At 37.3% G+C, this 72,089-nt stretch overlaps 1 protein-coding gene across 1 annotated transcript; it reads right to left on the bottom strand.

Moving 5' to 3' along the window:
• Positions 1 to 28,593: 28,593 nt before the first annotated feature.
• On the bottom strand, positions 28,594 to 58,833 carry LOC131979015 (actin-related protein 3-like). Its single transcript, XM_059342895.1, has 12 exons — positions 58,653 to 58,833; positions 52,795 to 52,850; positions 52,063 to 52,187; positions 47,668 to 47,778; positions 46,661 to 46,756; positions 45,529 to 45,636; positions 40,883 to 41,026; positions 37,201 to 37,374; positions 36,664 to 36,756; positions 35,084 to 35,209; positions 31,720 to 31,803; positions 28,594 to 29,678 (listed from the first exon to the last, which is right to left on the bottom strand). Exons 1-12 carry the CDS (start codon positions 58,694 to 58,696, stop codon positions 29,583 to 29,585), a joined length of 1,257 nt encoding a protein of 418 aa, XP_059198878.1. The 5' UTR covers positions 58,697 to 58,833; the 3' UTR covers positions 28,594 to 29,582.
• Between the last annotated feature and the right edge of the window lie 13,256 nt (positions 58,834 to 72,089).

Here is a 72,089-nt window from a genome sequence, read left to right on the forward strand (position 1 = left end):
AATGTGGATCACATTTTCATTGAAAGGCAAATTGTCTTATTAGATATGCCCTCAGTAAAACCGACTCAAAACACACAGGAGGAAAAATAACAGGTATGCAAAATTGCCTAATAGCAAAGAATTGATTTAATGTTCATATTGCTGCGGTGGAATTTAAAAATGATGCAAATAAAGACAGCAGGAGTCAATAAAAGTACATATGCAAATATGGAAAGCTTGCAGTGAGAATATTACTGCCTGTGTGAAACGGTTATTGCTGTGAATATGAAGCTTTTCCTCATTTCTCTGTATTATCTTGGCATTTTGTAACTTGCAGGAAAATCAAATGGGAGCAATAAAAATGTAATTTATTAGAGGAGGGCCGATAGGGGAGAAAATGATGACACAGTATATTCCATCTATGTTCACATCATGTGGGATTATACAAAAAATGTTTTATTTTTACATTCCACCCATAAACAGCTTTATTGAATGTCATAATCAGACTCATTATATATATATTTGTTTACTGGATGTACACGATGCACATTCAGATTCAGCACTCTGTGACTAAAATCATATTTATTTATTGGAACAGTGCCAGGTCATGAATGCCTGCAACATAAACAGAAACATCTAAGATAGATACAAAAAAACACGGGCTGTGAATTGTTCATGTTATCTGTTCTAGGCTCATTTTAAAGACAAAATGTACATAGTACGGCAAAAATCCGATCACGATATATTTTTTCATATTGTCCGATCTCGATGATTATCACAATTTTTTTACATTGTTTTTAAGCTGCAAGTTTTAAAGCATCTGTACTGAAAAATTAAGAAACTACAGATTAGTTCAATATTTCTATTAATATACGTAAATAACAAAGCAAATTCAATAAGATGAACATAAAAAATTATAAAAACATTTTTCATTTTTTACTCAACAGTACAACAAATGTAGTAAAATATAAAATAACACAGTGAACTACTTTACAGTCCTGAGTGTTTTTGAAGGTTTAAGACCCAAAACAAACAAACTGAGAGATTTGTTCCATTCAGTAATAACTTGTTTCTCAGTAAGTTTTTATATGTCCCACATATCGCACCATAGCCGTTCCAGCGCTATTGAATGCACCATACCTGTGTGTGAATTGCCGTGCTGTGAATAGTAACTGGAGCTGGAAGAAGTGTAAAAGACAGCACAGCACATAAAACATATGCACACATACACACATATATAGTATACTTATTATACTAAGCAAATCAACTATTTTTGTTTTAAGATGAAACAAACCAGGATATATTTTATATTTTTCTTTAGAGTAGCCTTTTATCTTTCGCTTTGATGGTCTCAAACACATTATAAGGCAAGAAATTCCACAAATTAACTCTTGATGAGCTGCACCTGTAAATGAAAGCATCCAGGTGTGCAGCTCATGAATCTGAACAGAAGTGTTCAAAGCTGTCTGCAAAACAAGAGGTGAATACTGTGAAGGATCTAAAATATGAAAAATGTAAGTCGCTTTGGTTAAAAGCGTCTGCTAAATGACTAAATGTAAATGTAAATGTAAAAATATTCTGGTTTGTTTAACACTTTCTCTGTTTTTATTACATAATGCCATACGTGTTCTTTCGTAGTATGTCTTCAGTATTAACCTACAATGTTGAAAATAATAAAAAATAAAAACCATTGAATAAGAAGGTTTGTCCACAATTTTGACTGTATCGTTTGATATATACAATGGACATGATATATTGTCGTTTACATGTGTGTTTGTTTTCATAAGCCATCAACATTTTTGTCAGTCATGCTGCTTCTTTCCCTCTACTGTCACTCAGCCTGCTCTCTGAGGTAACAAAGGCACTTCTGGGTTTGCTTCACAGCTCAGTGATTAGGCCCAACCCTAATTCTTACAATGCTTCTAATCATTTCTTTGGTTAAAATTCTTAATTGAAAAGAAAAACGACCCCTGGTTCAGAAGCACAGCCGCGATGATACACAGCTAGTAACAGCTTTTAAGTTAATTTGACTCACAAAATGAGTCTGCAACGATGGCTTAAGAACTAGATAATTCACCAACAAAAGGAATGTGATTTTAATAAGTAAGTGAAAGACAATACAGACTCTGATTATTCTCTCTGTCACCAAGATTTTATGTTGCCGTCCAACGAGGTGATCCTTTTTTAACATGTCAGACTGAACAGATGACTCTCAGTTTGAGTTTGTGCGAGCAGCTCTGATCACAAATCTAATTCTGCTCTTACAAATCTGTGCCCTCTTAAAGATCGACAGGCAGACCGAGCGGCGCTCAGATTAGTTTTATACTCTCTAAAATCTGTTGTCGTCAATATGCTTCCATAATGCATGAGAGAGGCTGAGCTAAAACTTGGAGCTTGGGTTATTTATGTCACCAATTCAATAAATAAATAAAGAATAAAGAACTAGCTGCACACAAATTCAATTTCATAGGGAGGTAGATGACATTTTAAATCATTAGGATTACAACTTGTCGGGTATTATCCCTTACAGATTGATAGATTAACGTGAAACAATCTAAAAAACTGCAATGTGACTTTCTCATCTTAAATATTAAATTAAACAGAGTCAGGTGAAAGTCACTGGCTTAAAGGCTTTCTCTGAAAAAGCGTCCCATGTATGGAAATGTGGGTAAAATCTGATTACCTCAGAGTGTTTCTGTGTCCCCTCCGGCCTATCTCCAGACCTATCTGATTTCCCCTCTCTCTGAATAAACAGCCCATATCTCTGGCAAGAAGCCACAATTGATTGTCCCTTATTTCTCAAAGCGCCGTGCCCCCACTCCCCTCTTGTGACGGGATTCAATCCGTCCCCTCAGTCCAGAACAGTTCATTCACATTTAGATGACAGACCATGAGAAAATTGGACGGCGAGATGAAGACTCTGTCTTTTTTGTGTTAAAACTACAAAATGACCAGCAGCTTTAACATGATTACAGAGGTCACTGAGGATCAATTACTATGAAAGTGCAGCTGTGGGGAAATCATTTCTCCACTTATTGTTATTGGGAGAAACAATCAGAGGTGCCCTTTTCATGCATTTATTTAATACTTTTTTTTTTGGTTTTTACTCTGAACAATTTGGGTATAATCCAAGAAAGATACTGCATTTGCATGCTTTGAGTCACAGCATCCATTTAAAATGCACAGTTTGTTCTTTGGAGTCTCTGGGGAAATAACACCAATATTACTAATTTTATAAAGTGAGATTCTCTAACCAAGCCAGTGTTTTACCAAGCTCATAACCTCTTAAACCCAAAGATATTAAATTAGACAGTTGAAAAGAAAAGATATCTACATATAGAGCCCTTATAGGCTCTTTATGTAAAGAATAAGTTCAAACCAACCACCATCCATCTATCCATCTATTTTCATCCACTCATCCGGGGCCGGGTCGCGGGGGCAGCAGGCTAAGCAGAGCATTCCAGACGTCCCTCTCCCCAGCCACAACGTCCAGCTCCTCCTGGGGGACCCCGAGGCGTTCCCAGGCCAGGAGAGAGATATAATCCCTCCACCGTGTTCTGGGTCTCCTCCGGGGCCTCCTACCAGTTGGACTTGCCCGGAACTCCTCTAACAGGAGGCGCCGGGAGGATCCTTACCAGATGCCCAAACCAACTCAGTTGCCTCCTTTCAACGCGAAGGAGCAGCAGCTCTACTCCGAGCTCCCTCCGGATGTCTGAGCTCCTCCCCCTATCTCTAAGGCTGAGCCCAGCCACCCTACGGAGGAAGCTCATTTCAGACGCTTGTATCCGCGATCCCGTTCTTTCGGTCACTACCAAGACCGAATGACCATAGGTGAGGGTCGGAACATAGATGGACGCGTCTCATGTATAGTTTAGAAAACTGAATACATCATTCCCTACAGAGGAGGTGGACAGACATTTATTTTCAATCTACTCATCACAGTTTTATAACAACCTGGAAGGACATAATGGTAGAAATATCAACTTTATATCAACATATCAACTTTCTGTTCTTTTTTGTTTGCTTGTTTTTCTCATCTGTTTTTTTTTCCATCTGTTTTATCTGTTCCTTATTTATGCTGTGTAACAATGTCTGTTGTGTGTTGAGGGTATAGGTTTGGATATTATTTTGTTTTTTTGAGTGGTGTGAAAGGGACCAGCCCCCCACTTAGGATTGGAAGGTGTCTCGCTTTCTGTAATAAGTTCTTGACTTTGGCAAGTTTGTGTTTGTGTGCATTAGAGCTATTTTGATTAACACTATGTGAGGGAATATGAGTTGTGGGAGTTGGAGTTTTGGGCATATCTTCTGTAACCTGTTGATTAATTATGAAGGAAAAAAAAAGGAAAAAAAAGAAATCAACTTCAGTCATCAAGATACAACTTCCTTTTGGATTATTTTTGCTTTGTTCTTTTCTATGTTATGGAAACTGGATATAAAGTTGTACTAATTGATTTCTTAATATTGGCATGTTATCGCCACATAAAATTGCTTATTTGCACATCCATTGGAACAGAGCAATATCAGTGCTTATGTGAAGTTACATCATCAAATAAAGTCCAATATCACTCAGTGCTTTCAGCTCTGCTTTGGTCTTCACAGCTATAGCACTTTCAAATGCATAATAGCATCTGTCAGCACCTCAAAACTCTGGCATTGAAATTAAATCACTTCTAGCTAAAAGTAATCCCTCAAACGGTGAGCAACCCCTTTTTATCAAAACATTACTCAAACCTTGTTCAGTGTTCTCATCCAGCGTGATACACGACGCTGGGAAGTTGTGATTAGATCTGAATGTGGAGAGGGCAGTCTAGCCTGACCTGTTTGGATGGAACAAGGCAAGCCAACTGTGTTCAATTTCCCATGACTTTCAAGATGTGGGTTACAGGGAGCCGCATGTTTAACACTGACATCAATCACATTCTTCATGTTCCATTAATGCCGTTCTTGTGTGCCTGGTCGCCAGCAGGCACACACGTGCAACTAGAGTATGTATGAATGTAAGCAATGTAAGTTCCTCTACATTGGTTTTCTCTGATTAAACTGACTGGAAAAGTCTCCCAGACAGGAGAGGGACACACTGTTCCCGTCCACCATCACAGTGAAACCACGGATCTACACACAGCGGTCCAGTGGATGCCAAAAAAAGTTTCTATGAACAAATTGCATCAGCAATCAGAGAAAATACATCCAGCTCTCAATGTTAAAAGTTATCTGATTGAGAGCTAATGCTGTTCCTCAGACCCACTTAGTTGATGCCTAAATGACTCTTTTTGGACTGATAAGCAAAAAGAGTAACAGCGTTATCAAAACCCACATATTGATGTGTTTCTGACTGCTGTTTTTCATTTAGAGTGAATAGTATATTGGAATAGAAATACTATGAAAACACAACAATACAACAATAGCTATACAACCCTGTCTCCCATAAATTACATTTATTTGCCACTAAATTTTGTTGCTCGGTACAATTTTGGGCAAACGTAATTGCTGGCAGCAATATTTTAACTCAACTGAGATCCACACCTTGTGTTACATGTTTGGTTAGGTTCAGGCTACGAAAACTGCACTTTGGTGTGTTTCCAGTCCAGCAAGGATGACCAACCAATGGACATAGCTGCCCCACTGCTGCTGTCTGACCTTCCTGCAGCTGTGCATGGACTCATCAAGTCTGCACATCCACTTAAGCTTCAGGCACCCAGTGTCACCATCATCTGTGGCCTGTACCACCCTCAGTTTGAGAAGTTAGCGGGGCCTACCTCAGCCTCAGTGGCGGACTCAGAGGGGGGGCAGGAGGGCCGACCGCCCCCCTTCATGCCTCCATGGTTGAAAAAGCGCGCTAAAGTGCCCTCTAGAGTGGTGAAAACGAGAGGAAGTGCCTTATTGGCTGTCCTTTACATGTGCAAAAAATGATAGGGTGCCCTCTAGGGTGCCCCTTCATATAATAAATTATGATGATGTGCCCTCTAGTGCAAGAAAATTTGATAACATGCCTTAATGAGAGCCCTTCTAGTGCCCTTTTTCCTGTTTGGTGCCTCCGTGGTTGAAAAAGCGCGCGAAAGTGCCCTCTAGAGTGGTGGAAATAAGAGAAAATGCCTTATTGGCTGCCCTTTACACATGAAAAAACGTATTGATTGCCCTCTAGGGAGCCCCTTCATACAATAAATGATGATGATGTGTCCTCTAGAGATTCTATAATACGGTATCACCCAACTGTGAATAATGTTATTTGATATGTTTGCTCTCATTTAGCTCTCAAAGTGATGGATGCATTTTACTTAAAAATGTACAAATTTTCTCCCGGGGGGGCATGCCTCACTGAAGCCAGAGGCTGCAGCACTGCTGATGTTGGGACAGTTACAGAACAAGCAGACATTCTTGACCCCAATTTGAATTAAAAACCCTGTAGATTTTGATGTGAATGTCGTTTTTTGTTAGTTTTTGTTCTACAACACTGATTGACCAACAAACGTGTCAAAAAGCAACCTTTTCTACCCAGTGGCAAAAAAAGTCCCTTCCAAGGCCCCATTTACACGAGGACGCTTGCGGGTAAAAACGACAAAATATTTTATCGGAAGTGCCTTTCGTTTAGACGGTGACGTCGTTTTTTGGTTTAAAAACGCTAAAATCTGAAACCACCCTCCAAAGTGGAAAACTTGAATCCGCTCCACCGTAGCGTGTCCGTCTACACTGACAAGACGCAAAACTCTGCTCAGATCTGCTCACGTCACGTACGTGTTTACGTTACATACATGCTCCAGTACAGGAAAATAAACAAACGTGGGATTATTTTAATGCGTCGGACCTTCAAGCTGCTCTGGCAGCTCTAATAAACTTACAGGAGTCTTTCCACCAAATGTACAGGATATGTACAGATAGTATTACTGAACAGAGAAGGATCTGGAATTACCTCCATCACATTTTGGATGCACCGATTGGTCGGAGGTGAGCCAGACGGCTTTGGAGGAGACCTGGGAGATCTAGTGGATGGTGAAGAACTTTGTGGAAGGAGTAGCTAATGAAAATACGTAGTGTGAAAACTTCCACATGCCCAAAGATGCTCTTATCGCTTTAAGTGATGCCGCCTGGCTGCATACAATCCAATTCCACACACTTTTTATGCACCGTATGCAGCAGATTTCCTCACGAAAAAAGCTTGTCCAAACGCGGAATAAAAAGTGAAGACGCGACGCCACTTTTGCGTCTTCTGTTCAGACCGTCATCATGTAAACGGAGCCCAAGTTTAATTTTTTAACTTTTTAAAAACTCCACAATTCAAATCTATTATACAAGTCCAATTGTATGGATAGTTGTTGATGGTATTGCAACAAACATTTAAAATAGGGATATCAAAGAAGAGAAAAATAATGGAGAGTTGGGATTATTTCCCCAGGGCAAGGGTTAACCCATACGTTTAAAAGGTTAGAAAATGATTGTTCTTTCCAACAAACAGCAATTAAATTAAATAAAACACTGAACAGCTGATCCAGCCAGTGGCTGGTATTTTTTCTTGAAACATGGGTCAAATAATTCTATTACATACATTTTGGGTTATTTGACCAATCGTTTCAGCACTAAACACAACTGGTATTCTCTTCATGTAACACAGAGGTTGACCTGCACAGTTTTTCCTTCTCATTCGGTTATTTTTACAAGGACATATCAACCACTGAAATCCCTGCAGAAAGCTCCTCAGAGCAGATTGCTCATCAGGCCTGCTGTCTCGCTCTCGTCTCTCTGGTCACAATGCAAGCCTTTGAACCAGTGACACGTGTACTGCAGCCCCAGACCGCCACACGCTTTAAAACGCCTGACAGCAGCACCACAGCCTGCCTCACACCTTATTAGCTGTAAGCAGCATCCTCAAAGGAATCCCCAGGTCACAGACAGGGTTATTTACCTCACCTGTCACCTGGCTCAAAGGCTTTTGTTGTCACTGCCACAACTTTGATTTGCCAGATGCAACAATAAAGCAGCAACATGTTTGTGCTTGGTGTGGCCGTGTTTCACTAGACTGCTCTGTTACCTTTTATTAGTTGTAGAAATACAAGTTTGTGATTGTTAGATGGACTGTTGGTGGACAGTGTTCACACAGAGAGGTGTGAGACAATGGTAAAGTGAAAAACATTTGTTGTCTTCCATACATAAGATAGCTGCATGATACACTAACCGGCCACTTCATTAGGCACACCTTGCTAGTATCGGGTTGGACCCCCTTTTGCCTTCAGAACTGCCATAATTCTTTGTTGCATAGATTCAACAAGCTGCTGAAACATTCCTCAGTGATTTTGGTCCATATTGATATGATGGCATCCCCCAAGAGGTGACCAGCTGGAAGAAAGTCTCCTGGCTGGGAGTCCAGTATTCAGTTCATGGTTTGGCAGTTGATGGCTGCCATATAAGAATAAAGCCACCATCTGTCAACTCCCAATGTGTTTTCCTCCAAACTGCTGCATGCCATCCATGACTACTGGGAGTGGTTTCAGGACATCTTTTTGGATACCCAGGCTCAGTACAGTTAGCAAGATGGTCGACTGTGGTCATAAAGGGATGGTATGGTCACCGTTAGCAACAATACTCAGGTAGACTGTGGTGTTTAAACCATGCTCAGTTGTTACTAAGGGGCCCTAAGGCCGCGTTCAGACTGCCAGCCAAAATCTGATTTTTAGCCCATCCAGATTGGAACTGGATGGCTCTTTTGAAGTCTGAACAGTCACAAATCACATGAAATCTTATTTTTTTGCGAACCGGATCGAAACCACCTTCGGGAGGTAGTTTCAGATCGCATTTGGACGGATGCATCTCAGTCTGAACCGCTCCAAACACTCAGATCGGTTTTGACTGTCCGTGACGTCACTCTATGCGTAGCGCAGGCAGCGTGGAGATGAGATGTCCACCGGCAGCCGCGCCCGACTCATGCGGCCCGACTAATGCGGCCCGACGGGGGCGTCCATCCGCCCGGTTTCTCTGCTGGTGCGTCTGAGATGTTCTGCACCTCTACTGGACAGTGATAAGACCAATATACTGAGGTGACCTGCCTCCATCATGTTTGTTGTTGTTGTTCTTGTCGCTGTCACAATTATATGACGCCGTTACTATGGCAACCTGTCAGATCAGTCAATAATGTGGCCCAGTCTGAACAGAGCCATATCCGATTTGGACACTTGCTAAAAACAGTGTGGACAGTCAGCCCTAAAAATCGGATTTGAGTAGGAATCTGATTTGAATCAGATTCGCCTGCAGTCTGAACGCGACCTAAATGTTCCTAGAAAATAACCTCCACCCCATTACACCACCAACCTGAACCATTGACATAAGGCAGGATGGATCCATGCTTTTAGGTTGTTTACGCCAAATTCTGAGCCTACCATCTGAATGTTGCAGCAGAAATCGAGACTCATCAGACCAGGCAACATTTTCCAATCTTCTATTGTTCAATTTTGTTAAGCCTATGAAAATTGTAGCCTCAGATTCCTGTTCACCTGGTGTGGTCCCCCGTTTGGCCCAGAGAACTGCCGCTCTCTGGAAATTTCCTCTTTTTGGGACGATTGTCTGTAAACCCGAGAGATGGTTGTTAGATCAGCAGTTTGTGAAATACTCAGACCAACAACCATGCCACGTTGAAAGTCACTTAAATAACCTTTCTTCTTCATTCTGATGCTGGTTTGAACTTCATCAGCTCGTCTTCACCATGTCTACAGGCCTAAATGCATTGAGTGGCTGCCATGTGATTGGCTGATTGAATATATGTGTTAACGAGTAGTTGGACAGGTGTTCATAATAAAGTGGCTGGTGAGTGTATACCCCCCCAGCTGCAGGTCATTTGATGGATAAAACCACATCGATGGGGACCATCTCCATATGAAGTAATAAGTATCTACATAAACCCTCTACCATCCAAAACTAAAACACAACAAATTAATATTTACATTTTTTTAAAATCGTATCAGTAAATTAACACCTATAAACTCAAAATATTCAAATTAATCAACAATAATTAATTGTTTGTGTTTCTCCCCTGCTTTTCTTACACAGGTCCGTTGTTCTGTCCCTCTGGAATTGCCACAGCAAATAAAACACTAAATACTAAATGTTTGACTAATTCATAATTCATCAAAATCAATACATGTGAGACCCAGTGTTTTAAATCAATCCACTGCTTAGATGCACATGACCCATTTCAGGTAAAATATTAAGAACACCTGGTGAGTCACATGAGGCCACAAGAGAATAAAATAATGATTAAAAAAAATGTTTTATTACTTTATTGCAGGTTATGAAATTACAAATATTAACAGCTTCATCACATATTCAATTCATCCTGCCACATTTATGCAGAAAAAAATGAATTAAAAATAATGATAAAATAAGGCCTATTTAACTGTTTGTACTGGTAGTGAATCCATTGATTTACAGACGCCTCTCTCCCAATGTAAGTCTATGATGAAGTGTGTTTGGGTCCCATGGCACGACATGATGTTGTTATTGTTATTATGCAGTTATTATACAGTTTTTCCACTAGTCTAATTGGCTTTAAAGTGCAGTTCCTGGAGGCTTGATGCTCAGCAGCTAGTCGCAAACTTCGTCTAGTGTTCAGTGGGTTCATCAGAGAATTTTCGAAACTTGAAATTTGAAACTGCTGGACATGTAAGTAACAGTAAAGTAAAAAAAAAACAAATAATAAGATAAAGATGCTACAACTGCTTCAAAGAGCTGAGTGAAACTGCAGTCAAGTGTCGCTGCAAGCAAACCCTTTCACATTATATATAGTCGTTTGATATAATCATATATAATATATATAAAAATCAACTTTCCAGTTTTTGTGGCTGAGTGCCCTAGAGAGGTTAAGAAAGTCACAAAGTAATCCGTCAAATGCTTGGCCCGGTTTTGTTCTTTTAATGCCTTTGAATAACATCAACTCTGTCCTGTAATTTCTTGTCAGATTATGCTGCTTTCCATGACAAATAATCCTATTTGGCATGGCTACTGTGTTATGTGACATCCATAATGTCTTTTGTTTTTTGAAAACACAGCTTTAGCTTTTTGGAATTGCTCACTGAGGTCAGCTTGACCATCTGCTATGTCCTGAATGTGTACATTTGCCAGCGTAGCAGGCCTGACTCTACCTCCTGGAGACATTCAGAAACTGCCTCCACCCGATCTGCAACCGCTCGCCAGACATATTAACAACCTTATGCTAATACGCTCTCTCTGCCAAGGATATTACCTTGCAGATTGTGCACAGGTTGTGGAGAATAATTAAACATTCCGTTAGAAATAATAGTTCATGAACAGTAGATTTGGATTCACTGTTAAGTTAATTCTCACTTTCCTTTCAGTCTTGTGTTGGGTTGGTTAGCAGCGGTCACATTAGGGAATCCGTGAAATAGCCACAGATTGGCTTAACTCAAAATCCGTGGAATAGCCACGGAATCACTCAAATTTCCGTGAAATTGACACGGATTTCGCTACAATGCAAGTTAATGACAGTCATATCCCGTGGCTATTGGTTTGTTCCAAGTCACGTGACTTTCAAGGTCCCGGCAGTCAGAACAAAAAACATGGCGGACAGTTCTCTCATTTTTAGTGAAAAAATCAATATTTTGACTTAGTTTCTGCATAAAAATGGATTTTGATCACATTTCTAGCGAGAAATATATGTTTTATTTTCTAAATATTCACTCAGTGAATGTACATAATCACTTTGTATGTTGGAATAGCCACGGGATATGACTGTCATTAACTTGCATTGTAGCGAAATCCGTGTCAGTTTCACAGAAATTTGAGTGATTCCGTGGCTATTCCACGGATTTTGAGTTAAGCAAATCCGTGGCTATTTCACGGATTCCTGTGACACCATGTTGCATTAGAGGTCACATTAACATTCATATGCTATGTTGAATCTGTGCTTATCTTGTTTCTGTAGCACCCACATCAGCATTATCTACGCCTTTCAAGAGCAGATAATCTTGACAGAGATGAAGGTAATGACGAACAGAATATGGCAGACATGCTCTGACTCGTCTCTTTTCTTTCCATCTCCTGATTGCTCTCAGCGGCGAGAGGAGAGGATCCTTCCCTCCTTAAAACTCCTATCAGCCTGCACATCTCTGCCTGTCTCCTTGATACGTCCTCCTGGACTCTATCTTATCCTCTTCTATACAGCCCTCAGACTTCAGCCGCTTTTATCTCCACTCTTCTCCCCTGACTCTATCTTTCCTGACTCCTCAAAGTTCAGGCCCCAAATGCTAAAAAAAAAAAAAGAAAAATCCAACAACCTTGATGTCCTCCTTCCACTCTTCAGCTTGACCATGCTCTTTGTAGTTTACTGAAGGAAAATCGACATAAAGTAAGATCAGACAAACACCAGGCCTTTGTGCTGTGAAAACTTTAATTTTGATGGATACCATCATTCCTGCAAAGCCCTTTATATCTGAATAAAGAAGCTCTGCTATTGGTGTTTAACTATCATTTCTGTATGCACGACTAATTTATGATTTAGTTTAATATTTATATCCTTTGAATCAGAGCTGAAGAGTTCAAATGATTTGCTTTAATCATTCTACTCTGAATAAAACTATGGATTTCAAGATCAAACCTCTTATTTATACCGCTGCAGGTCTCCCTTGAGAATCAGACCTCATGTCTCCATGAGATTAACTGTACAAATAAAGGTTAAACAAAAATATATTAAAATGTATGCAGCTTTTTAAAATGCTTGAAAGATATGAAGTCAAGGGCACGAGGCTTTGTGAAGCTCTAATTAAGTTTCACAAAGAAGCCTGCGCTTAGTATCATCCAGACTATTTGACAATATGATGGATAACTCAAGTTTATTACAAGTTCAATGTTATTTCTGTGATAATATTGTACTCAAAGGGTTCATTGTAGAGATCTGACTGCCAGCCCACATCCCTTCTTTGGCAGAAGGTCTTGACAGTAAAAAAAACACATGAAATCCAGATCCAAAAGCACAGTTTGAGGTGTTTTGAAATGCGATCAGATTTGTACAGATGTGTCTCAGTCCAGATGCTCCAGCAGCTTTAATCGGATCTGATGATGGTCACAGAGCCCGACAAATGTTCCCACGGGACCTCCTTACCGCCAATACCACCATCTTTACAAGCAATGGCCTGAATGGCTGCAGTGACGAATTTGGCGCACCCCATGGTCCCTTGTTGTGGACTACATGAGGTCTGGACCCAAATGCACGACTCAGAAGGCAGGTTACAGTGCAGCCACAGTCTTTTATTGATATATCAGAGGTAATGTGCAGGGGGGAGGGGTGGAGGGTCCAACGATGCAGGTGAGGTGACAAGTGCTCAGGAACAGGGAAGCTATAGGTACTTTTCCCTCTAGTGACCCGATATGGGTGTGGCTTGGAAGAGAGGATCCACCCAAGATCCGCCCAACTTCACCGGTTAGCGGCTCAGAAAGTACCTGCCTCGGGTCGGTACTTTCTGAGCCGCTACTGACTAGTCGATGCTGATTGGATACGGTTGAGGCAGCGACTTTGCACATGTGTGATTCATTTGCAGACTGGATGCTGAGGGGTTAACATCTCCTGCTCTGACTGCAGCTGGGAGAGACTGCTGCAGGAGGACTGGGCCGTCTGTGAGTGCTTTGGGATGGTGCCTGCTACTGGTTAAGAAGAATAGGAACGAGTCTCCAAAAGTCTCCAATAACACCAGAAAAAGTCGCTAGATATGTTGCTTTTTTGAAAAAGAGTCGCTGGAGGTTAAATAGGTCTGAATAGTCTAAATATAGAGACAAAGTTGTTAAGTTGCCTGGTACTCATTAAGAAAAGAATTTTTTTTTTTTTTTTTTTTAAATTGTTTTTGCTTTTACACTTATGGCAGTGGGAAATAAACTAAATAACACATTATGAGTTCAAAATCCATTTGGTGGATAACATAACCATGGTGATGATGAACACAACCAAAGCACTGCTACATTCTGGCTGTTCATTACTATAGTATTTAAAAAATGAATGAACAGATAATAACATTGCGAGTGCTGGATTCTGGGAACAGCAGCTCTCTGAAACATCACGTCTGCTCTCCTGGACACAAAGACTTCCATTTCTTTTCAATCTTTCTGCAATCTTTTTGGTAGTTTAGGGGAGAGTTTAGGAGAGGTCTGGCAGAAAAAAATCAAACTTTTCAGCAGACTAGAATCAATCAGAGTCGAGGCTGAAGCTGAACTGAAATAGAGTCCGGATAGTAGTGATTGATTTTCAATGAAGGGAGAGTTTGAAATTTCAAACTACAACTACAACAAACTGCATGATTACACACAATAGGACAAGTTGTTAATCAGCAGATTAAAGTTTGTTTTTCTTCCTATTTTATTATCTCTTGACTTTTATGTGATGGGGGAATTGCATTTTTGTACATTAGTGACGGAGAGAAGTTTTATTTGTGTGTTGTTTTTTTTTGTTTGTTTTTTTACAGCTGTCATTTTCTATAATTTTCTTGGAAATGACTAAGTAATTTGGTAAAATTGGGGACAATCTTCAATTAATACACTACAAATTAATTAATCGTGGAAGTTAACAGCTGATTACGAACTCATTACAACTAATTAAACTTTGTACGTACTACTTTATATGTATATTTTCCCAGAGGAGTAAAGTGTGGTGTGATAGTTACGTTAGGACGAACCTGGTCTCACAGGAATCCGTGAAATAGACACGGATTTCGCTACAATGCAAGTTAATGACAGTCATATCCCGTGGCTATTCCATGGATATTTTTTCCTCTCATTTTTAGTGAAAAAAATCAATATTTTGACTGAGTTTCTGCATAAAAATGGATTTTGATCACATTTCTAGTGAGAAATATATGTTTCCTTTTCTAAATATTCACTCAGTGAATGTACATAATCACTTTGTATGTTGGAATAGCCACGGGATATGACTGTCATTAACTTGCATTGTAGCGAAATCCGTGTCAGTTTCACGGAAATTTGAGTGATTCCGTGGCTATTCCACGGATTTTGAGTTAAGCAAATCCGTGGCTATTTCACGGATTCCTGTGAGACCATGTTGGTTTGGATATTTATGAAGAAATCCCAGAGCTAAAGCCTAGCACTATACAATATACAATATACTATACAAGATGCCTTTTAATACACAGTAAGTATGTAAATAAAGCCACTCATATTGCTGCTGCTAGTCTTATTATAAGCATATGAATTCATAAAAAAACTGCATATCTTCAGCTGAAGTAGAAGCCAGTGAAACTTGTTTTCAAGACGTAAAAATAAAATCACATCCCACTGATTTTTGGAATTTGAAGAGAACGATCCTGATTAATTTGACTTTTTATTAATCATCATTAGATCAGCTTCACATCTTTATGATTTGGCACACATGCAGGAAACCAGTGGTGGAAGAAGTATTCAGATCTCTTACTTCAATAAAAGTACTAATACCACACTGTGAAATTACTCCATTACAAGTAAAAGTCCTGCATTCAAAACTTACTGAAGTAAAAGTACAAAAGTATCAGCATCAAAATGTACTTAAAGTATCAAAAGTAAAAGTACTCGTTATGCAGAATGGACCCACTGAGATTGTTTTATATATTATAAATATATTATTTGATTATTATTAGTGATGCATTCATGTAAGTAGCATTTTAATTTTGTTGGGGATAGGGCTCATTTTAACTACTTAAAATACTGTTGTGTGGTTTAATTTATAAAAATGCATAATCACTTTAAATTGAACATGTTTTAAGTATAAAGCCACATACAATTGAAATACTCAAGTAAAGTACAAATACCTCAACAGTGTACTTAAACACAGTATTTGTTCTTAGTTACTTTCCACCACTACAAGATACAAATCTTGTTGTTGCACCTTTTCTTCCAAATAATTTCCCCTATATTGTACACTGTAAAAAATGTTTGAAGAAATTACAGTAAAAAACTGTCAAATTGCATCAGAAATAGGTTGTAAAATTAAACATTGTACATCACCGCAGTAGATACTTTTAATTACTGTAAATCAAAGAATAGTATAAAACTTTAAATTCTACCGCCATAAACTGTAGAAAACACACAGTTTTGCTGTAAAAATATAAAATCATGCAAAGTTAATGGAGGAATACCACGATGAAACAATTATCCTAAAAGTAATGGGATTATTCAGTATAAATTACAGTTTTTGCTGATATTTACATTTACATACGCTCACTGTATTTTTTACGGTGATGTTCTGGCAACCACAGCTGCCGGTATTTTACCGTAAATTAACCCATAAGAACCCAGGGTGACACCCATGTAACACTTTCAATTTTCTAGAATCTCCCATATTCAGCTTTATGCTTCACCATAACTCATTAACTCTATGGAGTCTTGGGCTATTTTGTGCATTTTTTAATCATTTTCGTTTCTTTGTAAGTCATTTTGTGGGGGGTTTTTTTGGTCATTTGTGTCTTTTTGTATCATTTTGTGTCTGTTGTTGTGTCTTTTTTAGTTATTTTGTGTCTTTTGTTGGTCATTTTGTGTCTTTTTTTGTCATTTTGTGTCTTCTGTGGGGTTTTTTTGGTTATTCTGTCTTCTCATTTTGTGTCTTTTTGGGTGATTTTGTGTCTTTTTTGTGATTTTGTGTCTTTTTTTAAGTAATTTAGTGGTTTTTTTTCAGTCATTTTGTGTCTTTTTTTTAGTAATTGTGTGTCTTTTTTAAGTAATTTCGTTTTTTCTATCATTTTGTGTCTTTTTTTTTTTAGTAATTTTGGTCATTTTGATACTGCCTCCAGCAGCCCCCAGATAATTTGAGTTTGAGACCCCTGTTCAAGAAGATTTAAAGTGTTTGTTACACAGGTGTCTCCGTGGGTTATTATGGGTTAAACAGATTTTTTTTCACAGTGTATTTATATTTAGTTCAATATGTATCTTCAATATCTTTTATTCACTGTCACTCATTTTCTATTTAAGGACTGGATCATTTCAAGAAATCGGTCACATCTTCTGTTTCTTCCATTCTGAGTCCTGAGCTGATATCCATCTGATTTTACAGCAGCCTTCACTCTGTGATTGGCACTCACTCAAGTGAGCCGGCACCTGATTCCTGTCCTGTTATTGAAGATAAAAAGATATTACTTTTCTTCGATGAAGCACAATGGCCAGCAATCACCGCAGTATATGTGTCATTAGCCCTCAAATGAATCAGGACTTTGGCTGCGGCGAGTGAAAGCGATGGCACTTTGGGCTCGGAGAGGAAATGCCCTGTCAGATCTATCAGCCTGCTCTGACATATTAGTATTTAACCTTCCTGCAGTCTCTTCGGATGGTGCCTGCACATCATTTTGCACACGGTGCCGGCCTGGACATTAATTCCTCCCACTGCTGAGACCTTTCACCCACACTGCTGAAAAAAAAAAGATGAGTATAAACGTCTGAACATGCTCAGTTGATGTTTTTACGGCTGTGTGAGCATCTTACTGCTTAGCACGGAGCTCAAAGACCCAAATATGAATTGCTTTTGATATTCATGCAAAGGTACAAAAGTCATAGCAGGAAACAGAAAGTCAAGAGATGCAGAGAGAGTGACATCTGTTGGACAGATGAAAAACTTCATGTATGGAGTTTTTTAGGAATATATATATAAGATATTGTGTGAGATGCACCTGTGGTGTAGAAAACATCAGCAGCACTACACTGTAAAAAATGTTTGTAGAAATAACAGTAAAACACTGTCAAATACATCAGAAATGGTGCGTAAAATTAAAAATTGTACATCACCGTATTAGACACCATTAATTACCGTAAATCAAAGAATAGCACAAACCTTTTACTTTTTCTGTCATAAACTGGAAGAAACACACAGTTTTGCTGTAAAAATATAACATTTTCACACAAATTTATGGAGAAACACCATGATGTGTGAATAAATGACACAATTACCCTAAAAATAATTATTATTATTCAGTCTAAATTCGTTTTTGCTGATATTTACAATTAAATTCAGAATAGACAATCCACTTACTGTATTTTTTACGGTTAAATTCTGGCAACCACAGCTGCCGGTATTTTTCCGTAAATTAAACAGATTATGTTTTACAGTGTATGCTATGGTATGATGTGACAACAAAGGAGAGAAAAGACTTTTATTCTCCTGACCATGGGACGTTCACTCTAAAAGAGACAGTGTGAAAGAAAAACTTATCCTTGAATTATTCAGAAAAATGAAAAATAAAAAAAAATCTGTCAAGTTAAATGTAGATGTCAGAGCCTGATGCATCCTTGCCTGCTGAAAACAATGTCACACAAAAACAATTGCCCATGTGTCAGCTTTTTTTCCCAAATTGACTTCCTGACAGCAGGATAACACTATTTAAATGCAGATTTTCACCTGGTATTGTGTTGTATTGTTTGACTTTCAGTAAGAAGTGATTACCTGCGCGGGGGCAGCACTCCCCCTCCATTCAGATGAGGCTGTCGCTTTCAACCTAATTTGTCATTCATACTTTAGAGATCAAAATGTTGAAAACAAGACTTTAATAACTGGTCTCCAAGGACCAAACCGAACAAGAGAGTAAGTGTTGCAGCATGTAGCGGTATAACAGGGACAGCTGTGTTATAGAGCCCTCACATTCTCTGATATCTGAATCTACACTGTCAACAAAACTATATGGACACCTGAACGTTACATGGATGTGTGATAGCTCCATAGTACCTAGAACCTTGCAGGTTTGCTCCCATTCAGCCAGCATGTATGATGTCTGCACCAAGGTTATAATAGTTTTGGATTTTTCATTAGTTTTAGTTTTAATTTCGTTGTGAATTTTTGTTTTCAAATTCAGTTAGTTTTAGTTAGTTTTTAGAGTGAGTTTTCTAGTTTTAGTTTAGTTTTTATTTTTTGAAAATGCTTAGTTTTAGTTTAGTTTTTATTAGTTTTAGTGTTAGTTTTAGTTTTTTTGTAATGGGCTATGTGTTGGGTGCCAGATTCAAAGTGGTCATAATAAATTTTGCATTTATTTCCTTTGGTTTATCATCTCAGCCCCAATAAGGTTATTAACTGTTTTGAATTTTGGTTCTAGTGTAAACATCCCAGTCTCAGTAAACATATTCACCATGTGTTGCATGTTCAAATAGAAACACTGAATTATGAATGAAAAAAGTTGACAAAGACGAAAACTAAGGACATTTCCACTATCATTTTAGTTAGTTTTAGTTAGTTTTGTAACCACACAATACAGTTTCAGTTAGTTATCTTTTTTTTTTTTTTATTTCAGTTAACGAAAATGTTTTTTCAATTCTAGTTTTCGTTAACTATAATAACCTTGGACCATAGACTGTAGAAATCAGGGGTGTCAAACTCTGGCCCGCGGGCCAAATTTGGCAATTTATCAGACTTTTCACAATTCACTCAGTTATTCTTAAAGCAAAAAGCAGGACTCTGGTTTATTAAAACACATATAATAAAAAATGTATGGACATGTTGACTAGCAAAAATTTTACTTTAATTAATTTGTTTAACTTAGTTTGCAAAAGAGCCGTTCAAGTTAAATATCAGTTGAAATGACAAGTCTATGAGGAGTCATACTTTAAGATTTAGGAGTACTATCTGTATTTTTTGGAGCAAAATGCCTTTTGCAGCAGAGTTTCAATCTTTCAAGCTTTCAATCAAATGGTGCAACAAAAACGATTGTGAAACGATTTACCTGAATGCATCTTAAACAACTTTTTTTAAGGATTTGTCAGTGGTGCCAACTGTGTCATACTGTGTCCAGTATTGCTATCTTAAATGTCATGAGTGCGAGTCTTTTATGTTTTTTGCGGTGTGGGATCGGTAACATTTTCACAGAGGGGCCAGTGATGCAGTGATCGGCACAAGGAGGCAATGCTGCGGGGCTTTCAGCGCAAAAGGGGTGTCAAACTCTGGCCCGCGGGCCAAATTTGGCCTGTAGTGTAATTTTATTTGGCCCGCGAGGCAATACCAAATTATTATATTATTATTGTACTATAAAAGCTGACCCGCCGGTATTAAACGGCGCATTTACAGCTAATACTACAAATCCCACAATGCCCTGCTGTTGTTTTGGCGCGTCAATCAGGACAGGACCCAGAAACGCTCCTCTGTGACAGTCGTCATAGCAACCTCAAGCTAGAGCTGTCTCCCAGCTACCCCTTCCCAAAAATGGCGAAAAGAAAGGCAGAATTTATTAACCTGTTGAAAAAGTTTATTTTGATATTTAAATCAGAAGGATGCAAATAGAAAAGAGGCATACGATTTTTATTTATTTTTTATTTAATAAATTAATGACTGATGTGTTTTTTATTTGAAATTTGATTTTGCATGTCTGCACTATTTAGTTATATATTGTATGTTTATAAGCGTTGCTGGTTCCATATTTAATGTTAAAGCAAAACCTGTTTGGTATATATTAAAAGGTTTATTTGTTCAATGTTGGCCCGCGATTTTATTCAAGTTTTAAATTTTGGCCCATTGTGTATTTGAGTTTGACACCCTTGGTATAAATAATGGACGTAGTTACCGTGACGTCACCCGTTGGTTCGTGGCCGAGTTCAGCATTATACTCGTCACCATCTTGTTTCCTGAAACGGGGAGCAGACCATATTTGGACTGTGGAGGAGCGAGAGGGATCTGATCACTGACTACAGCCTCTCTACACCTCAACCTGACTGATTCATGTTAGCATCAACTGGAGCATAAACTGGGATGTTCATTTTGGCAAAAAACCAAAAACAAAATGTATGTTACTTACCTCAGAAAACTGAGCAGCGACTCCTTGGAGTGTCTGTTAGTCCAACCAAACGCTGAACAAGACATTTTAATGAACAAAACGTTCAAATAAACATTAAGGTCATTGAGTGAAAATACGGTGAAAGGGTCAAAGTTATGAGACCAAACCGGTAAACATTTATAACTTCATTATATCTATAAAAAACAGAACAACAGGAGCGCTGCTGGTGTCCCTAAATACACCGGTGCTCTTGCAATGGGTAAACAGTGAACTCAAAAGAAGAAAATGTAGGCACTCTGGTGGATTGGTGGAAAAGTTAAAAACCCTTTATTTTAACATGGGTTACATATAAAAAACACTAACGCGTATCGGCTTGCGCCTTCCTCAGGGTGTATGCATGGAGACAAGAGACAAAAGCCTATTAACCCATTGAGGCCTGAAAAATCGCTGGGCGATTTTAAAATAAGCCTCTAATTTTCTGGAAATTCTGGAAAATTCTGGGGAAAAAAGTGTCAACTCTTCTACTAAATAATAGATTTTTCAGCCTCTGTAGCAGATAGAAATGAAATTCAAAAAGGTATTTGAGAGCTTATACAAATACTACAAAACGACGTATCCGCTTTCCAGGCGTCAATGGGTTAAATTATAGGGGGATTCAGTTCAGCTGTGGCTCCTCAGGTCTATGCAGTGCTCCTCCAGGCCTACAGGAGGCCCCAGCAGAAGCGCCAAGATTTTCTGCTTCCTGAACAATCAGACAAAACCACTTGACTATTATTAAGATAAAAAAGTGTAGCAGTATAACATAAATCATGGGTGACAAAATGGAAACCCTACAAATAAGTATGCAACTCAATATATGGACTCAATAATAAAATCTCCCCTCACCATAACAAAACATAACAATAAACCAAAAACTGGCCTAAAAAGTAATGACGCAGAACAGAAGAGCAATATACATATAAATGCAAATATAGCAAAGCAAATACAGAAACCCAAACGAAGAAGTCCAATCATTGTACAACAAAAAAAAATTCATTATATCTATATTTAATGTAATAGTGTCTGGTAGGGGAGGCACCATGGGGGAAACCTTTAAACTGCACAGAGAGGCCCAGCAGGCTGCACAGCTCCATCCACCGCCCCGCTGAGCTGCTCCCTGCAATCATTACTGCTGTGTCATGTTTAATAAGCTGAAATATTGTACTAACCTGCTTTTACCTTTTCCCTGCTCCTTCACAAACCACTGTTTCGGCAACACCACCTCTAACCACTCCACATTGAACTTTTCACTCCAACACTATTTTAAAGGTCAGTTCCAAGAGAACTTTGAAGTGACATTTTCCAAAAATGAGATTTTTTTTTTGCTCCATGATACAGAACTTGATTTCAATCTGTAGGCTACTGATGTTTGATATTAATAAAATCCAAAACCTTCAGGGGGTGGTTCTGTTTCTGCCAAGTCGGTGTCACTTTTTCAAGCTCTTACCAGGGACTACATAGATATATGGGTCAAACAGCTGAGTAGCCCAAAAATACAAACCCAGAATCAGAATCAGAAAAGCCTTTATTGTCATTGCACAGAGTAACAAGTACTAGTACAACGAAATTTGCCATCAACCCGTCCGAAACGAATGAAAACACACATACAATATCAGAGGGGCACATTAAAAAAACGGCAAAGATGATATTTAAGCATTCAAAACCTTTATTTTAGCTTTTTTTTTTAAATCTCATTTAAGTATATTTGGAAGATACAAATACATTGATTGAAACAATGAGAATTACTAACAATAACAATTGTTTTTGTACGACAATGACATTTCTCATTTTGTGCACAAATTTTTATTTTGAAAGTGTCTATCTATCTATTTATTTTAGGGTTTATTCCTGTTTTATTTATTTTATTGTCTCTTGTTCTGTTTGTTTATGTACAGCACTTTGTTGCGGCTGTGGTTGTTTTAAAGTGCTTTACAAATAAAGTTGAGTTGAGTTGAGTAACAGTTATACCAGATGTTGTATGTAGAGCGACAGAAATTGATGTTTACATAGCCGGACTAGCCCATCTCTACTTTGAGACTAAAATGCTCAATTCTGCTTCTGCAACGTTTTCTGCCGGTGCCATGGTCAGGGATGGAACCACCAACCATCCAATCGGTCGGAAACTGCTCTACCAACTGAGTCACAGCCGCCCGCACGCACACATGCACGCACACACACACACACACGTCTTGCTTCTATAGATAGATTTCGTAGAAGGGCTTCTTTTGGATCTGACGGCCCATTGAGGGTTGGTTCAAGAGTCCCCCTTTCTTTCTTTTATTGATTTTTACCAGCACAACAGACCTTTTTGTTTTCAGCAGTGTTTTGATTCCCTCTGGGAGTATATTGCCGTCTTGCAAATTAACTTTCTCATGCTCCTGTTTGTTGAGGAAGTCGTAGAAGAACATGTGTACAATAATCCAACATTTGGATGCGCAAATTATATTGTGGAAGTTTAAAGTAAACATATGGTAAACATGTGAGCAAACAGTGAACCAGTTAAATACTACAGACATGGAGCATTAATCTGATGTGTTTGTTGCCAGGTGACACATTTGGGAGCTGTATTAATTTAGTTCACATTAATTCATGCCGAGGGTAAACAGACCAACATCTTCTGGACAGCAAAGAAAACAAACACACACTCCTACGGCAAAAAAGAAAAACTCTCAGCTTCTTGTTGTCCACATCGCCCACGCTCTCTCTCTCTCTGGTAAATGTAAATGATATTAACCTTGTGGACTGCAGGCCTCATCTACCATCCTGCTCTCATCCATTAACAAATTTAGTTTGCCGTCCACCTTCTGCTTGAACCCATGTGAACTCCTGAGAAAAATATCTGCTTCTTTAACTGTTAAATGCTCCACTGTGTTGTCCATCTAGTTGCTAACTTTGTGTGTGTGCTCAGCAGGTAGTGTGCAGCAGGTTTATAAGAGTAATTTCCCTAAAAGCATCTCCTATAAACCCACACACTTACTGTAGCAAGAGTGGACGCTCATAAAGCTCCAGGTCGAAACGCCCAACTTTAGAGCAAAAATATAATGTTTACAGCCTGGTACAAAGAATGGTTTTGGCGACAACTGTGAGAGGGGTGATTTTTTGTATCTATATATATAACTTATACTCATAAAACGGCAGCTGTGGCTCAGTTGGTAGAGCGGCCACATACTGACCGGAAGGTTGGTGGTTCGATCCCTGACCATGGCAGCCTACATGTTGAAGTATCCTTGAGCAAGATACTGAACGCCAAATTGCTCTCAATGCTGCGTTCATCGGTGCGTGAATGAATTCCCAATGGTGGCAGGTGGCACCGTTTGGGGTAGCCTCTGCCACCAGTATGAATGTGTGTGTGAATGGGTGAATGAGCGTAGTGTAAAGCACTTTGGATAAAAGCGCCATATAAGTGCACCCCATTTACCATTTTAGTAATGCCTCAGATTTTCCTTCGTGTCTTTTGTACTTTGTTCCCAGTAGGGATGTGAAATAGGACTTAAATTGTTCTCATTATGGTCTTAAAAAAATCTTAAATTTGACTTGTTGAAGCCTGCAGAGACCCTGTTATAGTAACAATTAAGATGTGATGATATAGGCTCCGAGGGTCTGCGCAATTTTTAGTTTAGGTTCCTTAAACATGCTTTAAATATGGGAAAAACTATAATATTTTTTACACTTTTACTGTGCTTTTTCGTCCCTACTACTCTCACACAAACTCTTTAATTAACAGAGTGGGAGTGCAAACACCACTACAAAGTAATCCTACACTTTTAGTAACACAAATTATAAATTAAGTTTTATGGTTTATGGTAAGTTTGTGTGAACGGGTGAATGAGCGCAGTCTGTAGTGTAAAGAGCTTTGGATAAAAGCGCTATATAAGTGCACTCCATTTACCATATAACAATTTTAATTAACGGCGTGGTGGCTTTGAGTGATAAGCAGCTTGTTGCTGCATTTGGCCAGCCCGGGCGGCAACCTCCGGGTCTGAACAGGGAGGTAAACCAGGAAGTGCCTTAAACTGCATTCCACCGAAAATTTCAGCGGGGGGTGGTTGATGGCTGACGGTGGCTGCAGAAGCATTTGGGTCCATTCATTTCAATACAAAATGAGAAAACTTCTCACTTGATTTATTACCTCAGATTTTTTTAGGACAACACTATGGTCTCTATCGCTAGTAAAAACAATCTTCTTCAAGACAATCTGATGTTAATAGTGTAAATAATGGCGCCATTTAGAAGAAAATAGAAGATAAAGAATCGTATGATTTGGGGCGGGGCTACCTTTGATTGACAGGTCACTAACAAGGCGAGCCGTCATCAGGAGATAAGCATAACAATGCGTATCCACGGCAACGTGTCAATAAAGTTATATATATCTTTATATAGATATAAAAAAGGAAGTTTACTGATTTGGTCTCATAACTTTGACCCCTTCAAAACTGTGAATGTGAGAGGTATTTTTTGTGTATTTGAAAGGAAAGAATGAATGACGGCCTGTACGGGCCCTCACAAACGGCAGCCACCCACTTTGAGTTTCATTCTGTCTCTTCAGAAACCTGCAGGCGACGTCCCAGAGACTACCTCCATATTTGATACAGTCTGTGCTTTAAGCCTGTTGAACTGATCCATTAAAGGGCCATCTGGCTGCAGGTTTTTGTTCGAGCCAAGCAGGAGCACACCTGAACAAACACCTGCAGCCACATGGATCAGTTTAAACCCTGCTTTAAACTGATGAGCTAGATCAGTGTGTCTCAACCTTATTGTTTACTGCAGCGTACTCTTAACTTTAACTTTAACGCTCTACTCTACTGCCCTTACTTTTTAACTACGCAATGTTTGACTTGTGCTTTTTATTATTTTATCTCTTTTCTTATCCTGCTGTATCTTATTTTATCTTATTTGTATTTTTATTTTCTATTTCCCTGTTTTAATTGACTGTTTTTACTGTTTTCAATTGTGTCTTGCTGTTTTAACCCATAAGAACCCACGGTGACACGCGTGTAACAAACACTTTAAATATTCTAGAATCTCCCATATTCAGCTTTATGCTTGACCTTAACTCATTAAATCCCTTAGCAAGACTGTGTCACTGTGACAAGAAGTGACTTCTCCAAAATGTGTGTGTGACTGGAAACAGAATGTGTAGAAAAGTAGCTAATTTCAAAAAGCTTTTTTTGTTACTAGTTTAAAGTTTAAACCCATTTAACAATTCTAATTCTAATCTAAGTACATTTGACCAAATATAAACAAAAAATAACCCTATCCTGTCACAATTTCGATATATGTTGTGGAGATGCAAAGAAAAAGGCAAATTTGTGTTTCTGTGAGGAGAAAAGGTGTCTCGTTTATTTATTTTAAAATAAGAAATATCATAAACATAACTTCCATAAACACCCAATCTAACATATATGCCATATCATAGATCTTTGACATTTACGGGTAAATTTAAAAAAAACAACAACAAAAAAACATCATAAATATGTTCTATGTGGTTCACTTGGTCTGTGGTATATCCCCCATAATTTTACTTTAAGGATTAATGGGTCTGGGTTCTTATGGGTTAATGTGTATGTAAAGCACTTTGAATTACCTTGTGTTGAATTGTGCTATACAAATAAACTTGCCTTGCCTTATTTATACAGGCTATGTTCACAACCCCCAAGAATAATCAGGTTGGTGTTATTTTATTTTCAGTAGTCTGATGACCCCCTGAAATGATCTTGTGCCTTCAGATCAGCTTCACTGACATCAAACAAGTTGGAAATTAATGGTTGGGATGTTTCCGTATCCTTCATCTGATTCAGTGAGACGCGGCCGTGGTGTGAAACACTCCTTCTCCCATCAGTCTCACCTCTCTGAGCTCCAGCTCTGGCAGCCAGCAGGCAGCCGGGGTCAGAATCCCCCAGAGGACTCCAGCAGCAAGAGCTGCTCAACAAGTCTTTTCATCATGGCCTCACTATCTGCTGCTCAGACAGCCGAGGTGGCAGCAGCTCGTTCTGCTTCCTCTCCTCTGCAACGCAAGAGGGAATTCCTGCCCAGTGGACAGCAGCTCAGAGAGGAAATGTAAAGGAAGTGAGTGTTCAGATCCCCCAGAGGGAGAATCTGCCAGTAACATGGTGTATACCTGTTAGCAGAGCCGGCCCAAGGCATAAGGGAACTAAGCGACTGCTTAGAGCTCCGTGGCCACTAGGGGGCCCCCAAGAGTTTCATTTATAAGGCAATATTGGGACTGCTGCCTTCGTACATTTGCACCTTAACCCATTGAGGCCTGAAAAATCGCTGGGCGATTTTAAAATAAGCCTCTAATTTTCTGGAAATTCTGGAAAAAAAAGTGTCAACTCTTTTACTAAATAATAGATTTTTCAGCCTCTGTAGCAGATAGAAATGAAATTCAAAAGGTATTTGAGAGCTTATACAAATACTACAAAACGACGTATCCGCTTTCCAGGCTTCAATGGGTTGATTACTGTGAGAAATGCAGGATCTTATTCTCTTCGTTCACAAGATTAATTATTGCTTTCTGTCCCTTATGCTCGTACGGATTTAAGTAAAAGGGCATTTGTTTACTCTGCACCTTATGCATGGAATATGCGCCAGAAAGAATGGAAATTAACTGAGTTTGTTTCTTTGAGCACTTTTAAATCCAAACTAAGAGTTATTGAGGCCAATTCTACAACATGCACTTGTTTCTCATGACGTGTTTAAGGTCTGTATGTTATGTAAATATGTAACTGTATTCTGTGTTTGCTGCTTCTTGGCCAGGGCTCCCTTGAAAAAGAGGTTCTTAATCTCAATGGGATATTCCCTGGTTAAATAAAGGTTAAATTTAAAAAATTAAAAAAATTAAAAAAGAGCAATTCAAAACATTTTTTTTATTTCATTTAAAAATGCCAAGATCAAGGTATGTTGTCTTGGTAATGGATTGTTTCTCAAAGAGATTTGTGTAGCTGTTAATAGCAAATTAGCTAGTTGTTTTTGCATCCGGTTACTTTATAGAGTTTGAGATTTGTTGTTTGCACAAATTGTTTGCTGCACATTGCTGTTGCAGTTTTTTAAGCCAAAAATAATAAACTAGATGACACTTTTACTGAAAATATATATAATATAGGTTTTTTTAATATAATATTTTACCATTTGGAACGATGTGTAAATCAACCCTAGCTCGCTCTTCTAGTTGAATAGGATACATTTTGAGATTAAAAACCATATTATGTGACACCCTGGACATCATTTATTCATTGGTTTTATTTGTATTATTATTGCATTGGGCCACCCCCATTAATGTGTAAAGACATATCAGGCTGACAATAGGATCATGTAAACAACACTGACAGAGCCGCAATGAGTTTATAGTAGGTGTGTGAATGATCAACAATCAATATTATTGGCAGAAATAGAGGGACCCAAAATCAAATTCTGCTTAGGGCCCCATGGAGACTTGGGCCGGCTCTGCCTGTTAGGATCAGTTTTCAGTCAGAAGCACTGGCTAAATATTTCTACTAGTAACTAAATATGATCAGTTCAGATCACTCAATCGCAATAATATCGTATCGTGACTCAAGTGTCGGGATAAAACCGTATCGTGGGGCCTGATTCACACCTCTACTGGACAGTAAGATGAAATCCACTAGTTATTGGGTTGCATTGAAGGAATCTGGTCCTCAGTTTTTCAAAAAAAATCCTTGCTACAGCCCTGAGAGCTGAATAAACATTTAAGACTTAAAGACTTTCTGGTTGCAACTTTTTTTTCCATCCTAATTCAGTAAAAAAAAAAAAAAAAGACTTTAGACCTTTTCACCCTTTTGACTGCTCATACAGTCTCTTACATATATTTTTTTACACTCAGTGAAGACAGAGACTCCAGTACTTAGAAACAAATTTGAGCCTTTATTGGAATGTTGCAAGGCATTAAATACACAAATCCCATTCTTTTAATAATTTGGTATTTAATAATAAAAAAACTTCTAGTCTAACAATACTGGTCTGACAGTCGTTCTTTATCAGTTTCATCTCTATAACCTCAGCATGTCCTCTCTCTCTTTCCTCTCACTGCATCACAGCAGGAGAATCCTGACATGGTCTGAAGTGAAAGCAGATGTGAGTTAATGTCCTGTATGAAGAATTAAAGGGGAGAAGACAGCCATGACACATGTGGGGAGTAACAGGAGGACACCTGCTGGACTCAAACTCAAGAAAATACTGCGTATCAAAGCTGCATCGTGGGTTCAGACTCAGTCTCTTGCCGATATTTTTTTTTAAACCCCTGATTTCCCAAGTTTTACATATAAAAAACTTTTGTATGAAATATAAACAAGCTCTTACCGTGATACACAGACATGTGCATTTGAAGCTGGGAGAAAAAAAAAAACTGCAGAAAATAAAAAAGGGAGACAATAATATGTTCTGGGATCTTATAAACATAAATAATATGTTCTGGTGTCAGGAAATTACTATCATTGTTTCTGTCATCATGCTACAACACCATCTTTATAATCTTTATCATCATCTTTATCATCTCTCACTGCAAAGTTGCTCCACAAAATGTTCTAAAAACTGTTTTGGCTTACAAACCATATTCCCTCATTTTGACAAAAAAAGAAAAACAAAGAAAGAAAGAAAAAAAAAAGGAACATTCACAATAAATTTTCCAGCCGGTCTGTGTTTGGTCTGGTCTTTTTTTTTTTTTTTTCATTTATATAATCTTGATCGCCTCCTCGTCCCACACATCCACAGCTGAACAAGTAATCAAAAAGCACAGAAGCGCCACCGTCCCCCACCTCCTGCGCCTGTCCGTTACACAGCCTAACTCCACCTCCCCCACCCGCCCGCCGCCGGAACGCCTCGGAGCTCCAAAAGTTAAGACATGACTCCGAACACGGGGTTGTGGCGACAGATGCTCGGCCCGATCTCTTCGTAGTCCTTTTTGGTGTGGCAAACCTGGTAGAACTCAGGCTGTGGAGGCACAAACGAGGATGAAAGTGAGTACAAAGAAGAGATAAAAAACACCAAAACACATCATTAAAAAGTTTGCATATATTTGCACGTTTATTTAGTGCAGGTGGTGTTGTGTTCTACGTTCAGGCATTATTTTTATTTTTTTGACAAACTGCTGCTGCTGCTGAGAGAGAGATGCACTTTTTCCCTCTTTCTTTGGACCAAAGCATCATTTCAGACGGATCTTCTACCATATGGCAGATGTTTTTGGAAAGTGTAGCTGTTTCTGAGGCTATTTGTAAGATTTCACTTTTAAAACTTGGCACAAAAGGCCACTGATGCACCAGTTCCCTCATAATGTAATCAGGCAAATAGAAGTCCAGTGTCCAGGCACGATTCACGCTTTAATTTCCAGTTCAAAGCAAACAAACATTTCATGCTGCCTCTCTTTGCTCTGGTAAAAAACTACGTCCCTTCTGGTGCATCACTGTCACTAACACCTGCTACCTCTATCAATGTTTGGTCCCTAGTGTACACAACAATAAATACAAAATAAACATAATAATATAATATTCAAACTGATGAAATAGCTCCTACAGTAGCTTTAAAGTCTAATTGAAATTGTAATTATATGTTTACTACAGCATACAGGTCTGCTCTCTTACAATCATGGAAAAAAGTATTAAGACCGCCATTGTTTTCTTCAGTTTCTTGTTCATTTTAATGCCTGGTACAACTAAAGGTACATTTGTTTGGACAAATATAAAAGCTGATAAGAGTCTAATTTAAGAGCTGATATCTAGACATTTTCCATGGTTTTCTTGATAATGATTCTGGTTATTATCATTTCATTGCATACCATAATTTCCAAGACTGTATCTGTATTGTGCTCTCTTAAAAAACAAAGAAGAAAATGATTGTTATTGAGCAGGGCTCAATAACGTATTGTTCATGATAATACTGGTATATTCTTTATATGATAAAAAATAATGCATATCGTGATATTGGCAACATTCAATCAAGTTAAATCATTGCATTCCAAACTAACTGAAGTAAAAGTACAAAAGTATCAGCAACAAAATGTACTTAAAGTATCAAAAGTAAAAGTACTCATTATGCAGAATGGACCCACTCAGATTGTTATGTATATATATTGTTGGATCATTATTTTTGATACATATATGTAAGCCAGGTCACCAAGGTAACCGCTCATTTTAACTACTTAATTTACTTTTATGTGGTTTAATTTATTAAACGTTTAATCACCTTTTTTATGTTGAATCTTGATTAAAAGGTTACTAAATCAGCTAAATGTAATGAAGTAGAAGTATAAAGTTACATAAATGGAAATACACAAGTTAAGTACAAGTACCTCAAAACTGTACTTAGAAAATGTACTTAGTTACATTCCACCACTGACATTTGCAGAATTATTTTTCATGTCTTCTAATACTTCCAATTTTCACTGAAGAGTTGAGAGTACATTATTTATGATTTATTTAATATTCAAGGTTGATTTTTAGTTTGTTATTTAAACAGACTCAAAAGTATTTTTTTATTTTTTTAAATCATATTTTCTATACATTTTTCAGTATTTTGTGATATTGTCAAGAATATCGTTATTGCAAAAACTCCTGAAATATTGTGATATCAGTGCTGGTGCTGTGGGGTTATCCACTGAAAATCCACAATATAGAGTTAAAGTAAACAATATAACTCTGTTAATATCGAGCATGAATCCGTCGTTAACTGAGAAACCTGATTTATACAAGAAAAAAGAACAATTATTCTAATCAGGGAATAATTTCATTAAATTCTAAAATCAATTAGCCTCTGGTGATTCAACTGTCACAGACCTTTGCTCACGCTCATATTTCATCCTGGTAGAATGATAACTCATCAAGGTATCAAGGAAAGAAGAAGAATGACACAGAAAATAAGGATTGAACAAAAGTATTGCGTGGCCTTCAGGGTCACACAGGGTGAAAGCTGCTACAATGTGCTCTCATAGCCAGAACATCCTGATACAGTGATGTGTGTGCAGGTTTGAAATACTTACAGTTGATGCTAACATTGATCCTCCGAACCACACGGCATATCTCTGCATATGATGAGTGATAACTTGGACATCGATTGGTTTGGGCTGCAAGGGGAGGACAGAGAAGATTAAGATTCAGATGAATTACTTTATTAATCCCACAATGAGGATGCATTTATGCTGCGTTCGATTGCACTCGGAACTCGGAAAGATCCGACCTCCGAGTCGGAAAAGTGCAATAGAACGGCCCTTGAACTCGGGATTCCGACTCGGAAATTCCATATAACTTTGCAACACATCTCCTTTTTCACCCTGAAATATCCACATATATATACAAACACTTATAAATACAAAGTACACACACACTTTCACACACACGCATCTGTAGCATTTACATACAATTCCCCCATTGGTCGGTCTGTCGGTCGGTCGGTCGGTCTGTCTGTCTGTCTGTCTGTCTGTCTGTCTGTCTGTCTGTCTGTCTGTCTGTCTGTCTGTCTGTCTGTCTGTCTGTCTGTCTGTCTGTCTGTCTGTCTGTCTGTCTGTCTGTCTGTCTGTCTGTCTGTCTGTCTGTCTGTCTGTCTGTCTGTCTGTCTGTCTGTCTGTCTGTCTGTCTGTCTGTCTGTCTGTCTGTCTGTCTGTCTGTCTGTCTGTCTGTCTGTCTGTCTGTCTGTCTGTCTGTCTGTCTGTCTGTCTGTCTGTCTGTCTGTCTGTCTGTCTGTCTGTCTGTCTGTCTGTCTGTCTGTCTGTCTGTCTGTCTGCTTATCAGCATATATGTATGGCCACACAATAACCCTCCTCATACCTATTAACTATCAGAAATCAACGTAAACAACAACTGGTGTTGTAAATATCTACTCTTTATTTTTATTTTTTAAATTATTATTATTATAATTATTATTTTCTGTTTAAATTGTTTGACCTTTTCTTATTATGTAAATAAAAATAAAGTTGTCCTCCAAAAGTGGGGGGTTGGTGGTGGGCCAAAAAAAAAAAAAAAAAAAGGAAATTCGGGTCGGATCCAAGCAGCCCGAGTAGGTCGGAAATATGTGGAAGACGTCACAGCAAAATGGCGCCACACATCGTGAGAGCTAAACAGTCATTTTACCTTCAACATTTAGTCTGTTATGTGTCGTTTAATTTATAATTTGTCTTACTAAAAGTGTAGGATTACTTTGTAGTGGTGTTTGCACTCCCACTCTGTTAATGAAAGAGTTTGTGTGAGAGTAGTAGGGACGAAAAAGCACATTAAAGTGTAAAAAATATTATAGTTTTTCCCATATTTAAACTACATTAGTCTATAAGGTGTAATCACATCAATAACACAATCACACACAATAAACATCCAAACAAACATCAATTTGCTGTGGCCGGCCTTGTTTTCCGAGGTTGAGCAATGAAACGCATTTACCTCGGAAGTCGGAATTTCCAACTCGGATCTTTCAGAGTTCCGAGTGCAATTGAACGCAGCATTAACCCATGCTTATGGCACACAAGTAAACACACCACGCAGGGAGAAGTGGGTAGCACATTACTGCACCTGAGGAGTCCTTTACCTGTCAGTTCTAGGATTCAAGTCCAATTCCTAACCACTATTTATTTTTTCCAGCAATTTCATTTTGTCTGCTTCTTACGGAAGCCCTGAACCGCAAGTGAAGAAAATTTTTTTTGAGATGTTATCTCGTTATTTCAAGATTATATCTCATTATTTCGAGATAATACACATATGTAAAAAAAAAAAAAAAAGAATTAAAAAAAAAAAAATCTTCCAAAATTTATTTTTTCTTCAGATATTATCTCATTATTTCGAGATAATATCTCGTTATTTCGAGACAGCACACCTATGTAAAAAAAAAAAAAAAATTTTTTTTTTTTTTTTTTTACAAAGGTGTGTTATCTCGAAATAACGAGATATTATCTCGTAATTACGAGATATTATCTCGAAATAATGAGATAATATCTGAAGAAAAAAAAATTTTTGGAAGATTTTTTTTTTTTTAATTCTTATTTTTTTTTTTACATATGTGTATTATCTCGAAATAATGAGATATGATCTCGAAATAACAAGATAACATCTCAAAAAAAAAATTCTTCACTTGCGGTTCAGGGCTTCCGTAGCTTCTGAATATTATTTCTTAGTTTCTTTTGTTCAGACAAGGTAAGTAGGAGAGGTTTTTCCTAACCACTAGGCCATTTAAATAAAGACTTAATCGAAATACAATAAATGGCTTAGTGACCCCAGGCATCATTTTCTGCAATAAAAGGTTTCAAATATGATGACACCAATAGATATCGATCACCGTCTGTGATAGAACAGAGCTTCATCCGTCAGCACGATGCATCACTCAAAGTCTTTCAGCTTGAAAATATCTATATGTGCCACCCTCTCACAAACGATCACATGAAGCAGTTTTTAAGCATGTTTCAGGTACCTAAACTAAAAATTGCCCAGACCCTCGGAGCCTATATCACCACATCTTAGTTGTTACTATAACAGGGTCTCTGCAGGCTTCAAATTTGCAGTCAAATTTAAGAGTTTTTTAAGACCATAATGAGAACAATTTAAGTCCCATTTCACATCCCTACTGGGAAAAAAGTACAAAAGACATGAAGGAAAATCGGAGGCATTACTAAAATGGTAAATGGAGTGCACTTATATAGCGCTTTCATCCAAAGTGCTTTACACTACACACTACGCTCATTCACCCATTCACACACATTCATACTGGTGTTAGAGGCTACCGGGGCACACTGGTGCCACCTGCCACCATTGGGAATTCATTCACACAGCGATGAACGCAGCATCAGGAGTAATTTGGGGTTCAGTATCTTGCTCAAGGAAACTTCAACTTGTAGGCTGCCGGTCTACCAGCTGCCCCATGATTATATTCACAGCTCAAAATAGAAACATTTTAACGTTTTTAAACGTAAAGAAGATGCAGATGGTTGCCATCATGATTGTTTTCCATTACTGGTGAATTTCAGCATGTTTTCTATTTATTTTCTGGGCTCCATTAGCTACATTCACCATCTGCTTCTCCCAGGCCTGAGGTGGGTTTGCAGATGCCAGACAGCTCCGCCTCGGGCTGCAGCACATTTAACATCTCACCCAGAAGAATCTCAGGTATTGGCTTCACAGCTTGACCAGCTAATGCAGGAGAGACTAACTACATCAGGTGAAGCATTTAAATTGTATTCCATTTAAGGCCTTTCTTGCTTTTATACTAAATGCTATAGAAATTAACTGATTTACATTCGATACATGTGCGCCAACAATAATTGCAGTAGGAAAGGACAAAAGGATATTTTCTCTCAGTCTCTCTCCTCTTTCTGTTTTGTTTGGTGGAGCAGTATCTCCTCCCTATAAACTGAAGTGTCCTCTCACCTTCAGCTTGCCTCCACTCAGCTCCTCACTCATCTTCAGTCTGGCGTCCACCGTCCTCTTTAAGTCTCTCTGCAGACGGCGCCCGAAGTCCCTGAACATGGTGGAGCCTCCTGACAGAACCACGTTCTGTGGAAGGAAAAGTGATGAAGGGGATTACAAAGCTACTGGGACGACATTCCTCTAGTGCAGTAGTTCTCAACCTTTTTGAGTCACGACCCCCAATTTAACATGCATGTTGTCCGTGACCCCCGCTCACTGAACACAATCTCACACACACAGTTCAGATCAGACAAACTCAGTTGATACGACGAATTTTGGACGAATAATGAAGCACAGAAGAACTAAAACATCTCTCTGTCTGTGCTACTTTGGGATTTGTCAGAAAAAAAACAAGATTGCCAAAAAATGACATAAAATTAAGCAAAAAAAATGACTCAAATTGACCATAAAATGACCAAAAATGACCACAAAAAGACACAAATTGACCAAAAAAAGACAAAATGGCCCAAAAAAGAAACAAAATGACCAAAAAAAAGACACAAAATTACTAAAAAAAAGACAAATTGACCAAAAAGGAAACAAAATGACCACAAAAAGATTTTTTTTAAAAACACAAAATGACCAAAAGAGACACAAAATGGCCAAAAAAAGACGCAAAATGACCACAAAAAGATTTTTTTTAAAAACACAAAATGACCAAAAGAGACACAAAATGGCCAAAAAAAGACGCAAAATGACCAAAAAGACTAAAACACATTAACACATGAACACTTTAACACAGTGGAGACAGAGCTGACTTCCAAAAGGATTTGGCGACCCCCAGAAATCATCTCGCGACCCCAATTGGGGTCGGGACCCCAAGGTTGAGAATAGCTGCTCTGTTGTGTGTTGGAGGTGTGATGGGAAACACCAGCGACATATCGATCACACACACACCTTTTCATTATATAGGCCCCACCTTTTAAGTCCATAATGAATACAATTTGATTTATTTTCACATCCATACTGGCAAAAAAGGACAAAAGACATGAAGGGATTCCAATGCCTTGATGCCCAATGTTCCAAGTTTAAAAGTTTTCTTGCAGAAGGTGCAGTGTTCTTCATCCACTGGCTATAACCTGCATTAAAGTGTTCGTTCTGGAGATACAAATTGCTGAACTTGCACTCAACCATCTTACACAAGTAATTAGACTTTGCTGTGGACTTTTCCAGATCAATTGTGAGCGGGCTGCACAGGTACTAAGTTCCGTTCTGTAGTTACGTTATAGCATGCTGAAAAATCTCAATATTTAAAAGAGAGACTGACCTTCCGAAATCGTATTTAAGACATTTTATGAAATATTGATAGAATTTTAGACATTTTAAGGCCTTAAATTCAAATTATTGGATTTTAGAGGTTTTAAGACGTTTTAAGAACCTGCAGGTACTGTAGCAATAGCTCCACCCACTATGTTATCAGAAAAAAGCAGAACATCACTGCAGTCTGTGATTTACATATTTTTATATGAAGTAGATATGTAAAAAAAAAAAGAGTTAAATCCAACAACAACAACAACTGTTGTCAGTGAACGTCAGCTTACCTTATAGAGAGGACGCCGGACATCGATAGGACAGTTCTGAATGACCTCATCCACAACTTCAGAGATCGGCTGGGTGAAGTCAGGGTTGGCAAACTGGGATGGAGAGTAAACAAACAAAAAAAAAAATTATGTTGTGAAGTGTATGTACCAAAGCTACAGCAGTAATGATTCAATTCAATTTTATTTATAGAGCGCATTTCATGCACAAGGCAGACTCAATGTGCTTCACAATGTATACACATAATTACAGTTAAAAAAACAACAAAAAACAAAAGTGTTCCAGACAGTGTATAAAGGTCCAGTACACTGGAGAGGTGGGGATGTTTAACATGAATATACTAAGTGCTGAGATGATGAGAATGTATCTTTTCTATTTACTATTTATTGAGATGAGATGATGAGAATGTATCTTGTTATTTACTGTTTATTATGCTCTTTCATGAGTCCAGTACATGAGTGCATTGAATTTCGTTGTATTTCTGTGCAATGACAAATAAAAATCTAATCTAATGTAATCTAATGTTTGACTGCACTGACCTCTGGGTGGAAGAAGATCTCGGGCCCCAGGAAGCGCTCGTAGCCCACATCGATGGTGAACTCCTTCTTGCTGATGGAGTTGATACCTGTGTACTGCTTGATCCACTTGGAGCCGTCCGTGTCGTACTTGTTGAACTCTTTGACTAGATCTGGGCACACGTAGCTGAACCGCTCCTGGAGGAGAGAGCAGGGGGAAAGTTGTGTAAAATAGTTGTTGTTTTAAGGTCAGACAGCTCCGGTTATGTATTAAAGTATGTTTCAAGCTGATTCAATTACATTACATGTCATTTATCTGACGCTTTAGTCCAAAGCGACTTACAATAAGTGCATTCAACCTGATGGTACTAGACATAGACCACAGGAATCAAGTAAGTACAGAACTTTAAGAGTCAACTGTCATCGCTAAGGGAGTGCTATATGTTAAAGAAGAAAAAAGAGAAAAAAGTGTTTGTTTTTTTATTTATATTTAATAAATATATATAAAATAAAATAAAACGTGTTTGTCTCTGTGATCAATACTTTGACGATTAGTTAACCCATTGACGCCTAAAACTCCCAGTAAAACCTCTGGGCGATTTTAAAATAAGCCGCTAAAACCTGAAGTTTTTCTGGAAATTCAACACAAGTGTCAACGCCCGTTTAATGTGTGCTTACATTTTCAGCGGTGGCAGCTGATAGAGGTGGCAAAGTGACAGCTTTGAATGGAAGTGTGCCGAGTCTTGTTATGTGTAAACCACATCCTGTTTACACTGCAGTCATCTCCACTACAAGTTTGTGCCCTGACATAACTCATGTGGCTTCTAACAGCAGGACTTTCATATAGTCGTGCTGAGGGCGCTTTCACAAGCCCAGTCTGTTTGGTTCATACAAATCAGAGTGAGTCAGTTTTGTGTTTAGTCTGGTTTCTTTCACGGAAGCAAAGCTTTCAAAGGTAGCAGGTGGGAAAAAAAAGTTTTGGAAATGATCAGTGTTGCATAAAGATTCAGCTCTATACAGTCATTTCACTTGTTTCTAGCGAGTTGCTTTATTTCTAAATAGTGAAGTGGCGTTGTGGCGCTGTAGCCGTTTTCTCTGATTGCTTTTAAATTGTCGATATCATCAGTCATTTTGAACCAAACCAGCAGAATCAGCCCTACAAAATGTCCTCTTCTATTTGTGTCATCATTATATTGTGTAACAGCAGAGTGATAATGAGAGCAGAGACGGTTGCTGGTGTCTTCTTCTGCTACTCTGGAAGGTATAAAAACACATTCAATTTGAAAAGCTACATGAGTTTAGAGTGTAATTGATTTTGCTTCTGTGATAGTGAACGTGAATGAGCAGAACATGGCGGCGCGCTGTATTCAGAGGAGATGTCATTAGTTTGATTTGCAGGGAATGTAGTCCACGCTGCAGCAGCGGAATCAACATTTACAGACATGATTGGAAATATTCACGACGTGCATCCTCTCCATGCTAATGCTAATTATTTGAATTCACATTTCTCTGTGGTTTGTCTGTCTCGGGGTAATGAAGGATGGTCCTTGACATGGAGAACAAAGTCTTGGATAACAAGCTATGACTAAACAGTAGGGAATTGTGGAGAATTGCGGTGAATCAATAAAATTCAGTGACTGGAAGACAATAAGAGACATTAACATGAAGTTATTTCTATTTGTGACCTGAGAAATGGAACACAACATCATCTTCATCTTGGTTTCATTTTAAGTTTTGGCAACTGTGTTAATTATCAGATTAGAAACAAAGCAAAACAAAAGCTGCATGTAACAGACAAACCAACAGTGCCACCTGGTGTCCTCATGCAGGACAACATTCAGATTTCATCTAATTTTACAAACCAAAGCAGAGAAATCACTACGACTTTTTATTTTATTTTATTTATTCATTTATTTTTGGGTGTTTTCCAATCCCCTTTTGTACACTTTTAATTTTTTCTTTGATATTTTCTGTATTTGTCTATAGGTCTTCATGTTGATTGTTTGTTTGTTCATTTAAAAAACCAATAAAAAGTAAATTACAAAAAAAAAAGACTGAAAAGGTACAAGCTAAAATATAAGCTATATTTCAGTGTCCCTCTGCCAGTTTCAGATGATTATTTGATTTGTTTGTAAAGTATAAAAGTATAAAAGAAGATGGTTTGTCCAACATGAAAAACAAGGAGCAGGGCTGCACAATTTTGGAATGATTGGTATTGATATGATATGAGAGGGAATGATCATTTCTGCAACATTATTGTCATTATCATGATGTAATTTTTTCGTGATAATCTCTGTCAAACAAGGATCATTTTCTTAAGTCTTGGGAAAATGATTTGGAGGCCAGAGTTCAGAATGGTTTTTAGACACAAAGGTAGCAGCAGCTACAGAAACAAGCAGCTTTAATGTCCTTCTGAAGAGAAAAGACTGTTGTGATTTAGCCAATTTCATGTTTTATTGAACATTATATGATGATCAGCCTGGACTAAAGGCAGAGCCATTTGTGTGCGACGTAATTGAAGAGTAATATTTTGTGTCTTCTAATTCCATGTGGTACTTGTAAATCAATGACACAATAAATATCAACACTAGCAAACTGATTCAAAAAGAAATGTTGGGACGGTGTCTGAAACATAAATAAAACATAATATGCCAATTCTTCATGACATATTAAAATGAAAACTTTACAAAGAGATAATTATTAGTGGTCAAAGTGATCAACTTTTGTCTTTGTAGATATGCAAACTGCATTTTGAGTTAACCCTTTATCAGGCAAAGAACTATATTTGGTAACTTCAGGTAATATTTCGAGAAAAAAGTTGCAAATTTACTAGATTAAAGTGGCAAATCTACAAGAAAAAAAGTCGCAGATTTACGTGGGGAAAGTGGGAAAAAAGCAACTTATTTCTCACAGATTCACCACTTTAAATCTCATGAATCTACGCATTTTTTTCTCGTAGATTTGCCACTTTAATCTCGTAAACTTTTTTCTCAAAATATTATTTTCGTTTGTTTTTTTTACATATTCTGGCTGTATGCAATATCCTCCAATATTCTCTAGGGTTGAAATTTGGAATTTGCAAGTATTTCAATGAGTGCCCTATTAAGCGTTAAAGTGGTGAATCTGGGAGAAAAAAGTAGCTTTTTCCCACTTTTTTCTCTTTAATCACTTTAATCTAGTAAATTTGCAACTTTTTTCTCTAAATATTACCTGAAGTTACCAAATATAGTTCTTTGCCTGATAAAGAGTTAACTCAAAATGCAGTTTGCATATCTACAAAGACAAATTTATTATGATCTATTTGAATCTCGCACTCAACACATAGCCCATTACAAAAAAACTAAAACTAACACTAAAATTAATAAAAACCGAACTAAAACTAAGCATTTTCAAAAAATAAAAACTAAACTAAAACTAGAAAACTCACTCTAAAAACTAACTAAAACTAACTGAATTTGAAAACAAAAATTCACAACGAAATTAAAACTAAAACTAATGAAAAATCCAAAACTATTATAACCTTGGTAAGCAGAACATTCAAAATATTCCCACATCAGCGGGCCTCAGGGCACCGTGTACCAGAGGGAACACACAGTGTCACTGCTGCTGCTGCTGTGAGACCTGAGGACTGAGTGTTGTATCTCACTGATGACACACTGTGACTCCAGTCAGCAGAAGAAGTGGCTGATGGGAGTTGAAGACTAACCTTGACTGCCTTGGCGGTCTCCAGCGACTGCTCCGGCGGGATGCCCACCTCCCTCTCCCTCAGGAGCTGCTGGGTGAAGTAGGTGATGTCTCGTCCTGCGATGGGGATGTGCTTTATACAGCTGCCGATTACATAACCTTCAGCCTGAGAGACACACAGAGGTTATGTCATGAGTATACAGTTTGTGGAATGACATAAAACATCTAACAGAATCATGCTCCTCTTTAAATACTTTTAAGACCAAGCTCAAAAAACCCCTATAGATGTTCTACACCTTTGTATTTGTTTTGTTTAAATTTTGTTTGTATTTTTTTATTTTCATCTAGCTATGTAATTTAAAGGAACACTCCACCGTTTTTTCATATTAAAACATGTTATTCGGGTAAGTAAGACGAGTTGATACAGACCTCTTGCGTCTCAATGCGTGCACTCAATCGCCCTGGCGCGCGGCGCCACTTGGCTAGCACTTAGCTTAGCCCAGTTCATTCATTAGGATCCAAACAGATGGACAGTTAGAAGCGACCAAACTCCTCCACGTTTTCCCTATTTAAATACAGCTACACGAGTAGTTAAACGACCAAGTATGGCGACACAAAATAAAACGTGGCGCTTTTCTAAGCGGATAAAAAGGATAACTATAATGTATGGCGGAATAGCACTTGGGAGCACTTCGACTCGGCGCAGTAATATCATCACTCCTGACGGAAGTGAGAGGGAGCGGAAGTGATGATAAATCTGCAACTTTTTTTCTTGTAGATTTGCCACTTTAATTTAGTAAATTTGCAGCTTTTTTCTCGAAATATTACCTGAAGTTACCAAATATAGTTCTTCGCCTGATGAAGGGTTAATAACCATCATTAGCTGCAGTGTGTAGAGGAGTGTTATACTATACTTTGTAACTATACTTTACTTTTTAAGTAAAGTATAGTTACTTATAGGTTTAAGAGGGAGGGTCGCGTATACAGTTTTTTTTTTTTTTTTTTACATTTTGTCTTTATTTAGAATCACATTTCAATATCACATTACAACAGTCATCACCGTTTTGATAATAGACACTGTGATCCATATTTTCAGATTTTTATAAACAAACGAACAAACAGAACTTGGGGGTGTTTCCATCTACAGTAAGTAGTAAAAAACAGATTAAAACAATTTTTTTTTAAAAGAAAGTTACACAATATTAAACAAAAGAAGGGCGTTTCGGGGCGATGTACAATCTCCACTTCTCACAGATTTCCTCAAATTTGGCTTTTTGAAGCCTCACAGAGAAAGTGATTCTTTCCATTACAAAAATGTCATAGATGATGTCATACCACTCGTCTATAAATGGGCTGTGTGGCTTAAGCCATTTCCTTGTTATGGCTTTTTTAGCAGCTACACTCAGTATGCCAAAAAGGTATTTTGTGTTTTTATTTGAGGATGTAGAGTGCAGAAGCCCAAAAAGAAATGTATCCCAATTAAAGAGTCTACAGTTTTATATTAAAGTCACAGCTTAATATTCCTCCATTACGTCTGTGTGCTACGAGGCCTTCGTGGTGTTGTGTTTGGCTCGTTTTTTTTGCGCATGCTCAGCGTCGGCTGCAGACATGCTGACTCAGTCAACCAGCCTCTAAATGAATTCTGCAAGCACATTTCCTAAAGCTGAGTAATTCCTTCCAGCCGCTGACACACTGTGGCCTACTTTTAAACATCAGCACTATCCTGTTACTGAGCAAGTAGACAGGTGGAACATTTTCAGTCTAGTCCAAATAAAATCTAAGTATAACACTCCTCTACACACTGCAGCTAATGATGGTTATTAACCTAAATCTACAAGAAAAAAAGTCGCAGATTAAAGAGATTTAAAGTGGGAAAAAAGCCACTTTTTTCTCCCAGATTCACCACTTAATGTCATGAATCTGCGCATTTTTTTTCTTGTAGATTTGCCGCTTTAATCTCCTAAACTTTTTTCTCAAAATATTATTTTCGTATGTTTTGTTTTTTTTACACAATCTGGCTGTATGTAATATCCTCCAATATTCTCTAGGGTTGAAATTTGGAATTTGCAAGTATTTCAATGAGTGCCCTATTAAGGGTTAAAGTGGTGAATCTGGGAGAAAAAAGTTGCTTTTTTCTCCACTTTTTTCTCATAAATCTGCGACTTTTTTCGCGCAGATTTGCCACTTTAAATCTCTTAAATCTGCAACTTTTTTATAGTAAATCTGCAACTTTTTTTCTCGTAAATTTGCAACTTTTTTCTCTAAATATTACCTGAAGTTACAAAATATAGTTCTTTGCCTGATAAAGGGTAAACAGTCAGAAATGAAGGGAATGAATAAAAAAATAAATCAAAATGCTGTTTTGATGGGTGTTTTCCTAGTCATTGTGAATTTTGTACATGAAATAAATATGAGATATAAATATCAATAAATAACTTCAACAATCCCGGTTATAAAAAGTTGGAACGCTGTGAAAAAACATAATCAAAGCAGAATGCAATGATTTGCAAATCCTTCATTCAACTGAATACAATACAATGACAAGAAATTATTATGTTTTAACTGAGAAACTTCTCATTCTGAATTTGATGCATTCAGGGTTTTTTTTACATAGCATCGCAGCTTTTCTTGAATCATGGCTGTATGAAATATAATGGTTGTGGTCACATTGTTATTTTCAAGAAATGTATTGCTGCCACATCAGAAAAAGAAAAATGAAAACATGAAAAGACTGTTGTGATAACACTACGTTTTAAATGTTATAAAAAGATATTTTTATGTTTTTGCAAGATACAAAATTTCTGACCCAAAACCCACCCTGACTAAATCTGTCAATCATGACGTTACAGCCTGTTTAATGGCATTAAATAACTGAAACTAAACTTATTACCGTAATTTTCGGACTATAAGCCGCGCCTTTTTCCCCATTTTTCGATTCTGCGGCTTATATAACGGTGCGGCTAATCTATGGATTTTTACAGCTAACGGCCACTAGGTTACCTCCTAAATCTATGGATTTTACAGGTTACAGTCCACCAACTTTAACTCTACGGGCTCTATGACCGGTCCGCGAGGAGTGGCGGGCTCCAGCAGGAAAAGCTGGAGGCAGGTGTACGTACCAGATCGGCTCGGGGTCCTTCATATACTTTAAAGCTATTTTTCACTTGTCTGTGTGTATTTGTGTCGAAAGCTACTTAGTTTGTCGGAGTCGCCGTGCCGTAATCAGCGGCAGACGAAGGACCCCGAGCCAATCTGGCAGGGTGCCGGAAAAGAGTGAAACAGGTAGCGCGCAAAAGTAAAAGTGAAACCGACACGAGGATTTACATAGGACTGGAACATGTGCTTAACTGTCAGTTATTTTTGTATCTATATAATTTCTGAATCATCTGTCGATATGTATTTTTTTAATTTATTTTGTATTTTTTTCTCTGTGTCTGTGAGCCCAGTTGTAGTGTAGTATAGCCCAGTGTGGGTTCTTTTTATTTTATTTTATTTTTATATATTCTATTTTATTTGTTTGATTGTTCTTTGTGTTTGTTTGTTTTTCACTGTGTGCTGTGAAAATCAATAAACATATTGTTTAAAAAAAAAAAAAAAAAAGTGAAACCAAGAGTGGTACAAGAGACAGAACGAGAGCAAGACCGACATTACGAGAGACAGACCGACATTACGAGAGCGAGATGGTTTGTGCAAAGGAAGTTTTCATGCACAAACCCTCATTATGGAAAACAACCGTAGAAATGCATATGATGCAGCTTTTAAGTTAAAGTTACAGACAATCTGGCTGTAAAAGAAGCTTCCTCAAGCAGCCATCTCTTTCCCCACAATCCCCTCTGTGCACGAACCCTTACATATGGTAATTAAACTTTAAAACACCTGCGGCTTATAGTCCAGTGCGGCTTATATATGTACACATCATTCAATTTAGCTGCTGCGGCTTATACTCCGGTGCGCCTTATAGTGCGGAAAGTACAGTAGATAAAATTAAAAAAACCACCAGAGGGTGATTGAGATGGGGGTTTTTTTTTAGCTTTTAGGCTGCCGATCTTTCTGTACAGTGCATGGTTAGAACTAGCCTGGTAAGACCAACCTATAATGAGCCCTTTACAATATGATAGTCTGGCCTTTTCCCTCGTTCCAACTCATCTAAAAAAATAAAATCTGTCTTTTGGAGTTTAGTTTAGTTTATTATTAAGATCCCCATTAGCTGCAGCAAAGCCACAGCTATTCTTCCTGGGGTCCAACAGTATCAAATATACAGTTAAAAACACAAAACATAATAAAAATAAAAAACAAGAAACAAAAATGATTCACATATTAATCCATATTACACACATTTCTACATATCATATATGTATACTTCATTACATATATATATGTATATACACATTCGTTCTACAGCACATACATTATAACACATATCATATATCTATAGAAATATACTACATACATATAAATATACCATGTTTTCTTATTTTGATAAATACTGTTTTATTAATATTTTGAATTGCTTTATGTTAGTGGTGAGTTTGATATTTTTAAGTTGATAATTTTAAGTTAAGATAAGATCATTTTAAGTGATTTTAAGTTTGATATTTTTGATATTTTGGAGTGTGTGCCTGTTGATCTGGAACAAAAAAAAAAATTGTTGTTGATCTGGAAACTCACCACAGGGATGACATGGGTGACACCGTCTCCGCTGTCGATGACGGTGCCCGTCAGCGTCCTCTCTCCCACCTGTCTGGACGTCCAGGAGGCTGCCAAAGCAAGCACAGCCTGGCACACACACACACACACACACACACACACACGCAGAGAAATGTCATACTGATAATATCCTGACTCCTGTGTGTTCACATGTAAATAGGCCACAGTTGTCATTCTATTATTAGTCACATTAGGACACAATACACTGAGAAGTAATGCAATGATGACCTTAAAACTGACTTAGAAAGTACAAGCGTATTTCTTCAGATTCAGATTCAGATTTGACTTTATTAATCCCACAGTGGGGAAATTTCTTTGTTACAGCCGCAAAGTTTCACACAATTTTTAACCCTATAAAGTCTGAACCACTAAATAATTGCCAGAAAATTCTTCTTTTTTTAAACTGGAGTGTTTCTTGAACCTGCTGACAGGTAATTTTTTTAAAAATCCAAAAACAATAGGGATATATGATTCTAATTTGTATCATATTTGATACATCAGTTCTTTTTGTGCAATTTGTTGCTCGGTTTGTTTTTCTTGAACTAACAAAAACATATAAAACCCAACATTTTTAACCTTTTAAGACTTTACATTCTTTTAACATTTTCCTCAAACATGCAAAATATGTTTTTCCATATAACACAACATCATACATCTGCTGATATGAAGTTTTCACGCAGCAATGACTGATCCACCACTGGAACCTGCATATACATTTTTGCTATATCTTGTATTTTTGTGCAATTTGTTGCTCTTTTTTTTTTTCTTCAACACATGTATACATCAGGTTTTTCAGTAAAAAAATATCACACTGATGTATAGGTCTCAAAAACTTGTGTATCAAATATGATACACTTGGCTTTATAGGGTTAAGATAAAGATACAAAATAAACAATCTAAGAAAAGACATTTAACAATATACAAATATACAATAATAATAATAATAATAATATACTATATACAACTTAGTGCAAATTTAAGTGGAGAAATGTGCAGAGTGCAGATTTATGCAAAAATGTTCAGGTTGCGTTGGTGTTGTACAGTCTTATGGCAGCTTTTATTGTACACAAACTGCATGAGCAACATATCTCACCTGCACAGCGATGTACAGCCCTGGTACATTGAAGGACTCAAACATGATCTCAGCTGTGTACTCTCTGTTTTCTGGTGTGTTCAGAGGAGGCTCAGTCTGCAGGAGGAGAATAAATAGCACACGCAGACACAGTTACAGTTATTCTGTAGCACCACATCGGATGCTCTCTCACCACACTGAATCCATTACAGTCACACTGCTGGGTCATGTAAACAAACCACATACACAGCTGTACACTCAAGTTCAGACTGCAGACATCACCACTTAAAGATGGATAATCAGCAGACTTCTTATCTTGCAGAATTTTTACTTCTTTAACAGAAAAACACATTTTTAGATTTTAACTGGAAAGTTAACAGCAAGTTCAATACGTTAAACCAGGGGTGTCAAATTTGGCCCGCAGTGTAATTTTATTTGGCCCGCGAGGCAATACCAAATTATTATATTATTATTGTACTATAAAAGCTGACCCGCCGGTATCATACGGCGCATTTACCGCTAATACTAGATTTATTATTGTTATTTTATTTTTAAATGTATTAACCTGTTGAAAAACTATATTTTGATATTTAAATCAGAAGGATGCAAATAGAAAAGAGGCATACGATTTTTATTTAATTTTTATTTAATACATTAATGACATTGATCTGTTTTTTATTTGAAATTTGATTTTGCATGTCTGCACTATTTAGTTATATATTGTATGTTTATAAGCGTTGCTGGTTCCATATTTAATGTTAAAGCAAAACATGTTTGGTATATATTAAAAGGTTTATTTGTTCAATGTTGGCCCGCGATTTTATTCAAGTTTTAGATTTTGGCCCATTGTGTATTTGAGTTTGACACCCCTGCGTGTGTCAGCAACAAATAATGGTTATTTGGGTCAATGTTTTGTGGTTTTCTGGCCCCTTGGCCCATGAGCAGAAAGGTTCATTTCACACAGAGAATGGAGGCATGTCTATCAGGAGTAGGAAGCCATGTTGGACTAATGTTTGTAGGGCTCTTACCAGGAGGAAGTAGTGGTCCTCAGGCTCAGCCCTCAGGTACTTGAAGATGATCTGCTCCATGAAGCGCTCCATAAGGTCCCAGTCCTCCACAATGCCATGACGGATCGGCCACTGTTGGCACAAGGGTTCAGATTATTAGATTACTGCATTGAGAGAGAAAAAGTCTAAATATAAGATGCAAAAACAGCACACATATTGTAAAATACCCACTGTCTGTGTATTTAGTTTGCCTTTTGGCTTAAACTTCCTGTCAGTGTGGTTTCTCTTGCCCCATTGTTTTTGCAGGATCACAGCTGACCTCTACAAAAAAAACTAAAGCTGAATAATATCTGCACTGCAGTTCAACATACACTACCGGTCAAAAGTTTTAGAACACCCCAATTTTCCCATTTTTTTATTGAAATTCAAGCAGTTCAAGTCAAATGAACAGCTTGAAAGGGTACAAAGGTAAGTGGTGAACTGCCAGAGGTAAATAAAAAAAGGTAAGCTTAACCAAAACTGAAAAATAATGTACATTTCAGAATTATACAAGTAGGCCTTTTTCAGGGAACAAGAAATGGGTTAACAACTTAACTCTATGGAGTCTTGTCCATTTTTGAATTCTTTTCATGTCTTTGTAAGTCATTTTGTGTCTTTTTTGGTCATTTTGTGACTTTTAGTGTCTTTTTTAGTCATTTTGTGACTTTTGGTGTCTTTTTTTGGTCATTTTGTGTCTTTTTTTAGTCCTTTAGTCCAACATAAAATGTGATTTTGAATCTTTTTTTTTTACTTTCAAAACACTATCATGCTCAATAACGAATTTTAAATGTTGCAAATGTGCATTAATTTCAGAGTACACTGAGACATTAAACTGCATCATTTTCAATAAAAAATCTGGAAAAGCTGGTGTGTTCTAAAACTTTTGACAGGTAATATATGTTTGTTCATGCTTATATAACTGCAAAAATGCTGTACGTGTAGATATACATATTGGAGGTTATCAAGCCGACTACAATTATGCATTTCTGGTGGCATAACAGTACTTTCATAACGAAATCTGACAGCAGATCTATTCACACAGGAGAGTTTCTGATCTGTTTACATGTTAACCCTCAACAACAATGTGTGAAATGCACAGCAGAACCTAAATTGACTAAATTAAATCACACAGTTGTTGTGTCAGTGTAATCAGGTGCATGCTGCATTCCAGTTGGCATACTTTTTCTTTTTACTTTCAAGCAGTATGCATACAATGTAGACATACTACTGTCATAACATTGAACCTGAACTTTGCCCTCTTCTGTCAATGAGTCGTCATCAGGCTTTCATCTGCCTGTGCTGTCTTAGATGTAACTCACATCTAATGTATCTTCCACTGTGCAGAGGATTGTGGGTCAGAACAACCAGAGCAGTATGCTGCAAAATGCAACCAGATGTAGTACGACATCATAGTATTTTAGGCGTACAGCATTTGCCGTACTATGGGGGGAAATCTATTAAAGACTAGGTAGAATGGGTATTTGAACGCACCCTTTGAGAAAGAGGTGATTTATAGTGAATGAAGAGAATTTGTTCACTTTACAAAGATTATGGCTGCATTCCATTTCGCTGGTACAGGCCCTTTACTGCGTGTCCATAGCAAAACTTAATTTGACTGTATACGGTATGTTCTATAGACTAGTCTTTTAATATGCTGATTTTTTAGAGCTGGAAATCAGCTCTACGGGCCCTACGATACAAGCATTTTCTCAAACTTTCCTCGAATTTAAGATTCACTGCTCTGAAATGTTTTAAATAAAAAAAGCCGAACTTTGCAGCGTAATTTCTTTCTCTCAAAAGTCTTTTGGTGTCTTTTTTTGTCACTTTGTGTCTTTTTTTGGTAATTTTGTGTCTTTTTTTAGTACTTTAGTTCAACATAAAATGTGATTTTTAATCTTTTTTTATTTTCAAAACACTATCATGCTCAATAAGGAATTTTAAATGTTGCAAATGTGCATTAATTTCAGAGAAGACTGAGACATTAAACTGCATCATTTTCAATTAAATTCTGGAAAAGTTGGTGTGTTCTAAAACTTTTGACCACTAGTGTATGTACAGTATTTATACTGTATTTGAGTTCAGTCTATTCAGTGTGAACCAGCTCAGTATTAGTATGTGGAACAGAAGGAGGACACAGTTCTGGCAAACTGGCTTACTGGGACACCTAAATAGAGCAGAGCCATGGTTGATAATATTAGCTGCACCTGTTCATTTCCTGCTATGAAGAGTCCACTTTGAGACGACTAGCTGGACCAGAGAGGACACACACTACTCCTGCTGGACATTATGTTCCAGATCGAGAAGAACCACTGAATCTGATAAAAACTACACTATGGCAGCAAAGTCATACAACATGTAGTCCTGCACATAGTCTTATCTAAACTAATTCCATATAGTTGTGTAAACTATGAAGCAAATCAAACTCATCAGGTACTTCCTACAAAAAAGGATACCATGGCACTGTAATTTCACACATAATGCTGATCAGCATCCACACACAGACAGACTGTTTGGTTTTTATAATGCACACACTCCAGGTTCAGCCCATGACTTTTCCTAAAAGTGTGTTTTTAGTTTCTGAAGTCTAGAAGGTACTAAAATAAAACATACAGACTTCTGAGCATTTAAACCTCTGATTGCGGCCACAGTCATCTAGACCAGCTATTCTAAACCTTGGGGCCGGGACCCCAATTGGGGTCGCAAGATGATTTCTGGGGGTCGCCAAATCATCTGGAAGTCAGCTCTGTCTCCACCGTGTTAAAGTGTTAATGTGTTTTAGTCTTTTTGGTCATTTAATGACTTTTTGGGTCATTGTGGGGTTTTTTTTAATCATTTAGTGTCTTTTTTGGTCATTTTGTGTCTTTTTTTGGTCATTTTGTGTCCTTTTTTTGTCATATTGTGTCTTTTTTTGGTCATTTTGTTTCCTTTTTTGGTCATTTTATGTTGTTTTTTTGTCATTTTGTGTCTTTTTTTTGGTCATTTTGTTTCTTTTTAGGGCCATTTTGTGTCTTTTTTGGTCATATTGTGTCTTTTTTTGCTTAATTTTATGTCATTTTCATTGGTCATTTTGGTCAGAAAGATGTTTTAGTTGTTGTCTGCTTCATTATTTGTCCAAAATTCGTCATATCAACTGAGTTTGTATGATCTGAACTGTGAGATTGTGTTCAGTGAGCGGGGGTCCCGGACAACATGCATGTTAAATTGGGGGTCGCGACTCAAAAAGGTTGAGAACTACTGATCTAGACTAGAGAGGTTTTGCCATTTTAGCGGTCAGTGTACCCTGAAGATGGACCTTAAAATACTATCAAAACGTGCAAAGGAAATGTTGGGACGCTGTAAAACATAAATAAAAACAGAATGGGTCAAAATCAGAATTCAGAGTGTAACTGTTTGAAACCGAGGTTGTACAATAAGGCTTTTCAACTCAATATAGTGCTGATTGGAGGAAATGACGACAGGATGACTGCACAATGCATCTGAGAGCAGAGCTGCCACAGAATTACAAACACAACCTCTGATTGGTTGACAGATTCAACCTAGTGGAAGGCTGACAACAGTGACTGTTTTAACACAGAAAAATGGATTAAAGACACTCAGGGATGGATTACTAATTAAGTAGTATCCAAGAAGACACCCCATCTCAAGACTGGATTACAAAGCTTCTGAAAGGGAAACAACCGCACTGGAGCGATTGTTGGAACAACACGACCGTTAGCTTCTCGCCAAAAAAAGGAAGTATGTTGCATTATTGTGTTTCGTTAACATCAATCTGGCGCTGACAATAAAGGAGGCTACAAGTTATACATTAGTTGCATTTCAGTATTTTAACCCATCCAAACGGGTCCATTTGGATGAAAGACATGCAGCAGCAGTTAATAACTCACTACGCATTAAAATATACAGGACACAGAAATGCATGATCCTGCTCTACCCTCTGTAATGGTGATGTTAAACATGTTCAAAGGCCATATTGTTGAAGAAATACATTCATGGAAATAACCAAAATCATTATCAAGAAAACCATGCAAAATGTCTAGATATCAGCTCTTAAATTAAACTCGTATGAGCTATTTTGGTTTTATCATTATATTTGTCCAAACAAATGTACCTTTAGTTGTGCCAGGCATTAAAATGAACAAGAAATTACAGAAAACAAGGGTGGTCTAATCATTTTCTTCCATGACTGTACATGTCCTTGGTGTTATGTATAGGACAGATGTTTAAAATGTTTTAAGATAAATCAGTTTACAGATTGGATTCCCACACTGTGTTTGGCCCTGGTAAAGTTACATGAACGACAGAGAAATTGGTTCTCTGAAGAAAAATCTGCTTTGCCAGTCACTGCTGTTGGTGAGCTGAGCTCTGAGGGTCATGTACCTTAGTTGAATATGAGGGCTTGTCTACTGCTTCATCTCCGATGTAGAAATCCAAGTCATCCACCCCCTTCATCATCCTCCGCTGGGCCTGGTCTCCAACCTTGGCTGACTCTTTAATGGCAATACCTGACAAGAAAAGAAAGAATTCAACAAAACAGCAACAGAGGATAAACTCTCTTACAAATTGTGTACATTTTATTGATAAATAAGTTTGTGAGGAATTTAAACTAGAAATTGAGGTAACACTTTACAATAACCATCTAAGTGATGTTTATAGATGGTTTATAAACCAATTATTATTTACATACTTAATATGGTGTTTAAAAAGTTATGAGTGTAAATCTATTAATAAACTAATAATTATGCTTGTTTATGGTAAAGTAATCTATTTGGCATTTATAAATTATAGTTCAACATTATTACATTTTCTATTCACCATTCTAAATGGCCTATATACGGTTTATAAATGATTATTAAACATTAATAAACCATCTGTTTACCATTTATAAATGGTCTATTTACCATCTATAAATGATGGTTATTGTAAAGTGTTACCGAAATTGAAGGAAACGCCTTAAAATGTTTAACCATAAAGGGTGTTACAGGGACAATCTCAGCTAAACTTCTTGTTGGAACAGATTTTTAAAAAACATTTTGTCACTTCAAAAAAAGCACTGGTCACTGGCCTGTTTGGCTGCTGTGTGGGGAATTCAATGCACGGTGAAATACTCACATGATGGAACGATGAACTGTGGCTCTGTGTTCCCTGCATACCCCAGTTTGGTGTAACTGCAGGAGAAAAGCAACACATTTTATCATACAGAGGCAAAAAACAACCACCTGTTGCACTGCTGCTGGCATTTTATTAGTATGCATGAAAGTTTAGTTCAGTAAAGATTATTTTTGGCTTCCATCTCCCATGCTATCGTTTTGATCAATGCCATCACTGTCCTTTGGCGGGCTGGTGCGGTGCCAGAAGCAGCGGCAGCGCTGGAGTTTGCTAATGGGGGGCCATTAAAAGAGCCATTCATGTAGTTTTGGGAAACTGAAGACTATTTATAATTGTCCTGGTGGGGGGGGGGGATCACTTCTGCTTAAACAGACCATCCTTAATATAAACTTGCTGTGACCTCAACACTGCTGCATTCTTTATTGCCTACTTCTCTATTTTTTACGTTAAAAAAAGCAAGCAAAGCCTTAACCAAAGAGGGAAGTTGTATGAATAAAAAAAAGTTGTAAGATGTTTCTAAAAATCACTGTGACACATAAACAACATTTCCACTTCAACGCTCAACATTCAATAAGGACACCTTCAGCCTAAGCATCAAAGACTTTTAGATTTTACAGCCTTCTTGATGTCTCTGCTTTGTACAAATGGTGTTTTGTGGGGCACATGCTAGCCAGATGTAGTCCCCACTGGGTTAGGCCCAGACAGGACTCTGATACTTCCTGCACACAAGGCCCAAGGGACTGATAGAGGACACTGCTGACGACTGCCAAAGCACTCTGGGCATAATAAGCCACATCCTGGTCATAATAGTGGCGGCTTTGAATTAAACTTTACAAAAAAAGAAGCAAAAAAAATCTGACCCGAGACTGTTCTGAGCTTTGTCGTAAAAGGCAAAATGTGACTTATAACTAGGGGTGGGCAATATGGCCCTAAAAGAATATCACGATATTTCAGGCTATTTTTGCGATAACGATATTCTTGACGATATTACGAAATACTTAAAAAGAGTCTGTATAAATAAATAAAAATCTAAAATGTAGTGTGAAATGCAAATCTCAACAGTTGCCAAATAAATAAAAAAAATGTATGAGAAAATAATAAAATTAACCATTTAGGGGTTCCGGGGGCATATTTTAATGACATTTTGTAAAGGAGAATAAAGGTTCTTGTATGTTTTATTTAAGGCATCTTATTTTGACAGTCTTCTTGTAAGTTCTGTGGTGGATTCTGTTAACACACTGTGCTCTTATTTTGAAAGCTGCATGTGTTTAGCGACAGAGAGTAAGTAGCTTTTTGTGATTAAAACAACTTTAATTGCTAGCTAATGTTAGCCTTACGTTACTACATCAAGAAGTAGGAATGTTGCCAGTATCACGATATGCATTTTTTTTAACCATAAAAAAAATATACCGATATTATCGTGAACGATACGATATGGCACACCCCTACTTATAACAATTAACAACTATGTCCAAATTCTTGTGTCAACTAACACGACCCATTGTGACATGAACTGGCATAACAGTGACAGGCGATAGCGAGGACACAATCACTAGTACCTGTCTTGGCATGTCAACTGAGTGATTTTTCGTTTGCCAGGAGCTAAAAAAAAAAACACTGTGATGTGTGAATAAAGTTATATAATGTTATCTGGCACCTTCACCTATCTGTCAAGCACAGTGAAAAACCAACAGAGCTGCCAATGTTGACTTTCTAAGGTAGAGCCAGTAGAAAGAACACAATGGGAACACAGCATAGATCGTGTTCAAATACAGTAGGAAACTGGGAGAAATAGTTGGCAGGCCCTTTGTGTAGTATTACTAGAAATAATAGCACAACTTCAATGTGTCATGTTCAGACTGTTATATAGTTGTAACTTGTAATATTGGGAACTTCTCTCGCTGGAGACTTGTTTCCACTGTGTGGTGTGGCTCTGCACAACTCTACTCAACTCACTTTTGGTACCAGGTTCTATTCTCAATGTTTGTTTTCTACTGCAGATATTAACCCATTGAGGCCTGAAAAATCGCTGGGTGATTTTAAAATAAGCCTCTAATTTTCTGGAAATTCTGGAAAAATTATGGGGAAAAAAGTGTCAACTCTTCTACTAAATAATAGATTTTTCAGCCTCTGTAGCAGATAGAAATGAAATTCAAAAAGTATTTGAGAGCTTATACAAATACTACAAAACGACATATCTGCTTTCCAGGCTTCAATGGGTTAACCCATCAGTGCAGGGAGGATTCTCAGCTGATTGCCATAGTGGTGCTGTGCTAAACTGCCATGATATCATTGCTGAATCCTTTCATTGGCATCCAAACTATCCAAAATTGAGATCTCCATCAACGGTAGCTCCGCTTTTTAAACATCGGTTGATGCAGGCATGTCCAAACTATTCCACAAAGGGCCGTGTGGCTGCAGGTTTTCGTTCCAACCAAGCAGCAGCACACCAGACTTGACTCAGTTAATCAACTGATCTCAGTCTTCAGACAGTTGATTGGTCAAACTGTGTGCTTTTGCTTGGTTGAAACGAAAACCTGCAGCCACACAGCCCTTTGTGGAATAGTTTGGACATGCCTGGTTTAGGGTGTGCCATGTCCCACAACTGATGATTTTGACCAATCAGTGGTCTGCGGTCTTTTAACTCCACCTTATAGTATCAACTCAGCTCACTGGAACCTCAACCAAGGTGGTGCCAAAGAAGTACCAGATACCATCTACCGCTTTTGCTAATGGAAAACCACCTAAGAGCTAGTCTAGTTGAGCAGAGCCATGTAATACAAGTGTACCAGCAGTGGAAATGTGACATTATTGTTTCTACTCAGGTCTCTGGGTTCTCATGGCAGTAACAACAACATGGGTTTATAGCAACAGAATGTAGCAGCAGCAATGAACACCTTCATACCAGAGAACAGTCCCAGCTTGTCTAGCTCAACCTGCCTCAACAAGCTTACAACACACGTAATGCCTGACAGTGGACACCATCAGCTGCCCAACAACCAACTGAGCTACTGGAGGAAACTACTTATGGTGAATTATTATAAGTCGGTACAGGGTTTGTACATTTTTTTAAAGTAAAATTCAAACACTTTTCAAGCCCTCCTAAGATACCTAAACTGGAAGATGTCCAGACTGATCACATATACAGTACTGTGCAAATATTTTAGGCAGGTGTGGAAAAATGCTGTAAAATAAGAGTGCTTTCAAAAATAGAAATGTTAATCAATATTTTTGTGTGACCACCCTTTGCCTTTAAACCAGCATCAATTCTTCTAGACATTTTCTACATCTGCCTAAGACTTTTGCACAGTAATGTAAATGAATGAATGACTCAAGCTTTCTTACCTAGAAAACATGATCGATAAAACTGAGCACTGTGCAAACCTTCAAGACCAGGGCTGGGTGGTATGGATAAATCAAATATCATAATAGTTTTACCAAAATACCTCAATATGGATATTGCAGGTCCCTTTCATAATATATTTACACATTGAGGTTTTTGATAAATATCCATCAGTAATGAGGATATAACAACTAAGGTTCTAGTGGTCAAGGTAAAGAATAGAACAACTAGAACTATATGGTACATTTGGAAATTGTATTTCACAACGTTAACATCATGTGCAATACAATTTAACACCACGGACTATATTATGTACAATATATATGTATATTATTATATTATCATTATTATTATCTGTATTAGTATTACATCCTGCCATGTCATCTGCACTTTACTCACTGAGACACTTTTTATTTTCACAATTTTCATTTTTATATTGTTATATTTATATTGTATATTGTGATTGTTACCTATTTTGTTCAGTGTTTGTATTATATTATCCTATATTGTGATTGTTTTTGTATTTGTTTTGGGGGCTTTGGAGAAATATGGAACATGAATTTCCTTCAGGATTAATAGAGTTCTATTTTATCTTATCTTGTCTTATCCTAGAAATTTTAATTACTTTACTGAAATGTAGCCTGCAAAAAACAGGTTGTTTCAACTGCTTGCTTAAAATGAACACAAAAAAATGACTCAAGCTGCAACACCTGAGATTGTGTTTCTGCTATGGAAAGCCTTGACATGCAATACTAGTTTTTAATTAAATTTTTTTTAAAAGCTAAACACCACTACAGTGTATCCAAATCTGGATGTGTAATGGTCAAGTAGTCTATTCTAATAATAGCAGCATGGCTGTTTTAGAAGACTGATGTGTAAAAGGAAGTGGAGTTGTCACTATTTGGACATCTTGAGCATGACTCAGAAACAGCTGTTGAACTCTCTCAGCACGTCACAACATCTGCACATAGCTGGTACACTCTGGCTAAGCCGCAGAGCCATGCCATGTCAAAGTTTCCATTTAATCATTAAACAAAATTTGAATCCAAATTGTGATTTAATGAGTGTTTTTCAGCAGATAAAAAAGTCTTGTTGTCATAAATTGGATGTTGGAACATATGTGTTATGACTGTAAGGCTTGGCCAGAAAGTAGAAGCCATCTGCTTGATGAATAGAGACGAGTACAGGCCAACCTAATTCTCAGCTGCACTTTCTTTTGCTGTCCCAGTGCAGATCAGAAGCAGAAGAGTGGTTAACAGCCTGGAGGGAGAAGGGGGGGATAAGTGGAGAGGTATGCAATGCGAGGAGTGACGAGTTCAAGCCTCTACATGCAAGCAATGCAAACCACTTCTAGCCCCCAAAACTAACCGAGCATACCTATCATGCTGAGTACTGTAATTTGGAGAAATGTGCAGTTTTAAGACATTTCTCCTCCTCAGAGAGTCAGAATCACAAATAAAATGGGATAAAAAACATGACCATGATGAAGACTTAGAAATACCTTAAATGTTTCCATTCCATGTCATCTGCACTTTACTCACTGAGACACTTTTTATTTTCACAATTTTCATTTTTATATTGTATATTGTGATTGTTACCTATTTTGTTCAGTGTTTTTATTATATTATCAAATATTGTGATTGTTTTTCTAATTGTTTTGGGGGTTTTGGAGAAATATGGAACCTGAATTTCCTTCAGGATTAATAGAGTTCTATCTTATCTTAAAATCACAGTTAAAATCTCCATCTAAGTGCAATCAGAGGTGAAAATCTACCTAATACAAAAGACTTGGAAGGAAGTTTTATACGCCGATCGATGCAAACTGCTGCAAAGGAATATCTATGTAGCCCTGATTTATTTTTCTGTCCGTTATAAAACAAAACATTTGCTGCGATGTGAGATAATTATAAAAGGTCAATGCAACATGGGAATAATCGATTGTTTGCCAAATAATAAATTGGAGAAGTTAATCAAAAATAGCATGCCTTGGATGCCGAGAAACGACCATATATGGAGTAAAAAGCGTGAATGAGGAAGTGTAGGCTGAATAGGAAGTGGTACTGCGCATGCGCAAATCAAGGCTAACGAGAGAAAAAGGTCTCTGAATGCACCAGCTAAGGTCGCGGATACACATATCATTAAAGGGGAAATCTAGCAAATTAACATCTATATTTGGGAAAAAAAGGCCAAATGAATGAAAGCAGCTGTGAGAGAGGGTTTGGGGCTTGCAGCTGCATGTACTAGATGGGTTCTTGCAGAAGAAAACAAATCTATAGTGATGATAAAACTAGCTAGCATGAAAAATAATCGGTGATATTGCTCAAAATGAGCGGACTTAGCTCAACATGCAGAGTAGAAACATATCAGTTAGCATGTTAGCTCGCTGGCTAGCTAGCTGCCTGAGGATCCACACACACACCCAGTCGCGTCTGTTTCTGCAGCCGACACTGACAGCCCCTAACCGGGCTCAGCCTCTCCGGGACACCGAGCCCCTAACCCTGGTGGTCTGCCTGCTTACCCGGTGCCGCAGTCGACGACACACGCCGGTAACCGTCCAGCCATTTCTTCTATCCCCGCGTGCAGAAACGGTTAAAGTGTGATGGTTAAGCAGGCTGTGTCGGCTAGGAGAATATGTGAAGCTCCACAGGCGGAACCCTGAGCCCGCACAGCGCCGTTTCCTCTTCCGCACTCGGCTTCTGGCAGCAGGGAGGGAGGGAGGGAGAGAGGGAGGGAGGCAAGATGGCGGAGGCCGGGGAGAGCGACGCAGGCAGGGCTGAGCAGCTGTCAATCACCCGGAGAGGACGACGTCACTTTACGTCAAATCTGGTATTATGATCTGTTATACCAGGGGTGTCAAACTCAAATACACAATGGGCCAAAATGTAAAACTTGAATAAAATCGCGGGCCAACATTGAACAAATAAACCTTTTAATATATACCAAACATGTTTTGCTTTAACATTAAATATGGAACCAGCAACGCTTATAAACATACAATATATAACTAAATAGTGCAGACATGCAAAATCAAATTTCAAATAAAAAACACATCAATGTCATTAATTTATTAAATAATAAATAAATAAAAATCGTATGCCTCTTTTCTATTTGCATCCTTCTGATTTAAATATCAAAATAAACTTTTTCAACAGGTTAATAAATTCTGCCTTTCTTTTCGCCATTTTTGGGAAGGGGTAGCTCGGAGACAGCTCTAGCTTGAGGTTGCTATGACGACTGTCACAGAGGAGCGTTTCTGGGTCCTGTCCTGATTGACGCGCCAAAACAACAGCAGGACATTGTGGGATTTGTAGTACTAGCGGTAAATGCGCCGTATAATACCGGCCGGCGGGTCAGCTTTTATAGTACAATAATAAGATAATAATTTGGTATTACCTCACGGGCCAAATAAAATTACACTGTGGGCCAAATTTGGCCCGCGGGCCAGAGTTTGACACCCCTGTGTTATATCGTCACCCTGTTAAAATAATCGCTTAAGTCATTTTTTCAAGTTTTGCAGGAAACAAAAAAAATCACCAAAAGTGTAACATATGACATTAATTGATCATTTCACTCAAAAAGGATGTAACAAAGGATGGCTATTGGCATAGTAATAACACTAAATTATGTAACTTAAGAGAAATAAATGACTTAGGCATTTTTTTGAACATGCCTTTGTGACTTAAGCAAGATATGGTAACACTTTATTTTGAAGGTGTCTACATAAGAGTCACACAAGCCTGTCAGAAACATGACATGACAAGTATCATGAGCATTAATGTTACTTCAAAGTGTCATTCATGTTCATGACACAGCCCATGTCATGTTTATGACACACTCATGTCACTCTTATGTAGACACCTTAGAGTTAAGTGTTACCAATATTGATGTCAACAATAAAACACTGATAAACTAAACCGATAACTAAACAATCTCCCTCTAGCTCTTATTTGCTGGGTTCTTATCTGATGCCTATGAATGTGACAAATTGTCAAAGAAGTGATGATCTTAAAGGGGTAAAATCACATGATCTGATCAACTGAGGATGTAGGAGATTTTATCATAGGTGGCCGGTGTCATGAGGAGATCTAATCTTAATCTTAATCTAAATCTTAATTGTTGTTTTCAGTGTAAAAATTAAAATTTATAATGATAATAAGAATAACTTAAATTTATATTGCGCCTTTCAAGAGGACCTAAGGATATATTTTTGTTTTATTTATGAATTAATAAGATGGTTCCGTCCTTTTGAAAATAAATTCTTTATTTATTTATACATTATTTTTTGTAAACTAATTGAATGAAGTTAGAGAGAAAATAAAAATATTTTTATTATTTATGATATTTTATTTACTTTATTCTATTTAAAATAAACATATTATTCTCCTCATCAATGATCTGCTCCTACTACTACTAATATTAATAATAATAATAATTTTGAATGTTTTACTATATAGCCTAATAATGGTTTAAATAACCTATAGCGTTATTACAAAATTATCTAAATGGCTTATTATATAATCCTATATAAATATGTATATATATATATATATATATATATATTATTTTATTTTATTTTTATATATATATATATATATATATATATATATATATATATATATATATATATATATATATATACAATGAGTGTGATCATCATAAACAATAATAAAAAATTGTTGAAACTTTTTTTTAAACATTTTTTATATTAAATATTAAATTCGAGACGAAAATCCCCAATCCTTACTCCAGATCAATTGGTGGCAGTAACGGGCAATGTCTCAAGTTTTACTCCATCCGGGGTGAAATAAAACTAAAGAAGAAGCAATAAACATAACCATGGCTGTTATTAATCCGTAAGAGGGACCCTGTGTTAATATTATGATAAATAAGAGGAGTTTTCTCCACAGACTATGACGCACTTTCGCGGTCAGATTCGGGGTCCACACTGGGGTCCCGCCATGGACAACATGCTGATAGATTTCTGGCGCACACATGAATGCCTTTTTAATTCCTCGGTGGATTCTTACTACGACAAGGATCTGAAGACCAAGCTGTGGAGCGAGTTCGCTTTGTCCATCGGAAAACCTGGTAAACTGATAAAAAACAGAGTAGAGTTTATGATGGATTCAGTAGTATTGTATTAAAAAATACACTACCGGTCAAAAGTTTTAGAACACCCCAATTTTTCCATTATTTTAATTGAAATTCAAGCAGTTCAAGTCACAACTTAACTCTATTGAGTCTTGGGCTATTTTGTCCATTTTTTTAATTCTTTTCATGTCTTTGTAAGTCATTTTGTGTCTTTTTTTTGGTCATTTTATGTCTTTTTTTTAGTCATTTTGTGTCTTTTAGTGTCTTTTTTTGTCATTTTGTGTCTTTTCTTTTGTCATTTAATGTCTTTTTTTGGTCATTTAATGTCTTTTTGGTCATTTTGTGGGGTTTTTTAGTCATTTTGTGTCTTTTTTTGGTGATTTTGTGGGGTTTTTTAGTCATTTTGTGTCTTTTTTGTCATTTTGTGTCTTTTTTTGGTCCTGTAGTCCAACATAAAATGTGATTTTGAATCTTTTTTTTACTTTCAAAACACTGTCATGCTCAATAAAGAATTTTAAATGTTGCAAATGTGCATTAATTTCAGAGTACGCTGAGACATTAAACTGCATCATTTTCAATTAAATTCTGGAAAAGTTGGTGTGTTCTAAAACTTTTGACCAGTAGTGTACCTCCAGCAATATGTAAGAACAGGAGATGGAAGAGATGTGAGCCTCTATGAACTTTATTCAAGTTTCTTATTTATTGAGTAGGAATGATAAATTAAATTCACAGAGTAGGGGAGACCGGGGCTGGTTGGCACACATCTACTGTGTTAAAACATGTTAACAGTGGTGGAAAAAGTATTCAGATCCCTTACTTAAGTAAAAGTACTAATACCACACTGTGAAATTACTCCACTACAAGTAAAAGTCCTGCATCCAAATCTTACTGAAGTAAAAGTAGAAAAGTATCAGCATCAAAATCTACTTAAAGTATGAAAAGTAAAAGTACTTGGGTTATGCAGTATGGACCCACTATGATTGTTTTATATATTCTAAATATATTTTTACATTATTTGTATTGGTGATTTAGAGTATGCAGTGTTTTAATTTTGTAAAGATTGGGCTCACTTAATTACTTAATATACTGTTAAAATATTTAATTAAGAAAACGTCTAATCACTTTACATTGATCATATATATTATGTTAAATCTCGACCTGAAAAGTAACTAAAGCTGGCAGCTAAATCCTAGAGTAAAAAGTACAATATTTGCCTAAAAATGTAGTGGAGCAGAAGTAAAAAGTTAAAGTACAAAAGTAAAGTACAAATACCTAAAAATTGTACTTAAGTACAGTACTTGAGTAAATGTACTTAGTTACATTCCACCACTGCATATTGACATCAATATCTGTTGGTTATATGGTGAAGGTATCATTTCAGTTTTATAGTATTGAAAGTTAAAAAGTGGTCTGTGGATCAATTTATTACAAAACTGTGGGGGTTGGGCAAAATATTCAAGTTTGACATTATCTGTACATTGTCAGAAAACACACAATAATTCACATTTCGGCAAGCAAACGTACAAACTGTTGATGACGGTAACACACAGTGGGGGGAAATTATTTATTATTCCCTCAGCAAGGCACCTTTTTGTCAAGTCAAGTCAAACTTTATTTATAGAGCACATTTAAAACAACCGGGTTGACCAAAGTGCTGTACAGATATCACAGTTGCAGGAAATACGGTAAAAACTAAAATACTAAAATACATAAACACAGTGCAACAATATAATAAAATAAATTAAAATATAATAAAAATAAATGTAAATTTAAATAAAAATTTTGTTTTTGCTCTTGTCACTTAAAACAAGTGACAATCGGAGCTCATACATTAAAAAATGTATCTAACTTCAGATGGAGCTATGCAGTTATTTTTTCCATCATGTACGCTTTAGTTAACATCTCTTGCCATTGAGACAGTGTAAGAGGCAGCGGTTTGAGCCAAGATCCAGTTTTGTTTTTTGTTTTGTTTTTTTGCCACAAAAATAAAATATGCAGCAATTTAATCTTACATTTATCGGTCACCCCATCCAGTGGGTCTAGTGGCCAGAATCTCTGTATGGATCCACTTCCGGTTAGATTTCAGTTTTGGACAGTCCCAAAATCCAATTTGTTTACAGTCCATCCAGCATAAATTTGTGTTATTGATTTTAAATTCTGATACAATTAAGGGAGTTATAAAATAACACATTTTTTACTTCCAGTTAAACTTTCACTATAGTGGACTATTCGTTATTTTATGTCCCTCTTCACACACATCTTCCCAAGTCACAGCATTTATAATCACATTCATCTCCAATTCTCATTTTCCTTTTTTATCTAAAGTATTTCCTATAAAGCTGTGTTTGATAGAGATATTGGAAATTTATTATTTCTAGTTACTAAACACAGGAGTCAGCTACAGTTTGGTGCTGGGAGCTGGAGAACAGGGTCAGATGTGAACGGGTTGGTTGGCACATGTGCTTTTAATGTATGCATATTTGTTTTGTGAGAATAAAAATATGTATATAATTTTTGACATTTATTTTTATCCAGCGCTGATAGTACAGGACATGTACAAAAATACAACATTCACAAAAGAAAACTTTGGACCAATGCTCACATCATTTTTTGTATGAATTACCCCCCCCCCCCCCCCAAAAAAAAAAAAAAAACAACTACAACAAACAAACAACAAAAAACAACAACATGTAGGACATAAAAATTAAATAATTTAAAAAAATAAAAATATTTTTAACATAAAAAAAAACAATGTGTATTTTTGTCAATATATTATTATTATTATTATTATTATTGTATTAATAATATTTAGTGCCAAAGTAAATAGATATTCCTATTGATGAATTGCGATGAATCACAACGTGTGCCAACCAACCCTGTGATTAGCTGGTTTGGCACAAATGCACAAAACTTTGAACATGAATCACCTTATTATATACATTTGTTCTGCTTATAGTCACTTGAAGTGGTGGAAAGTAACTAAGTACATTTACTCAAGTACTGTACTTAAGTACAATATTGAGGTATGTGTACTTTTGTTGAGTATTTCCATTTTATGTAACTTTATACTTCTACTTCACTACATTTTGAGGCAAATACTCAATATTCATCAAGATTTAACATAAAAAAACATGATACATTTAAAGGGATTAGACTTTTTTTTAATTAACCTCATAACAGTATATTAAGTAGTTAAAATGAGTCCTATCTTGAGAAAAAAAACTCTGCTTACATAAATGCATCACTAGTAATAATACAGTAATATATTTGGAACATATTCAACAATCTGAGTGGGTTCATTCTGCATAACAAGTACTTTTACTTTTGATACTTTAAGTACATTTTGATGCTGATACAGAGGCTTTGACCGCATCCCTGTCGCTATGGTTACTACCAACCAGCAATTTAATCTAGATCAGGAAACCAACTGTTTAACCAGGACTACTTTAGGTGTCTATTGTCATGAATTAATGGTCACCAGGCAACCAGTCAGAACTGAGTTGTGAAAAGTTGGCCAACCAATCCCCTGTCTCCACTACACTGTATGATTTTTCCTTACTTCTTCTTTACTACTGAATTACTGCGGTTAAGTCACAATTCAGCATATTTTGCATTTACATTTACATTTAGTCATTTAGCAGACGCTTTTATCCAAAGCGACTTACAGGAAGAGTAAAAACAAACAATCAAGGTATAGTGCAATAATAATTAGTGCATCAATAAGTGCTAGTGATAATTCTTTGATTTTGCTCAGTCATACTATCGCCTTGCAGTGTCGGATGTTGAGAGAAGATCCAGATCGCTCCGGACTCAGTACGGCAGGGTGCTGTGGCATCCGGAGAGGGTCAGCACCGCCAAGCAGAAGATGCTCAAGGAGAAACTGGATTTCTTGAGGCCTTATATAGTTCGCAGGCGAGGTGATTCATTTCTGGTAGGTTGAAACTACACTGTAAAAAAAAATATGTTTAATTTACGGTAAAATACCAGCAGCTGTGGTTGCCAGAACTTCACCGTAAGAAATACAGTGAGCGTATGTAAATGTAAATATCAGCAAAAAAAACCTGTAATTTATACTGAATAATCCCATTACTTTCAGGATAATTGTGTCATCATGGTATTTCTCCATTCATTTTACATGAAAATTGTTTATTTTTCCAGCACAACTGTGTGTTTTCTACAATTTATGGCGGTAGAATTTAAAGTTTTATGCTATTCTTTGATTTACAGTAATTAAAAGTATCTACTACGGTGATGTACACTGTAAAAAAAATCTGTTTAATTTACGGTAAAATACCGGCAGCTGTGGTTGCCAGAATTTCACCGTAAAAAATACAGGGAGTTTTCTACTGTAAATTTAAATGTAAAAATCAGCAAAAACTGTAATTTAGACTAAGTAGTGCCTTTATTTTTAGGGTGATTGTGTCCTTGTGACATTATGGTATTTCTCCATTAATTTTACATGAAAAAACGGTGTTTTCTACAGTCTAAAAGTTTTGCATTATTCCTTGATTTACGGTAATTACAAGCATCTACTACGGTGATATTACATTTTTAATTGTACGGCCTATTTCTGATGCAATTTGACAGTGTTTTGCTGTAATTTTTACAAACATTTTTTACAGTGTACAATGTTCAATTTTACGACCTATTTCTGATGCAATTTGACAGTGTTTTACTGTAATTTTTACAAACATTTTTTACAGTGTACAATGTTCAGTTTTACGACCTATTTCTGATGCAATTTGACAGTGTTTTACTGTAATTTTTACAAACATTTTTTACAGTGTACAAAGTTCCATTTTCCGACCTATTTCTGATGCAACTTGACAGTGTTTTACTGTAATTTCTACAAACATTTTTTACAGTGTAATGCAAATATCCTGAAGACGTGTCCCTGTAGGTTTTAATTGCACATTTTTATGCTAACTCTTATTCCAGGAGGATACATTCGATGACAGGGAGGAGGACGACGAGGAGCTGGAGACTGAAGGAAGTATCGACCAGGAGATGGAAAGCCCGCTGGATGCTGATGTGACGGAGCAAGATCCAGATGATGAACCCCACCCTGCTCCTCTGCACCGTCCAAACCCACAGCCTCAAGTCTCAGAGGTCATGTCTTTGACCTGTCCTCACGACGAGACTTCTGCTGACGACCAGCCGAGCCCACCCAGACGCTGCATCCTCAACCAGTTTGCAGAGGTCATGTTGTCTGATATGCGTCAGATCAAAGACCCGATGGTGCTGATGAGGCTTCGCCGAGATATCACCGACCTGGTGTTCAGAGCGGTGGAGGAAGACATGCAGAGACGGTGTCTTCGAGTGCCGAGTACCATGCCGGGGGAGGGCCTGCACCTCCACAGGCCCCAACAGGCGTCTGCACAAACAAACTACTCGTGGAGGCAGAGGTTGTTGAAGAGAAGAAACAAGGGCTGTGAGATCGGATGGAGAACGCAGCGAAGGGAGGAGGTGAAGCACATGAGGAGAACGTCCAGGAGTCAGTTAGTTCAGCCCGTCCAGCAAGGCCCAACCCTGGAGGGGATGGGTGAAAACGGCTCTCAGGTTATGATTCAGGCTTCGGAGATTAAAAGAGAAACAGAGCCACACATGGTTAAGATTGAGGAGGAGACGCTTCCATCGGCTTGACATTCTATTTTTTTTTTTATTCAGCTCTGTCTCCACTGTGTTAAAGTGATCATCATGTCTTTTTTTGGTCATTTTGTGGGGTTTTTTAGTCATTTTGTGTCTTTTATTGGTCATTTTGTGTCTTTTTTTGGTCATTTTGTGGGGTTTTTTAGTCATTTTGTGTCTTTTTTTGGTCATTTTGTGGGGTTTTTTAGTCATTTTGTGTCTTTTTTTGGTCATTTTGTGTCTTTTTTTGGTCATTTTGTGTCTTTTTTTGGTCATTTTGTGGGGTTTTTTAGTCATTTTGTGTCTTTTTTTGGTCATTTTGTGTCTTTTTTTTGGTAATTTAATGTATTTTTTTGGTCATTTTGTGGGTTTTTTTAGTCATTTTCTGTCTTTTTTTGGTCATTTTGTGGGGTTTTTTAGTCATTTTCTGTCTTTTTTTGGTCATTTTGTGTCTTTTTTTGGTCATTTTGTGAGATTTTTTAGTCATTTTGTGTCTTTTTTTGGTCATTTTGTGTCTTTTTTTTGGTCATTTAATGTCTTTTTTTGGTCATTTTGTGGGGTTTTTTAATAGACATGTTAATTTTCAGAGACACACATGGTTAAGATTGAGGAGGAGACGCTTCCATCGACTTGACATTCTAGATACGGGGTTGCTGCTGTTTTTGCTGATTACAGTCATCTCAGTCAGTAAGTGTAGGTTAGAACGCTTCTCAAGACTTGGAACACTTCAATCTGCCAGCTAGCAGTAAATAATTACAGTAGAAGACAGATACTGGCAAGAATCTGCCTGGTAAATGTCCCTCTTTGCCATACAGAAGTCAGACCGTCTTAGCACTCAGTAGCATTTTGTAGCAATAAAACAAAGATAAATCTTTTTTGCCACCTTTTCAAACACAAGATGTTGCATTTTTAATGAACCTTCGCCTTTCAAAAACAATGTAGACTACGGCTCTATTCAGACCTGCATTAACATGCGTCCTGGGTGATCCGATCACAAGTGGACAGCTCTAAGTATGTGTAACTACACCGGTCCCACGAAATGAATGGCCACGATTCTTACAGATGTCTCAAAGCTTTATTTTCTCTCTCTCTCTCTCTCTCTCTGTACTTCAGCTGACACCGTGAAAACTAAAATAAATAAAGACATACAAATTTGAAAACATATGCAACTCCCACTCACTGTTAATTATCATTGTAAACATATAAACAGAAAGTTACCGTGTCCGCCACTTGGACCACATGTAGAATTATTGTTTTGCAGTTGCTTGCTCTCCTCTACAGCCTTTTCTGCTGCTCTAACCATAGACTGTATATAAATGAATATATAAATGACCCATAATGCAACTGAACCATAACAAAACTGACCCGGCCTCACATTTCGACCTCACAATTCCCACAGTGCCCTAAAATCAGACCCTTACATTTCACATTAAAAGTCCCTCAAAAAGAAATACATTTAACCAAACATTTTATGACATATTAATAAACCATCTTAATTATTGTAGTTTTAATCACCTTTTTATAACCAGGAACCTGAATGACCATGAATATGTATAAACAAAACAAGCACATATAAACTGTTTCAGAGACAGTTACAGTATGTTTGTTCCCTCCTGGCATTAGAATGAGTCTCCACATGCATCCTGAGTGACCACTTGTGATCAGATCCCCTTTCCCTGCTCTATATACAAATAAACACAGTAAACACATGACTAATACAGCAATGTTGCGTCAAATATTACGGGAATGTCTGTCGTAAAATCTTAAATATTTTTGAATTCGGATACATTTTATGAATCTTTAATATCAGGTTATTGTCTCCCGGCGGTCCCCAGGGACTTCCATGCTGCAGACATGGCCCCTTTGCAGCACACAGAGCTTCAGAGAGCCAGGGATCAGAGCAGATATGTGCAGAACACAGGTACAAATACCAACACAAACACCAGATAGAGGTTTATAGCAGCTATTCTCAACCGAGATGATTTCTGGGGGTCGCCAAATCATTTTGGAATTCAGCTCTGTCTCCGCTGTGTTAAAGTGATCATGTGTTTTAGTCTTTTTGGTCATTTAATGTCTTTTTTTGGTCATTTTGTGTTTTTTTTTAGTAATTTTGTGTCTTTTTTAAGTCATTTTGTGTCCTTTTTTTGGTCATTTAATGTCTTTTTTTGGTCATTTTGTGGGTTTTTTTAGTCATTTTGTGTCTTTTTTAAGTCATTTTGTGTCTTTTTTTGGTCATTTAATGTCTTTTTTTGGTCATTTTGTGTCTTTTTTAAGTCATTTTGTGTCTTTTTTTGGTCATTTAATGTCTTTTTTTGGTCATTTTGTGCCTTTTTTAAGTCATTTTGTGTCTTTTTTTTGGTCATTTAATGTCTTTTTTTGGTCATTTTGTGTCTTTTTTTGGTCATTTTGTGCCTTTTTTAAGTCATTCTGTGTCTTTTTTTTCTTTATTCACGTGAGGAGTGTAGCGAGACTGAGCGGATGTGCCGGACGTCAGTTAAGTAGGATAACAGTAGTTAAGCTGTCCACTTGTGATTCAATCACCCAGGACACATGTTTAATACCAGGCCTGAACAGAACAGGGCCTAATTGATACTTGGTCTGTACCTGCAGTGTGGTATTGAACACTGGAGTATCTTTTGAGGCGTGAAGTGTTACAAAGTTATGGACCAAAGTGTAAACACAAAGAAGTAGACGCTGTGAAACCCAGCTGGAATAGATGATGCACAGTGTGTGTGTGTGTGTGTGTGTGTTGATGTTCTGCTCATATTAAAGAGGAAGTTCCTGTTATTACCTTTGCTGTGGTCCTTGTGTATGTCGATAGTAGATACAGAAACTACTGTACAGAGCCGGCCCAAGGCATAAGAGAACTAAGCGACTGCTTAGGGCCCCGTGGCCACTAGGGGGCCCCCAAGAGCAATTCAAAACAACATTTTTTATTTCAGTTAAAAATGCCAAGATACAGGTATGTTGTCTTGGTAATGGATTGTTTATCAAAGAGATTTGTTTAGCTGTTAATAGCAAATTAGCTAGTTGTTTTTGCATCCGGCTACTATATATAGTTTGTTGTTTGCACAAATTGTTTGCTGCACATTGCTGTTGCAGTTTTTTAAGCCAAAAATAATAAACCAGATGACACTTTTACTAAAATAAATATCATACAGGTTTTTTAAATATATTTTACCATTTGGAACGATGTGTAAATCAACCCTAGCTCGCTCTTCTAGTTGAATGTGCTCCATTTTGAGATTAAAAACCATATTATGTGACACCCTGGGCATCATTTATTCATTGGGATTATTTGTATTATTATTATTGCATTGGGCCAGCCCCATAAATGTGTAAAGACATATCAGGCTGACAATAGGATCATGTAAACAACACTGACAGAGCCACAATGAGTTTATAGTAGGTGTGTGAATGATCAACAATCAAGATTATTGGCAGAAATAGAGGGCCCCAAAATCAAATTCTGCTTAGGGCCCCGTGGAGACTTGGGCCGGCTCTGCTACTGTATCCATACAGCAGCAAATGCTGTGAAGACAGTTTCGGTAAAAGGAACATCACCAACAGTCACCACATAAATCAAAGAGTGCATATCTTATATTGTCATATTTTATTTCTATTAATTAATGACTGATGGATAGAAACTGGATATTTAATTTGAACTGTTTTTATGTGTATTACAGTAAACATTCTGTGTAGGACATGGTCATTATTCAAAATAAACTTTACATTACATATTGTTTCTGGGGTTGTAAAGGGTTCAGGTTCGTTGACTGGAAGACCAAGAATAAACACAACCAGAGAAAAAAGGAACCTGGTCTCACAGGAATCCGTGAAATAGCCACGGATTTGCTTAACTCAAAATCCGTGGAATAGCCACGGAATCACTCAAATTTCCGTGAAACTGACACGGATTTCGCCACAATGCAAGTTAATGACAGTCATATCCCGTGGCTATTCCATGGATATTTGTTCCTCTTGGTTTGTTCCAAGTCACGTGACTTTCAAGGTCCTGGCGGTCAGAACAAAAAACATGGCGGACAGTTCTCTCATTTTTTGTGAAAAAAATCAGTATTTTGACTTAGTTTCTGCATAAAAATGGATTTTGATCACATTTCTAGCGAGAAATATATGTTTTATTTTCTAAATATTCACTCAGTGAATGTACATAATCACTTTGTATGTTGGAATAGCCACGGGATATGACTGTCTGAGTGCATTTTGCATAATGAGTACTTTTACTTTTGATACTTTAAGTACAATTAAATGCTGACACTTTTATACTTTCACTTGAGTAAGTTTTGAATGCAGGACTTTTACTTGTAGTGGAGTCATTTAACACTGTGGTATAAATACTTTTACTTAAGTAAGGGATCTGAATACTTCTTCCACCACTGCACAGGCCTGTGGAAAAAGTAAAAATGGAAAATTACTGGCATAGTAAAAGCTACAGTGGAGCAAAACACATTGGTTATATGAGCTATCAGCCATATAATTCCTTAATTATAACAGCGTTGTAGGCAGTACCCCGTCCTAGTGGACCGGTACATGAACAGCTCCAACTATTGACCAGCAGATGGCAGTGTGAGTATATTCTAAGTTTCTGGTATACTCTAGCATTATGGATTATTTGGATTTGTGCTGATGTTACAATTATTATTTATAAGACAAGTGATGTATCATAATATGCATAATAACAGATAAAAGACCTATGAGAGCTCACATTATGTTGATTATGTGTCTCACTAATCATGAGAAGAGACCATAGATATAATTATCTGTGGAAATGATTCACATACAGTATTCTATTAACTTATGAACTGCTTAACAATCAATCATAATGCATTTATTCAATATATTTAGGGCGCAGTTGTTTATTATTTTTACATTGTTTTTACTATTATTATCACCTGTGTTCTTATTTTGAAAATAGCTGAATTTTATCTCAAATGTCTTTTGTTCATGTATATAGCAAATTATATTATACTATATTAAATTATAGTGTTTGTTAACAGGCTGGAGTTGTGTTTAATTTGCTCTCACAGGACAATATGTTGGTCACCTATGACATCATTACTGTTAAACTAACTCAACTTACTTTGCTTCTTGTTAAAGTTGAAGTTAGTGTTTTGGTGTGTTTGTAAGAATAAACCATGTTGTTCCCCAGAAGTGACTCACGGTGACCTCTGGGTCATCATTAGCTGCTCAGAGTGGCTGCAGTCAGGCCGCCCCC

The sequence above is a fragment of the Centropristis striata genome, chromosome 10 (assembly GCF_030273125.1).
Source record: "Centropristis striata isolate RG_2023a ecotype Rhode Island chromosome 10, C.striata_1.0, whole genome shotgun sequence".
Lineage (NCBI taxonomy): Eukaryota > Metazoa > Chordata > Actinopteri > Perciformes > Serranidae > Centropristis > Centropristis striata.

Excerpts from the sequence above, each read along its gene's own strand:
- LOC131979015 (XM_059342895.1), bottom strand. The coding sequence starts at position 58,696 with ATGGCTGGACGGTTACCGGCGTGTGTCGTCGACTGCGGCACCGG. Across the intron at positions 46,757-47,667 it reads AGGACCACTACTTCCTCCTG|ACTGAGCCTCCTCTGAACAC; the intron begins GTAAGAGCCCTA and ends CTCCTCCTGCAG. Across the intron at positions 35,210-36,663 it reads TCCGGCGTCCTCTCTATAAG|AACGTGGTTCTGTCAGGAGG; the intron begins GTAAGCTGACGT and ends TTCCTTCCACAG.